At 41.7% G+C, this 72,089-nt stretch overlaps 1 protein-coding gene across 1 annotated transcript; it reads left to right on the plus strand.

The window, feature by feature from the left end:
- On the plus strand, positions 17,269-48,335 carry SLC28A2 (solute carrier family 28 member 2). Its single transcript, XM_018054150.1, has 18 exons — positions 17,269-17,319; positions 18,620-18,711; positions 18,846-18,934; positions 28,880-28,971; positions 30,065-30,248; positions 31,730-31,871; positions 32,485-32,598; positions 32,938-33,015; positions 33,476-33,556; positions 34,100-34,180; positions 35,415-35,540; positions 35,623-35,753; positions 36,182-36,350; positions 36,533-36,730; positions 37,206-37,287; positions 39,144-39,242; positions 39,410-39,521; positions 46,716-48,335. Exons 2-18 carry the CDS (start codon positions 18,631-18,633, stop codon positions 46,834-46,836), a joined length of 1,980 nt encoding a protein of 659 aa, XP_017909639.1. The 5' UTR covers positions 17,269-17,319; positions 18,620-18,630; the 3' UTR covers positions 46,837-48,335.

Here is a 72,089-nt window from a genome sequence, read left to right on the forward strand (position 1 = left end):
GGTTTAAGGGTTGTGAAAAGGACTCCCTGGCCTCCAAAATTTGTTCGGTCAACAGCTAAAGAGCCAGGGACTGATCTAGGCACAGGGAAAATAAACCTGACTATGACAAAGCCCACCTCCCTCTTTTGCTCACCAATTCTGCAAAGCCCTTTACAGGGCACAGAAACTACAGAAACTACATGGTTACTTCCTGACTTTGGTTCCCAGGGAAGCAGCCGATCTCTGATCTTTTCCTGAGGACAGATTTTGATCAGGCTGGAGAGGAAGAAGAGAGGATGGAGAAAAGGGAGAAGAGAGGGGGCTTTAGTGCCAAAGACTGGCTTCCCAGTCATCTGTGCTGTCCTTTATTGCATGTCTCAGACATGGCCTCTCCTTTCCATGCCCCTATCTGACCCAGGCAGGGCCCCTTCTCCTATCTTTGTGATATGGTCAGTGGTTTCCTTGGAAAGGCTTGCAGAGGTGGAGAGGATAGGACGGAAATGAGATGGCGGCCACCACTCTGTTCCATCTTTCTTGCAGGCAGGTTCTATTCTTTTAGGTCTGGAAGTCAACAGGCCTGGAAGAGTTCTGGAGAACTGACCTATGGACTGAATCACAGGCAGAGTTTACAGACTTCCAAGCTAGTGCATCTGGGTTGCCCTTCCCTCCTGTCAGAATTGCCTTAATTCCTTTCTGGAGAATGCCATTATATCAAAACTTATCTTTATTGCAATACTTGCTTCTAGAAGGCTTTATCAGGAACTGAAACAGCTTCCTGGGGGAGATGTGAACTGAGGGTCTGAATCAGTGTCCCAGCTGCAATGCCCCTATCACCACCCTCTGATTAGGGGAGATAAGGGGATTTGGGAACCTACGGATTGGGAGTTCTCAGCTCTACTTGAGAAATACTCAATGTTTGGATTCAAAACTAAGATTTCCACTTACAGCAGTTGGGCAAGTTGCTTAACCTCTTTAAGTATTTCATCTTTCTAAGCCTGAGTTTCCTTGTGTGGAAAACTGGGATAATAATAGTACTTTCCTCAAAGGTGTGTGGATAGGATTACATGAGAAAATGAATGAAATACATGTCAGGCTTGGAATAGTGCCTGAAATATGATAAATGAACAATATAGCTTTAAAAAAAAAAGCAAAAGGATCCGTATTAGGATGTTTATACTTCAGGTACTAAAGTTTTGGGAACATCTTACCGTTTATACAAACATTTTTTCTCCTTTCCCTTTTGTTTTCATTTAGTAGGCAGACTCTCAATCTTGTAGGCAGATTAACTTATCACTTCCATTTTGCAGAAGTGGAACTCGAGATTCAAGATGGCTAAAATACTTTCCCTAAAGGCACAAAGTCATTTCTCATGGAGTCTCTGACTCCAAATCTCTCCAATCCTGCATTAAAAGTAAAAAAAAAAAAAAAGAAGAAGAAGAAAGAGAGGTAGAAAAAAACCTTGAAATGCTTAATAACAAATATTTTGGCCAAGGATTACTTCCTTATAACTTGTTTTTCAAACAAGAATAGACTTTCACCAATAAGGTATACTTAGAGCACCTAGGAGGAGGGTCAGAAGTGAGAAATGAACACCAGCTTTCCTAGACTTTGTCCAGCTCACAATTTAACCATGGGAAATAATTAGCTAACTACAGATCAATAAGGAATACTAGAGATTAGGTTTTTCTAATCAGAACCCAAGGCAAAAGTCTCCCAAGAAGTTCAGCAAATAGAAAATAAAGATTCTAGTCACAGTCCTGTAAGACTAATTGTGGGAGATTGTTGTTAATGCCGAATCTCTAGACCACATGACTGTGCTTGTAGGGCCTCACTGAGTTCTTCATGAGCTTCATTCATTCCCCCATAAAGCTTAAAAAATATTAAATAGTTAATATTAAATAGTTAATAATAGTCAGGCTGCACCGGGTCTTAGTTGTGGCACATGGGATCTTTGATTTTCACTGGGGCATGCGGAATCTCTTAGTTGCAGCATATGGGATCTAGTTACCCAAACAGGAATCAAACACCCAGGCTTCCTGTGTTGGAAGCATAGAATCTTAACCATGAGACCACCAGGGAAGTTGCTCCCAGGATAAAGCCTTGACTGCTCACCCACCTGCTCCCTGACACACACACCCTCATCTCTGCCTGTCTCAGTCACCAGCTCCACTCTGCAGGGACTGAAGTGGTCCCCACAGGAGTTTGGGAAGCTGTTCCCCAGAGTTCTGACTATCATAGCTTTCTTAGGCAATGCACTGCAAGATGTAACAGAGGTGGGAAACAGAGAGGAAGGGGTATGAGAGACAGACAGAGATGAAAGAGAGAGGGAAGTAGAGTCAAAGAGACAGAGAAATTACAAACAGTATATTGAGAAAGAATCTTTAGGAATAAGATTTCTTAACAACAGAGCAGAAAGGTTAGTTCCTTAGGACTTACCATAGTTTCACTCTGCTTTCTGTGGTGAGAGAACATTTGGTTGATCTTTCAATTAGGTATTTCTAGAAACTCTTTAGTGAAAGAACGGGTTATCTAGTGCTTGGTCTTTGAATTGGCCAAGACCAATGCTTGCGGTATGGAAGGGTATTTATCATCTCCCTCCTCTATTTTCACACCCTTTACACTTTCAATGTCTCATTACTCTGAAGGGAACCTGTGTGGGAGACAACGCTAAAGAGAAACAGACCTTAAATTTCTCATAGACAAAATTTAAAAAAACAGCAGAATTCCATAAGAAATGTCAAACATTTCAAAAAACAAATCATAGTTGAATATAGAAAACATTAAAAAATAAAGGGGTCCTTGGAAAACACTTGTCATTACCACTCCTTTAAATCTGCCATTAGCTGTCCCCAGTGATTTTCATGGCCTGGTGTTTAGGGTCCACTCTTTCCAAAATTGTGACTTTGAAGAGATGGATCTTTAAATGCTTTCCTTTGCACCCTATTCTGTGTCTTTTTTTTTCTCCTTCACAAGGTCTTCTCTCAGGGAACTTCCCGTCTGATGAAAGGGAAGAAAGGCCCTAGCTCTAGCCCAGACCTTGTACCTGGCTCGGGCATATGCCTAGCTCTACACAAGGCCAAGTGAGGAAAGTACCATTACGGGGACAGAAGGAGAAAGTAAGGATAAGGAATGCTTTACCTAGAGGGTAACAGAGGGATTTGGGAGGAGATGGCATTTGACAAGATAAGTGTAATTTCATGTTTAGAACAATTGGTGCTGAGACATCAGTGAATCATCTAATTGGAAAGGACCTTCAGGCTTTTGGGAAGACAGGAGAGTGAGGGGAGACTTCTCAAATCACAGGTAGAGAGAGGGACTGGATGTCATCCTCATGAAGTGGAAGGTGTATAATAGACTGTCACATTCACTGCAGGCCCAAGTGCACGACCAGCAGAGCACAGAGTCCTTACCCCCTGCCGATCAGGCAGTTGTTTGCAGCTTGATGCCCTGCACTGCTCACAGTCAGTTCAATTGTGGTTAACAAGACAATCTTAAAGGTCCATTTTGCTCTAAAAATCTGTTAGATTCTACAAGATAACCTGCCTCAATAGCAGCTATTTTATGATCCTGGCTGGCGCCAAGGCCAGGATGTAATTGAGCATGGGAGGAAGGGGAGGGCTGCAAAGTTCTTTTCCTTGAAACTTGATTTTTTTCAGTTACCTTTCTGGAAGCAGGATAATTTCTCAATCTGTTCTCTTCTTTAGCTGATAACAAGATAATGTAGATCTGTATCCACTTAACAGTAGCTCAGTTAATGATTGGAAAGTTGAAATTTTCAGTTTGCTGATTCTCTGCCTTTCCTTTAAATATAATTCCTTCATTTTATTTATTTATTTAAGCCATGCTGCATGTAGAATCTTAGTTACTCGACCAGGGATCAAACCCACGCCCCTGACAGTGGAAGCATGGAGTCTTAACTGGACTACCAGGGAGGTCCCAATTCCTTCATTTTAAAATTTTTCTCCAAAGATTGCTAAATGACATTAGTGTGGTATGAACACTGGTAGACTTATCCTTAGAGTTCAAGAAGGGATCACCCATGTGGGAAGATTTCATGGGTGCCAGAAAGGTCCTGATGATCAAAGCTATGCTAACTAACTCCTTTTCTTAGGGCATGATTTCTTCATTATTTGTTATCCACCAAGTGTTTCCTGTTGTGTTTCAACCCTAGGAGAAGCACTGTGCATTCGATCTGCAAATGATGCAAATGTTTTGACTGTTTGTTTGTGTGTTTGTGTTAATTGTGTTACCAGGCTGCTGGAGAGCCTTCCTGTCTGTCTGGCAGATGGTTGAGGGCATCATAGAGGAATTTGTTTGGAGGTGAGACGGGAGCAGGAATGGTTTCATGAGTGTGCGACCTAGGCAGTCACACAAGGCCCACTCTCAGAGGGGTCCCATGCTTGCTTTGCTCTGCTGTCAACATCTGGTAATTCTTTTTTTTGATCAAGGAGGGGCATGTTTTAGTTTCACACTGGGCCCCACAAATTATGGAGGTGATCTTGAATAAAAGAGATTCTTCTGGGGGCAGAAGACTATAGGAATAATAACACAAGTTGCATAGGAGTGGACGAAAAGGTACCATACACTACTCTGAGCTGTGCATTTGTCCATAATTATTTGTTGAATTGAAGTTAGGGAAAAAGCTGTCCCTATCAAGCATTGACATAAGTAAACACTTCATATAAGTCAACTCAATTTAGGATTCTGTTGAATGGACACCCGCATTCCATGAATAGTTACCCACATTCGTTCTTAAACTAATGCTGCTTTGTTACAGCCAACTACCATTCTGTTTACAAAATGGTAGTCAAAAAATTAAAAAAAGTACAAAACAACAATAATGAAAAGAATCACACAAAGAAAGAGAGCAAAAACAAACAAACAAACAAAAAAATGATAGGCAAAGTTTTTATAAAGATGTCTGCTTCACCTCTTTGCCTATCGTCTGCCCTCCAGTGTAATCTGCTATTTTTTGAAGCTGTAGATCTGAAAGTCCTGAAAGGCAGAATGAAGACTTTTTAATTGTATCTATTCCTGCTGTAGAACCCAATACTGATCTTCACAGGCCTTTATTAAAAAGCTTCTTCCCGGAACTTCCCTGGTGGCACAGTGGATAAGAATCCACCTGCCAATGCAAGGGACACAGGTTCGATCCCTGGTCCAGGAAGTTTCCACATGCTATGGATCTAAGCCTACGAGCCCGTGTGCTGCAACTACTTCAGCCCATGCACCTAGAGCCTGTGCTCCACGACAAGAGAAGCTACCACAGTGAGAGAAGGCCACTCCCTACAATAAAGAGTAACCCCTGATCACAACTAAAGAAAGCCAGTACAAAACAACGAAGACCCACTGCAGGCAAAATAAATAAGATTAAAAAGATGCTATAGGGGCTTCCCTGGAGGTCCTTTTTTTTCTTATTCTTTTTTCAAAAAAGCTTTTTTCCAGGAGGACAGGACCCTTGTCTGTGTGGGTCACGAGTGTGTCCTCAGCATCTAAGGCTGCATCCAGCACAATAGTCGGCACTCATAATTACTCATAGATTTCCACTTCTGGCCAAGATGGAGTGACAAGGTCCAGATTTACTCTCATCGTAAACAACTGAAAAGATTTTCAGATATTGGACAACAGACAGCACAGGATGGTGATCCTTGAAAGGGCAATAAGATGAACCCTGTGATTGTCTTAGCTTGCCTGGAAAGGGTTTCCAGGCCCGATGATCTCATGGAGTTCAGAGTTCAGTTCAAGATGGCTGGTATTCACAGGACAGAGTACAGAGGAGGAGAAAGTAACAGAGAGAAGGCTGATAAGGACAGGCATGTGAGGAAACCACTGAGATCTGAGAAAGAAGAACTGGAAAAGAGCAATCAGAAAAATCCCTAGAGCTTGCACAGGACTGGGAAACTACTGACCCAAGTGGAAAGACCTAACTCTTGGGGCATTGAGTCAAGTACTCAGGAAAGGATTGTTTCAGTAGTAGAGCCAAATTAGTCCTAGTTTAAAGGCTGTTTTGTTTTTCTTTGGCCTCAAGACAGGTGGGAACTTAGTTCCATGTAGGAAACCCACACTCCCTGCAGTGGAAGTTCAGAGCCTTTACCACTGAACTACCCAGGAAATCCTTTTAAAGGCTGCTTTGGACCTCTATTGCCTGGAAAATCCCATGGATGGAGGAGCCTGGTAGGCTGCAGACCATGGGGTTGCGAAGTCGGGCACGACTGAGCAACTTCACTTTCACTTTTCGCTTTCATGCATTGGAGAAGGAAATGGCAACCCACTCCAGTGTTCTTGCCTGGAGAATCCCAGGGAAGGGGGAGCCTGGTGGGTTGCCATCTATGCGGTCGCACAGAGTCGGACACGACTGAAGCGACTTAGCAGCAGCAGCAGCAGCAACAAAGCAAAAAAAAAACACACAAGACTTGCTAGATTCAAACTGTTTCCAGGTAATAACTTAGCTGCATTCTAGAATGAAGTCCAAAAGTATTTAAAGGAATGCAACAAAAATGCAGCACCCAAATGTGTAAAACTCATTTTAACTGTCCTCTGACTTGAAATTACCATTTTTTTAAATTTTAAATTTACTTTATGTAATAATGCATAAAAATAGAGCTTGTAACAAAAGGGGAAATCAGTCAATAGAAAAAACACAGAAATGGCACATGATAGATATAGAGGACAAAACCTTTGAAGCAAGTATTTTAATATTTATTGTATATCCCATCCCATATGTATTAAAATATTGTTCAAGAAGATGGAAGAAGTAGGTAGGAGAGAAAGTAGGAGAGCTTAAGTAGGAGAGAAATAGGAGGTATAAAAAAAGAAGATATAAAAAAGATATGTTTGAAATTAAACTTCTAGAGATAAAAAAATACATCATCTGAAACGAAAAGTACACTGGATGGGGTTAGTAGCAGCTTACACATTGCAGATGAAAAGATTAGTGAACTTGAATACATAGCAATAGAAACTATTTGAAATAAGCATAGAGGAGAGAGACACAACACTGTGTTAGAAATCTGTGGAATGTCATCAAGGGCCTGCTACAAATCTGATTGGAGTCCCAGAAAGAACAGATGGGGGAGAGAGAGAAGTATTTGAAGATACTCTATTTAAAAAATTGTATTGTAAGGTATCTTTTGTTAAAATTCATTTTTTAAATACATAGAAATATAGTTGATTTTTATAATTTGTTTTTGTATACACTTATAGAGATCATTCCCTCCATCAGTATGTGAGAATTCCAGTTGCTCTGCAAACTCATCTGTACTTAGTATTATAATTTTTTTTCTTTTCTCTTTCTTTTCCTTTCCTTTCCTCCGCACACCTCGCCCCCCGCCCCCGCCGTACTGGTTTTAGCCATTCTAATGGGTATACAGTGGTATCTCATTGTGGTCTTAATTTGCCTTTTCCTGATGACTAATGAGGTAGCATCTTTCCGTATACTTTTCTGCCACCTGATATTTTCTTTGGTAAAATATCTAAATCTTTTGCCCATTTATCAAGTTATTTGCTTGTTTTTTTTTTTTTCTCTCAATATTCAGTTTTGTGAGTTTTAAAAATATTCTGGTTGTAAATTTATTATCAGATTTGAAATTTGCAAATATTTTATACCTATTTGTGGTATATCTTTTCATTCTCTTTATGGTGTCTTTTGGAGAGCAGAAGTTCTTAATTTTGAGGAAATTCATTTTATTGTTTTTTCTTTTATGGATTATGCTTTTGACATTACATTATATCCAAGAAATTTTTGTATAGTCCAAGATAACAAAGATTTGCTGTTGTTTTTTTTTTTTTCTCTAGAAGCTTTATACTTTCTGATTTGGGATTTCAGTCCTTGATCCATTTTGAGTTGCTTTTAAAACATGGCACAAATTATGAATTGAAATTAATTTTTCTTTTTTGCATATGGATACCCAGTTGCTGTGGTGCCATTTGTTGGAAGCATTATCCTTTTAACATTGAGTTGCTTTTATAACATGTGGAAAACCAGCTGACCATATATTTGTGGGTCTATTTCTGGACCCTATTCCATTGACTATGTGTCAGTGCCTTTTCTGACACCACACTGCCTTAATTACTGTCTCTTCATAATAAGCCTCAGTTTTAATCTGCTCAGGCTGCCATAACAAAACGCCATAGACTGGGTGGGTGACTTGTAACCCAGGTTACTGATTGGCTAAACAAAAATTGTAAAATTTCAGATTATCTGGATTTTTGAAATTGTTGTTTTAATGAGGGGAGCAAGACTCTCCAGCGTTCTGCCTCCTTAATAGAAGATGGAAGTCTTATGCTCTTTGTTTTTCCCCTCAATTTTTCTCTCTATGCTGTTCAGATGTTTTCTGTTGACCACTTTTTGAGTTCATTCACCCTGTCTTTTGCTTTACGTAGTTCATGAAACCATTTCAGTTAGCCTTTAATTTCTAGAATATGCATTTATTTTTTACAGATTTTAATTGTCTTTTCTAAATCTCCCATCTCTTCATCTGTTTCTCCACCTTTCCCCTTATTTTCTTGAAAGTTTAATCATAGTTATTTTAAAGGCCCTATTTGATATTTCTAATATCTGGATCATTTATGGATTTGTTTCTATGATCTGCTTGTTTTTTTTTTTTTTTTGAGGGGGTTGGTTATTTGATCCTTCTTTTTTTTTTCGTTTTAGAATCTGTTATATTTTAAAATCAGATGCTGGACATTGTAATTGAGCATTTGTAGGGGCTCTGGATGATGTTATACGTACTTGAAGAGGATTAGCATTTCTTTCCTCATTCAGATAAGGTAGAAGTGGATTGACTTGATCCTGTCGAGGCTTTGTCTTAAGCTTGCTATTTCAGCTTTGTTCTTCCCCTGCTGCTGCTACTGCTGCTAAGTCGCTTCAGTCGTGTCCGACTCTGTGCGACTCCATAGACAGCAGCCCACCAGGCTCCCCCGTCACTGGGATTCTCCAGGCAAGAACACTGGAGTGGGTTGCCATTTCCTTCTCCAATGCATGAAAGTGAAAAGTGAAAGTGAAGTCGCTCAGTCGTGTCCGACTCTTTGCGACCCCATGGACTGCAGCCCGCCAGGCTCCTCCATCCATGGGATTTTCCAGGCAAGAGTACTGGAGTGGGGTGCCATGTCTTTCCCCTAGGGCATAGTATTTATTCTTTAGACATGTTTCTTATTACTAGGCTATGGAGCCTTTAGGGTCTCAATAGAAAACTTGATGTGTTTATCAAGATCCAAAACAAACATTTGTCTATCTGGCAGCACATAGTTGCTGATATCTCTGGTCTTTAACCACTCCAAATATCGTTTTTCACTGAGTTTCTTGATTTCTTGTTTTGAACATCTAAAATTTTTGAGTTGGCCAATGACTTTGAAATTTGGTTGCAGGTTTTTAGGCTCCTTCTTCATGGTTCTTTTTTCTTTTTTTTTTTTCTTTTCCCTTTCAAAAAGACTGCTTGTGATTTGGAAAAATAAAATGTCCTCAGAAAAAGAGTTAGGATGAATGTGAAACTCAACTGTTGCGCTTCTCTTCTCTCAAGGATTATAGACCTTCAAGTTCTGCCTCCACTGGTTGCTCTGCAATGTTGTCTCCTGTTGATTTAAATATTTGTCTAGCCTTTTTTGGGTTCTTCCCTAGTGACTCAGTTGGTAAAGAGTCTGCTTGCAATGTAGGAGACCTGAGTTTGATCCCTGAATCAGGAAGATCCCCTGGAGAAGGAAATGGCAACCCACTCCAGTATTCTTGCTTGGAGAATTCCACAGACAGAGGAGCCTGGTGGGCTTCAGCCCATGGGGTCACAAAGAGTTGGACACAACTGTGCGACTTTCACTTTCACTTTCTAGCCTTTTTATTTGTTCTCAGCAGGAGGGTTAGTAGAATACAAGCTGCTTCTTTAAGACCAAAATTGGAAATTTCTATATGCTCTCTAGTCCTGCTTGCTTTCTACTAGTAATGAAGGGAGAGGTAAAAGCAGGGAGGATAGAATCGTTTATTGTTTATACCCTACTTATTTCTCAGATGTGGTTGTGACAGACCATCTGGTTTTTTAGGAACAACCCTTAGACTTTAGGAGAGCTATGAGGCTAAGCATCCATGGTAATGACCATTGCAAACCTCCAGTCCTGGCTCTGCCCTAATCAGCTGTATGATTTTAGACAAATTGCTCATTTTTATTTCATTTTATTTATTTCTGGGTGTGCTTGGTCTTCATTGCTGCTCTTGGGCTTTCTCTAGCTGTGGTGAGTGGGGACTGCTCTGTAGGTGCGGTGCTTGGCTTTCTCATTGCGATGGCTTCTCCTCTTGCAGAGCACAGGCTCTAGGGTGTGTGGGCTTCAGTAGTTGTGCTCCTGGGCTCTGGAGCACAGGCGCAATAGTTGTGGCACACAGGCTTAGTTGCTCTGCGGCCTGTGGGACCCTCCTGGACTGGGGATTGGATCCATGTCTCCTGCACTGGCAGGTGAATTATTTACCAGTGAGCCACCACAGAAACCCTGCTCATCTTCTTTGAATATAATTTTCTTTGTACCTAGAACAGGATAAGTAATTGACTTGCTTATAAGAATGTCATAAGGATGAGCTGTGAAAGTATAGGAAAATTCTTTTGAAAAAACTGCAGAAACAGAAATCTCTCTTATCTTTCACCCTACAGCCCACAAATAATACAGAAACAGAAGTGAGGAATTCAGGATATTGGTTTCGCTTAGTCACTAACTAGCTGTTGACTCTGGGTAAATCATTTCATTCTTGCTCGTCTGCACTTTGAGACAACTTATCAAACTCTAAGTGATAAGACAAGAAGGAAACATTTAAACAATGACGCCCAAGTCTGTGAGCCCTTGGGGCAATGAGAGGAAGTACCAGCTGGCTTCCTTGGTGGCTCAGATGGTAAAGTGTCTGCCTGTGATGCCTGGGTTCGATCCCTGGGTTGGGAAGATCCCCTGGAGAAGGAAATGGCTACCCACTCCAGTACTCTTGCCTGGAAAATCCCACAGATGAAGGAGCCTGGTAGGTTAGAGCCCATGCGGTCGCAAAGAGTCAGACATGACTGAGCGACTTCACTTCACTTTGAGCAGCCAGATTAATTCTCTCCCTTTTGGCAGTTGGGTGTTATCAGTTGTGCTCAGCTGCTCAGTCATGGTGGAGTCTTTGCGATCCCATGGACTGTAATCTGCCAAACTCCTCTGTCCATGGAATTTTCCAGGCAAGAATACTGGAGTGGGTTGCCATTTTGAAATCTTCTCCAGTTATTAATTGTACCTGCATTTAAAGGAAATTTGTATCTGCTAGAAAATTGAGATGAATGCTGTAGCCTGCATTTAGAAGATGAATATGGATTATTCTTTACACCTTTTACCAGAAAAAGAAAGAGGGAAGAGGAAGGGCAAGAGAAGACAGATGTGATCACTGGCATCATCTTACCTGGACTGAAGGCTAGGATCTGTGCCTATAACTATGCCTGGACTTGACTCCAGAACTGGCAGTTATCTAAAGTAAAAATGAAAACAGAGATAAAGTGTGAGCTAGAATGAGTGTGATTAATCCTAAATCAAATCCCTGATTATACAAGGGAAGTGGCAAACAGATTCAAGGGATTAGATCTCTAGACAGAGTGCCTGAAGAACTGTGGATGGAGGTTTGTAGCATTATACAGGAAGCAGTGCTCAAGACCCAAGAAAAAAGAAATGCAAAATGGCAAAATGGTTGTCTGAGGAGGCCTTACAAATAGCTGAGGAAAGAAGAGATGCTAAAGGCAAAGGAGAAAAGGAAGGACATACCCATCTGAATGCAGAGTTTGAAAGAATAGCAAAGAGATATAAGAAAGCCTTCCTCAGTGATCACTGCAAAGAAATAGAGGAAAACAATAGAATGGAAAAGACTAGAGATCTCTTCAAGAAAATTAAGAGATATCAAGGGAACGTTTCATGCGAAGATGGGCACAATAAAGGACAGAAATGGTATGGACCTAATTGAAGCAGAAGATATTAAGAAGAGGTGGCAAGAATACATAGAAGAACTATACAAAAAAGATCTTCATGACCCAGAGAACGACAATGGTGTGATCACCTAGCTAGAGCCACACATACTGGAATGCAAAGTCAGGTGGGCCTTAGGAAGCATCACTACAAACAAAGCTCATGGAGGCGATGGAATTCCAGCTGAGCTATTTCAAATCTTAAAGATGATGCTGTGAAGGTGATCCACTCAATATGCCAGCAAGTTTGGAAAACTCAGCAGTGGCCACAGGACTGGAAAGTTCAGTTTTCATTCCAATCCCAAAGAAAGGCAAAGCCAAGAATGCTCAAACTACCACACAATTGCACTCATCTCACACACTAGTAAAGTAATGCTCAAAATTCTCCAAGTGAGGCTTCAACAGTATGTGAACTGAGAACTTCCAGATGTTCAAGCTGGATTTAGAAAATGCAGAGCAACCAGAGATCAAATTGCCAACATCTGTTGGAACATCAAAAAAGCAAGAGAGTTCCAGAAAAACATCTATTTCTGCCTTATTGACTATGCCAAAGCCTTTGACTGTGTGGATCACAACAAACTATGGAATATTCTGAAAGAGATGGGAATACCAGACCACCTTACCTGCCTCCTGAGAAATCTGTATGCAGGTCAGGAAGCAACAGTTAGAACCAGACATGGAACAACAGACTGGTTCCAAACTGGGAAAGGAGTACCTCAAGGCTGTATATTGTTATCCTGTTTTTTAACTTATATGCAGATTACGTTATACAAAATGCCAGCCTGGATGAAGCACAAGCTGGAATCAAGATTGTCAGAACAAATATCAATAACCTCAGATATGCAGATGACACCATCCTTATGGCAGAAAGTGAGGAGGAACTGAGGAGCCTCTTGATGAAAGTGAAAGAGGAGAGTGAAAAAGCTGGGTTAAAACTGAGCATTCAGAAAACTAAGATCATGGCAATTTGTCCCATCACTTCATGGCAAATAGATGGAGAAACAATGAACATAGTGACAGACTTTATTTTTGGGGGCTCCAGAATCACTGAAGATGGTGACTGCAGCCATGAAATTAAAAGACGCTTGCTCCTTGGAAGAAAAGCTATGACCAACCTATATAGCCTATTAAAAAGCAGAGACATTACTTTGCCGACAAAGGTCCATCTAGTCAAAGCTACGGTTTTTCCAGTAGTTATGTATGGATGTGACAGCTGGACCATAAAGAAAGCTAAGCACCGAAGAACTGATACTTTTGACGTGTGATGTTAGAGAAGACTCTTGAGAGTCCCTTGTACTGCAAGGAGATGACATCAGTCAATCCTAAAGGAAATCAGTCCTGAATATTCTTTGGAAGGACTGATGCTGAAGCTGAAGCTCCAATACTTTGGCTACCAGATGTGAAGAACGGACTCACTGGAAAAGACCCTGATGCTGGGAAAGATTAAAGGCAGGAGGAGAAGGGGACAACAGAGGATGAGATGGTTGGATGGCATCACCAACTCGATGGACATGAGTTTGAGCAAGCTCTGACTGTTGGAGATGTCCAGGGAGGTGTGACATGCTGCAGCCCGTGGGGTCGCAAAGAGCTGGACATGACTGAATGACTGAACTGACTGAGAATGAGTTTGAGAGATTTCATAATCCTATTAAGACTGTTGTCAGATGCGACCTTGACAATATCTTTAATTTTCCTGAGTTTCTATAGGGACTTACAATAATAGCCTACAATTCTAAGTTTTCCTACTGTTTTTCAAATTATTTTTCCATTAGTATATCAAATTCTCTTAATAATCTTGTGAAATAGCATTGGGCAATTAGGCAGGACAGGAATAACAGAAGAGGTCCAGAGAGGCAAAATGAGTTGCTCTCGGTTACAGTATATAACACACATTTACTCTGCTAGGCCTTTTGTGTGTGTGTATGTGTACACAAATGCATGGAGCTAGGGAAATAGAGATATATCTTCCTGTTTTGGTGTTTGTTATCATCATCTTCACACCCAATGCCAGAAATCTGTTTGTTTCACTTATTTTACAAATATTTATTTGTAAATATCATATATTAAAGATTCATGTATTTATTTTATTTTTTGGCCATGGTGGGTCTTCATTGCTGCATGTGGGCTTTTCTCTAGTTGCAGCAAGACAGGGGCTACTCACTAGTTGCAGTGCATGGACTCATTGTGGTGGCTTTTCTTGTTGTGGAGCACAGGCTCAAGGTGTGTGGGCTTAGTAGTTGTGGCACAAGGGGGCTTAGTTGCTTCTCAGCATGTGGGATCTTCCTGGACCAGGGATTGAACTGGTGTCCCCTGCGTTGCAAAGTGAATTCTTAACCACTGGACTACCAGGGAAGCCCCACAAATATTTATTGATTGCCTAATTTTGTGGCGGGCTTCTTTCGTGACTCAGCAGTAAAGAATCCACCTGCCAGTACAGGAGATGTGTGTTCAATCCCTGAATTGGGAAGATCTCCTGGAGAAGGAAATGGTAACCCACTACACGGGGAGCCTGTCAGGGTGTAATCCATGGGGTTGCAAAAGAGTTGGACACAACTTGGTAACTAAATAACAACAACAATATTGTGGCAGATCTTGAGTCTGGGGATCAGTTCAGTTCAGTTGCTCAGTCATGTCCGACTCTTTGTCACCCCATGGACTGCAGCACGCCAGGCTTCCCTGTCCATCACCAACTCCCAGAGCTTGCTCAAACTCATGTCCATCGAGTTGGCGATGCCATCCAACATCTCATCCTCTATCATCCCCTTCTCCTCCCGCCTTCAATCTTTCTCAGCATCAGGGTCTTTTCCAATGAGTCTGTTAATGAGTCCATTCTTTGCATCTGGTGGCCAAAATATTGGAGCTTCCCACCCATACTCTTGGCCCCCAGGGAAGGTGTGGTTACCAGGGTTACAGTGGCAAATAAGATAAAGAGACTTTGTGCTTGATGAAATCATAGTCTGGTGGGAAACAAGTAGACATGTAGAGCACTAAACGCTCTGTAGACCTTTGCAAAAGCATGTTGCAGCAGGAGTGTGGGGAAAGGGGTCTGAAGTCTGAACTGGAGAGAATTTGGAAAACTTCATTGAAAAAAGCAGCCTTGTGACAGAGACTTGGTGGTACAGGAATTTGCTGCTGCTGTTGCTGCTAAGTCGTTTCAGTCGTGTCCGACTCTGTGCGACCCCAGAGATGGCAGCCCACCAGGCTCCCCTGTCCCTGGGATTCTCCAGGCAAGAACACGGGAGTGGGTTGCCATTGCCTTCTCCAATGCATGAAAGTGAAAAGTGAAAGTGAAGTCGCTCAGTTGTGTCTGACTCCCAGCGACCCCATGGACTGCAGCCTACCAGGCTCCTCTGTCCATGGGATTTGCCAGGCAAGAGTACTGGAGAGGGTTGCCGTTGCCTTCTCAGACAGGAATTTGCTAGATAAATAAAAACCGGCTCAAAACTTAACGTCGAAAAAAACTAAGATCATGGCAGCCGGTCCCATCACTTCACGACAAATAGCAGGGGAAAAGGGGGAAGCAGTGAGATTTTATTTTTCAGGCTCCAAAATCACTGTGGACAGTGACTGCAGCCATGGAATGGAAAGATGCTTGCTCCTTAGAAGAAAAGCTATGACAAACCTAGACAGTATTAAAAAGCAGAGACATTGGCAACAAAGGTCCCTATAGTCAAAGGTTTAGTATTTCCACTAGTCATGTATAAATGTGAGAGTTGGATCATAAAGAAGGCAGAGCACCGAAGAATTGACGCTTTTGAACTATGGTGCTGGAGAAGACTCTTGAGAGTCACTTGGACTGCAAGGAGATCCAACCAGTCAATCCTAAAGGAAATCGACTCTGAATATTGATTGGAAGGACTGATGATGAAGCTGAAGCTCCAATACTTTGGCCACGTGATGCAAAGAGCTGACTCATAGGAAAAGACCCTGATGCTGGGAAAGATTAAAAGCAAAAGGAGAGGAAGGCTTCAGGTTGAGATGGTTAGATAGCATCACCAACTCAATGGATATAAATGTGAGCAAACTGCAGGAGATAGTGGAGGACAGAGGAGCCTGACTTGCTGCAGTCCATGGAGTCACAAAGAGTCAGACAGGACTTAGCAACTGAAGAACAACAACAGCAATAGGTAGCTTTAGCGTGTCAGAGGCAGAAGGAACAGCATCCGCAAACATATGACTATACAGGCAGAAGGAAACACCAAGTGTTTAGGGAACAACATATAGCTCAGTATTACTGACTAGGAGTAGGTAGGAGTAGGAAGAAGTTAGATTATTTTGAACAATTTTGGAGAATTACTTCCTCCCTTTCATTCACTCCCTCCATGCCCCACCAGTCATCACTCCTTATAGATTTGTTTCTTCCTCTGCATCCAGTACTTTGGTTAGAGCCTCTCCATGTCTGACCAGCTTGTCTGGTCAGCATGTCTGGACCAGCTTTTGTCTCCTGACTGGTCTTCCTGTCTCCAACAGGCATCCTTCCAGTCCCTCCTCCTGCCTCCCCACTTGGCTCCAGATAAGCCCAAACGTTCAGCATGCACTTGATTGCATCTCCAGACATCTCTTGATAAACCATTATGATCTCTTTCATGTTTTCTCCATTTATTCCTTAACTAATTTCTTACTTTATTTTGTCCTTCCTTCATTAATTTCTCAAAAAATATCCCCTTATTCTTTAGCTGTATTTTTACAGCCTTGTTAGTATGTCAAGAAGGCTTCACGTCTGTGCCTTTTTTTGTGTGTTTTTCCCTCTTGTAGTATATCTTTCCTGTTCTCTGTCAGTGATTCTCTGCTTACCTTTCAAGACTTTCCCAGCTCAGGACCAATGGAACCAGCTGTGTAAAGCCTTTTTTGACACATGTCTTTGCTCACTGATTTGTAATTCCTTCACAGTAGAGTCAGTATCCCATTCATCTTTGTGTCCTCATCACCCAGAGCCACGCAGCAAAAGACTTCCTAGCAGTCATTTGGAATCAAATCTTGTGCAGTCCTGTGTTCTGTTGTTTTCTAGGAACTGTCTTTCCAGTACCAAGTGATGATCCATTTTCTGAGAGCAGAGATCTTTCTCTTACTTGTCTTCTACTTATTTTTCTCCCCTGTGCCTAGTTCAATACTGGGCAGTGCTTTTACTGAAGTGCCTGTTAGGAATTCCTGCAGAATTCTTAGACCTGACCCTGCAAAACAGTCTTTAAAGCATATAAATATTTAACTTGAGAGTTGCACTCCTTCTCTACAGGCAAGGGCAAGCACAGCAAAGGAGGGCCCAAGGGCAAAATGAGCCAATCAGGAAATCACCCTCCCTCATTCCCAGCCCTGACTTCAGAGTCAGGGTGGCATGGAACTGAGTTCTTTCTGTCCTCTCTGAGGCACCAGAAGAAGTCTACAAACTGGAGTAAGTAATCATCTTGGGGGAGGGCAGGAGCCTGATTTGCCAGATTTTTTAATTGAGCCTACTGAGACCAAGTTCAAGTAGGTCTATATCTATGCAGGAAGGCCCTGATTTATAAAACAAAAGTTATCCATTTATGATGCTTAATGAAATTATATTTAAATGGTTGAAAGGATCACAGTAAAACAAAAACAAAACACAATTCCATAGGGAACGAAAATTTCTACAAAGTAAAAAAAATGTCTCAGATGAACCTGTATTATGACTTTGAATGTTTAGATAAAGGTTGCTTATAGTGAGCTCGAGTGCGTCTTTTGTTTCTTTTTCTTAAATGGATGATTCCAGTAAATGAGCTTGTACCTTTTTTTTTTTTTGACTGCGCAGGATCTTCACTGCTCTAAATAGGCTTTCTCTAGCTGTGGCCCGCAGGGGCTACTCTTCGTTGAAGTGCGTGGGCTTCTTGCTGCAGTGGCTTCTCTTGGAGCACAGGCTCTAGGCCCAAGGGCTTCAGTAGTTGTAGCTCTCAGGCTCTAGAGCAAGGGATCAGTTCTTGTGTCACACGAACTTAGCTGCTCTGCAACAAGTAGAATCTTCCCAAATCAGGGATCAAACCTGCATCCCCTGCATTAGCTGGCAGTTTCTCAACCAGGAGACCACCAGGGAAGTCCTGCTTTATTTCTTTATTCTCTCATTTTGTTTTGAAGCTTTCTTTATTAGGGATAATTAACACTCATCCTGATTATTCCATGTGTAGGTTTCTTTTCTCTCATGAAGAACTCTCTTAGATACTCCAGAAATGACTGTCATGCTGCATTATGGTCAGAAACTTGAAAGTCTGTTCATCTTGGTTTTCTCAGTAATGTGTTGTGGGCATGGTCTTCCCAGCCCTCTGCCTCCTTGTTTTCTTCTTAGTACAGCTCAGTGGGGCCTCCTGGAGGCTAACAGGAGTAGTTGCCCTCTCGCTCTTCCTCAAGGGAACTGAAGACGGTCCTTTTTAGTCCAGGTCCTGGAGCCCTTTGTGAGCCATTGATTCATGTTAATTCCTCTGCATTTCATTTCTCTTCTATGTTATTTCCCCTTCCTTAGCTATTGACAATAGAAAGTAGAAGTCTATATTTCATTGTTCATTATTTTAGAATTATGCTTCCAATCTTCTCGATTCTCAGTCCTTAAAGGAGTCAGCTAAATCTCTACTTATTTTTTGTTTTGTTTTTCCTGTGGATAACTGGCCCTAAAAGTTCTATCCAGTCTCACATTACAGAACAACTAATCTTCCACTCTTGGCTCTGAATCTGTCTTTCAGGAGAACAGGAGATGGAGAAAACAAATGGAAAAGAGGCCTTTGCTCTGACCACTGTGGAGACTGGCATAGAGAACCCAGGGCTGGAACTCACGGTAATTCACAAGTTTAGTTTCTGCACGTCTCTGTGGACTGACACATGGCCTCACATAGGGTATTTGGCTGCTCGCAATCCCTGTCACCCCTGACAGGGCCTTATGACTGACCTCAATTCTACGTCTGCTTACAGGAAGAAGGGATAAGTCCGGAGAGAAGCAAGAGGACTGAAGAACGAGGACACAGCCTTAGGGGTGGATTAGAACCTCCCACACAACTGAGGTACAGGTGTTCTAGCATTGATTCAGTTGGGGGCTAGGGTTGGCTAGTGTGGTCAGTGGATTTAGAAGAGGTCAGGCTTGCCCTGTTCTCAAGAGCTTGTGATCTTATTGTGGAAATAAGATTCATAGCCATCTGCCATTACCATGTGTACCTATCTATTTTTATGTAATTAATTATTAAATATACCTGGGCCATAAGTAATGAGTTCAGTAGTATCAGCACTGGTTGGACTGGCAACAAAAATAACAACAATGAGAATAACCACAACCAACAATTGTTGAGTATTTACTATTGTACAGAATGCTTTAGGTAATTAATTCATTTAATTTTCACAACAGGTGGATACTAATTTTCATCCCCTTTTTCAGTTAGAAAATTGAGGCTTATAATTTTTTAATTATTTATTTATTTTGGGCTGCACCACACAGCTTGGAGGATCTTAGTTCCATGACCAGGGATTGAACCCAGGACCTCAGCAGGGAAAGTGCTGAGTCCTAACCACTGGACCTGCAGGGAATTCCCACATAGAACTTTTTAAAAATAGCTCTTCTGAAATACTCAGATTTGGGGATGAAGAAAAAGAGAAATCAGAAATTTAAAAAAAAACAGAAGGAACTACCAAGAGAGATAATAAAATTTTAAAAATACAATCTCTGACGTCAAAAGAGAAAAAAGTGTCAATGATGAAGGTACAGTTAATCTACAGTGTTCTGTGTAATAGTCAAGGAAGGAGTAGGAACAGTCTTTGAATTTGGTCATGGTTGTAGTCGCAGAAGTAAAGTCCATAGAAGTTGTTGGGGTAAAATAGGTTAGATGGAAGCCATATTCCCTAGTGTGGAAAAGAGCCTGTATTTATTAAAAAAAAAAACACAGAAGCCATACATTGAGAAGCTTAGAAGAGGATATTGGATAGTTTCTAAAGGGAATATATGGATATATGTTTTCTTTATTCTCTTTATTTTTGGGAGTTAACTCAGTGACTTCATAGAGAAAGCAAGCTTCATTTTAAAAATTTCTTTTCTCCAGAATTTCACTTCTATATTCAAATGGATATATATCAGTTGATATACATCAGTGTGGACATTACTACTTTGTATTTTTGTTTTTCCACTTATTTTATGTATCACATTTTTATGAGTTGACAGTAAGCTTTCTATAATCAACCAGGAATTGAACCTGGGCACTCACCAGTGAAAGCATGGAGTCCTAACCCCTGGATCACCAGGGAACTCCCTGAATATTTTTCAGTGTTTCCATTTTATCTCCTTTGTTGGCTTATTAGGTATAACTCTTTGTTTTGCTATATTAGTGGTTGGTTTGGTCAACTTATCAAGTCTACCTTCAAGGGATATTATACCTCATCATGTATAGTATAAGAACTTTATAATAGTTTACTTCTGTTTGTCCCTTTCCAGCCTTTATATTACCATTGTTTCTTTATACATTTTGCTTCCATACACTATAAATTACATTTTGTTCGGTCACTCAGTTGTGTCCAACTCTTTGCAACTCCATGGACTGCAGCACGCCAGGCTTCCCCGTCCTTTCCCTGTCCTTCACCATCTCCCGGAGCCTGCTCAAGCTCATGTCCATCAAATCAGTGATGCTATCCAACCATTTCAACCTTTGTCATCCCCTTCTCCTGCTACCTTCTATCTTTCCTAGCATCAGAGTCTTTTCCAATGAGTTGGCTCTTTGCATCCAGTGGCCAAAGTATTGGAGCTTCAGCTTCAGCATCAGTCCTGCATACTATAATATTATTATTTTTGTTTAAACATTGTTATCTTCCTGTATGTTCTAACTTAAATATACCTGCACCTGCATGAATCCCTATCTTTTCCCCTCTTTTATCAGAAAGCTTACTCTCCCTGAGTCTGAAGCTAACCTCTTTACCTTTCTTCGTTTTTTATTTTGACTGCTTAGGCTCTTTGTTGCAGCACGTGGGCAGGGACTTCTCACTGTAGTGCATGGGCTTTTCTTGTTGCAGAAAATGGACTCTAGAGTATGTGGACTCAGTAGCTTTTTAGTTTTCTCAGCAGGGGTGGAACCCAAGTGCCCTGCATTGGAAGGGGGATTCTTAACCACTGGACCACCAGGGAAGCCCCTTACCCATCTTCTTAATCTCCTTATCCATCCTTCTCTATCCCCTTCTAAGGGCCCTGTTTTCTACTTCTTCAATTACTCCTTCCCCATTAGACCCTCCCCCAATCTATAAGTGTACTCAAATTTCTTTCCTCTTATAATAAAACAAACAAAACCCAAAATCAACCTTACCTCAAACTTGTGATATCATTTTCCTTCATGGCCAAGTTTCTTGGAAACGTGGGATTTCCTTGCTGTTTCCATTTTCTCACCTCTCCGTTCAGTGCAGCCCAGTGCAATCTAGTTTTCACCATCACTGCTCAGCTGAAATTCTCTTATTTAAGTGAGCAGTGAAAACTTACTTACCAAGTCCAGTGCATACACATTTTCACTGGTCATCTGTGCAGCATGACCCTTCTGATCCTTTCTTTCTGGAAACTCATTTATTGATTTTTTAAAAATATATTTATTTACTTAGCTGTGTTGGGTCTTAGTTATGGCAGACAGGATCTTTCATTGCAGTGTTCATGCCTCCATGGCATGGGGAATCTTAGTTCCCTGATCAGGGATGGAACTCTTATCCCCAGCATTGCAGGGCAAATTCTTAACCACTGGACCACCAAGGAAGTCCCCACTTACTGATTTTAATGGCACTATACCCTCCTCATTCTCCTGCCACTCTGGATGTTTCTTCTTGTCTGTTGTTTTGCAGAGCCTGTTTTTGTCTTTTCTTCTCATTCCTACACTTAATGTCTGGATACATAAAGCCACATCTGATGTCTGCATCTTTGTTCTAAGCTTCTGACCTATATATCTAACCACTTACCAAATATCTTCATCTAGGTGTGGTGTGTATACTTCATATTTAACATTAAAATGAAATTCCTCTCGGCATAGGTGTGACATTTTTCTACTAAGTCAGGCCCTGCCTGGGCTTTAGGCATACAAAGATAGATAAACTCACATTTCCTCCTCGGGTCTGTTCCTCCTCCTATCTCCTCTCTCTGGGTGCGTGTTAGTGTCCTGCCTGAGTCACTCCCCACGGGAACCTCATTCGTCATCCCAGTTTTTCTCCACTTGATGTTGATCCTCTTTCTCAAACAACTGCGCACTCACCTCCTGTGCACACACCTCCCCTGCACCCTCAGTTACTTCCTTACCGGCCCCAGCCTGTCACCCATCCCACTGCCTCCAGAGTGATCTGTCTCAGCTCAGTTCAGTAACTCAGTCATGTCCAACTCTCTGCAACCCCATGGATGGCAGCACCCCGGGCTTCCCTATCCATCACCGACTCCTGGAGCTTATTCAAGCTCATGTCCATCAAGTGGGTGATGCCATCCAACCATCTCATCCTCTGTCGTCCCCTTCTGCTTCCCACTTTTAATCTTTCCCAGCATCAGGGTCGTTTCAAACAAGTCAGTTCTTCGCATCAGGTAGCCAACGTGTTGGAGTTTCAGCTTCAGCATCAGTTCTTCCAATGAATATTCAGGACTGATTTCCTTTAGGATGGACTGTTTGGATCTCCTTGCAGTCCAAGAGACTTTTGAGAGTCTTCTCCAACACCACAGTTCAAAAGATTCAATTCTTCAGTGCTCAACTTTCCTTATAGTCCAACTCTCACATCCATACATGACTATTGAAAAAACCATGGCTTTGACTAGATGGACCTTTGTCAGCAGAGTAACATCTCTGCTTTTTAATATGCTGTCTAGGTTGGTTATCGGAGAAGGCAATGGTAACCCATTCCAGTACTCTTGCCTGGTAAATCCCATGGATGGAGGAGCCGGTAGGCTGCAGTCCATGGGGTCGCTAGGAGTTGGACACGACCGAGCAACTTCACTTTTACTTTTCACTTTCATGAACTGGAGAAGGAAATGGCAACCCACTCCAGTGTTCTTGCCTGGAGAATCCCAGGGACGGGGGAACCTGGTGGGCTGCCGTCTCTGGGGTCGCACGGAGTTGGACACGACTGAAGCAACTTAGCAGCAGCAGCAGGTTGGTCATAGCTTTTCTTCCAAGGAGCAAGCGTCTTTTAATTTCATGCCTGCAGTCACTATCTGCAGTGATTTTGGAGCCTCTCAAAATAAAGTCTGTCACTGTGTTCATTGTTTCCCCATCTATCTGCCATAAAGTGATGGGACCAATTGCCATGATCTTAGTTTTCTGAATGTTCAGTTTTAAGCCAGCTTTTTCACTCTCCTCTTTCACTTTCATCAAGAGGCTTCTCAGTTCCTCCTCGCTTTCTGCCATAAGGATGGTGTCATCTGCATATCTGAGGTTATTGATATTTGTTCTGACAATCTTGATTCCAGCTTGTGCTTCATCCAGGCTGGCATTTCGTATGATGTACTCTGCTAAGTCGCTTCAGTCGTGTCCGACTCTATGCAACCCCATAGACGGCAGCCCACCAGGCTCCCCCGTCCCTGGGATTCTCCAGGCAAGAACAGTGGAGTGGGTTGCCATTTCTTTCTCCAATGATGTACTCTGCATATAAATTTAAAAAGCAGGATGACAATATACAGCCTTGATGTACTCCTTTCCCTATTTGGAACCAGTCTGTTGTTCCGTATCTTCTTGACCTGCATACAGATTTCTCAGGAGGCAGGTCAGGTGGTCTGGTATTCCCATCTCTTTAAGAATATTCCACAGTTTGTTGTGATCCACACAGTCTAAGGCTTTGGCACAGTCAATAAAGCAGAAGTAGATGTTTTTCTGAAACTCTCTTGCTTTTTTGATGATCCAAAGGATGTTGGCAATTTTATCTCTGGTTCTTCTGCCTTTTGTAAATCCAGCTTGTACATCTGGAAGTTCTTGGTTCATGTACTGTTGAAGCCTCACTTAGAGAATTTTGAGCATTACTTTGCTAGCATGTGAGATGAGTGCAATTGTTTGGTAGTTTGAATATTCTTTGGCATTGCCTTTCTTTGGGATCGGAATGAAAACTGACCTTCCCCAGTCCTGTGGCCACTGCTGAGTTTTCTAAATTTGCTGGCATATTGACTGCATCACTTTCACAGCATCATCTTTTAGTATTTGAAATAGCTCAGCTGGAATTCCATCACCTCCATGAGCTTTGTTGGGTAGTGATGCTTCCTAAGGCCCACCTGACTTTGCATTCCAGGATGTCTGGCTCTAGGTGAGTGATCACACCATCGTGATTATCTGGGTCATGAAGATCTTTTCTGTATAGTTCTTCTATGTATTCTTGAGCCCTCTTTTAATATCTTCTGCTTCTGTTAGGTCCATACCATTTCTGTCCTTTATTGTGCCCATCTTTGCATGAAAAATGTCCCTTGATATCTCTTAATTTTCTTGAAGAGATCACTAGTCCTTCCCATTCTATTGTTTTCCTCTATTTCTTTGCATTGATCAGTAAGGAAGGCTTTCTTACGTCTCCTTGTTCTTCTTTGGAACTCTGCATTCAAATGGGTTTGTCTTTCCTTTTTTTCCCTTTGCCTTTCACTTCTCTTCTTTTCTCAGCCATTTGTAAGGCCTTCTCAGACAACTAATTTGCCTTTTTGCTTCGGTTTAGAAAATGTATATCTGCTGTTATTCTGCTGTGTATGCTCAGTTGTGTCTGATACTTTACGACCCCATGGACTGGAACCCGCCAGGCTCTTGTGTCCATGGGATTTCCCAGGCAAGAATACTGAAGTGGGTTGCCATTTCCTACTCCAAGGGATCTTCCCGACCCAGAGGATCGAACCTGCATCTCCTGCCTCTCCTGCATTCCAGGTGGATTCTTTACCACTGTGACAAAGAGGAAGCCTGCCTATGTTATTACCTTGCTTAAGTTCTTCAGTGGGTCTCTCCTTTGTACAAGACAAAATCTAAATGACCTGGCTTCTGTTTTCTTTACAAGCTTTCTTCCCACCATCCGTCCACATGCTCCCTGCTTCTCAGCAATAGTAAATCATACTGTTCTTTCAAAATGCTAGGCTCACTCAAGGATACTTTTCCTCCTCTTGAAGTACCCCAACCTTTTCTTCTGACTCCTTGCAACATCTCCCCTTGGCAAGCCCCTTCCCTTTTACCTTCGGATCAGTTCATCTGTCCTCTCCTTGTGAAAGCTTGTTTGACATTCACTGGCATGGTTGCCTGCTCCTTCTCCTCTACTCTCCTAGCAATTATAACTTTGGAATTCTGGAATGGTCCCTCCCTCCGGTATTCCAGTCTTACATGTCTAATTAGAAGTCACATGGGGTAATGGAAAGAGGTGGGTTTTAAATTCTAACTCTGCTAGCAGGCTGTTTCCTCGCTTATGAGCATAACATTAGCCTTGTGGTTTTGGGGGGTGGGTGATTGACAGATTCTTACAGTACCTGGTAAAAAGGGCTTACTAAATAGTATCTGGTTTTTCTTTCCTTCGGAGGCAGTTATTATTATTATTTTTTTAAGTAGTCCATATATGCTCACACTCACTCAGTCCCTTCCAATTCTGTTTTCATCTAGTCATTCTCCCGTAAATGGCTTTTTCGAACAGAACCAGTCACCTGTTTACTGCCATCTTATTTGCCGTGCGACCTGATTTTGCACGTCACTGAATGTCGTCAGCCTTGCCTCCTCCTTGATCATTTCCGCTTTTCGCTTTTCTTCCTAGCTGCCCATCTGCTCCTACTAAGCCTGTTGTTTCTTCTGGCTGCCCTATCAGAGTGACTGTTCTGACTTCCTGGGAGGATGGTGGTAAGCCTGACAGGGATGGGTGGGAATGGCAAGATAAATGGGTGGGTGTGAACTGCACAAGTTACTGGGAGGGAGGTATGGAAGGACATCTTGGGCGGACTAAGTTGCGTGTCAATGTAGGTCCTGCGTGGAGAACTTTAGGCAGCCCGTCCTTCCTGGGAACTCCTCCCCCGACCCCTCCAGGTTTCTTTTGTTTTTCTCATTAGAACCTGAGCATGAATTCAACCGCTGAATGAACCAGAGCTCCTTTGTCCTCAAATTCCTACTGAAATCATTAAAAGAAGGTGTAAATAGGGACAGCTTGTATAGCACAAGGTCTCTATGATGGGCATTAATCGTATGATAGAAACCTGGAGAAAGTTTTTCTAACAATGGAACTAAGGGGCTGGCCCACAAAGGCCACTGGGGAGAGAGTCATGACTCTCTCTAATGAGAGGGAGCCTTACTGGGAAGACTCCCTGCTTTTCAGAACCCCTGCTACCTCTAAATTGGAGGGATAAGACCTCTGGAAGGAAGAAATTAAGGCTAGGTAGAATAGCTGGTTGAAAATGCCACTAACTAGGTCCCTCTTGTTTTTCTGGACTGTTGGCATTGAATTTCTATTCTTAGTGTGAAGAAATCTGACTTTTTATTGTGCGTCAAGTAAAGATTTGGGTCCTGTGTGGAAAGAGAGTTCTTTTCCAAGGCAACACGTCCATCACAACTGAGCAGTGAAGCCCATCTGTGTTCTGATTTAAGTTCCCTTCTCACTCTACCCAGGCTGATGGTTCTCAGCACTGGTCATCCCCAGGCGCACAGAGTCTCTGCCTCCATTGTAGCTTTGCTGACCTCCATCTGAGAGACCTTTCTCTTGCCTTTGCTGGTAACTCCTATTTGGCTTTCCACTTTGGTTTGTTAATAGCCTTTTTGTTCTCAGTCACCATTCTCCCTTGGGCACTTTTGGTAACTGTTCTTGAACTCCTCTGCAACACTATCCAGCAGTCTTGCGCATCCAATTTTAAACCAGTTGTATGCACAACTTTGAATCTGGCAAAGTGGTACCCAGTACAGTTCTTCTTATGCTGTCATCAAATGGGGTATCTGGTTTTTGGTGAGTTCCAGTGTCCTCCTGTCAGTGGTTGTTCACACAATTTTGGTGTTCTCAAAGAAGATGAGTGCGTATCCTTCTACTCTGCCTTCTTGAACTCTTTCTTTTTCGCTATTATCAAATCGAAACTTTGGCCTCCTTGAAGAGATTCCGGTCACTTCTACCTGAACCCTTGCTCTTTACTCAGACCATCATTTCATACTGGGTGACCCATTTCCTTCCTTCTGGTTCTTACTTCAAGCTCGAGCAAGCAAGGATATGCCCAGCGCCTCTCTGTCAACAGTCAGATGAATTTTTTGAAGGGGAGTTTCCACATCTTGTAGAAAGGGTCACTGAGAAAAATGCATGAACACTTTTGCTGCTAGCCCTGACCTATGGTGCCCACTAATGCAGTGTTGAGCTAGCACTACCTAACATCCTTACCCTACTTTTTCTCACGCTGTCACCTGAGGCTGCAGGCAGTAAGCATGTGAATGAGAAGGTTATTATTAGTCCATGTCTGGAAAGCCTTCCATACACACACCTGAAGAATTTATCAGTGGGTACCGACATCACAGCAAGTTATGGACAGAGTATCAAGTGTCACCATCTATCAGACAGATTATTTTTCTCAATTCAGCTTCTGGATATAACACAGTTACTAACTCTCAAACTGAACCATTATATAAAGAGCTTGGCCACGTTAGCAAGATCGTGGGCCAAGCAAGATGCCAGGACCATGAATACCTGTGCACATACTTCTATCCACTGCTTCTCAGTTGGTTTAAAAAAGACTGAGATCTTATTTTCTCTTTTTCTTTGAAATGTCCCTTATGATTTTTTTTCAATCCTTATTTTTAAAAACAGAAGTTCAGCTCTAAATTGATGTTCTCGAATTAGATTTTTCATGGGTTTTCCAGAAATGAGTATTGTTCACTGATTTCTGGTAGTTCTTAGGAAATGATTGAATGTGGTCATACGGTGATGGCAAGGTATCCTCTTGGACTGATTAAGTCAGGAGGTGATAAGGAATATTTTCTCCTTTACCTATATCTGATAATATTCACTCTACTCAACTAACATAGTGTTGGACTCCTTGACGAAAGAAGAAAAAAGAAGAAAGAGAGAGGAGTGTGTTAGATAGGAGAGGCAGCCATAGAACATAGAAGTTTGTGAGCCAAGTCCTCAAGGCATTTGGAGTTAGTGGTTGGTCCCAGCCCTGGCTAAGCTGTTCTGTCTCAGCATGATGGCCAATTGAGACCTTCTTGCTGGACTCATCTTCTTTGGATCTTCTGAGAATTTGGAAATTAGCGCTTTATGCTCATATGATTCCAGTGTGCTGAGGACATTTAGGAATGGCAGAGACAGGTGAGCCTGGGGCTTAGGTTAAGAGCTCAGATTCTGAAGCCGCATTGCCTGAGTTTATGTTCTGTCTATGCTCCTTACAACCTCCACAACCTTGGGAAAGGTACTTCTCTGCTTTCCAGTTTCCACATCTGTAAAATGGGAATGATAATAGTAACCACTTCGAGAGTTCTTATTAGGAGTCAATGAGTTACTACTTTTAAACTTCTTAGAAAGAGTCCAGCATATAGAAAACACTATATAAAGGTTTGTTAAATTAAACTTGAGAAGACCTACTTGCCAGATGTCCCCTCTCAGGTCCTCTCAGCCAGGGATTCTTGGGGGTGGGATTCTTGGGGATGGTAGTGTTTTCCTTCTGGTCCGTCAGTTCATGTCTGATTGACTGTTCAGGGCTATGGATTTGTGTGGTTTTTATTTTCTCTCAGAATGATGGGCCCATTTCTGAATCTGGAAGCTGAGCAGTCCCTTGTCTCCAGAGAACAGAAAGGTCCAAGAGTGTCTTCCTGTTCCTCCCCCTCGACTAACGATATCAGGGATATTGTTAGTCCAGGCTGGTAGGAATGTCCTGAGCTGCTGCCCATTGGCAAGGTTGACCCAGCCTTTTTGGCATTGCTGGGACACTGCCTAACTTCCCCTGGATGAATTTCTTAAGAGAAAATTCTTCCTCAGGCTGGACCATCTAAATTCTGGGAATTGATGCAAACAGGATGTAGTAAATTTTGTTATCTTAACTTTTGGTTTCTCATCAGGAGGACCCTACAGCCTTTCACCAGGGCAAGAAGTTTCTGTAAAACACATGCTGGCTTGTTCAAGAAGATCCTGCTGAGCCTGCTGTGTTTGGGTAAGGTATTGAGAACCCGTGGAAGTGAGAGACACAGTCATTTCAGAAATATGACCTTCTGTCAAGACTACTCCTAGATGGAAAGAAGCTATTTATTCATAAGTTGATCTAAAAGGCTATACGATGTATAGCTCTTAACTACTTGTAGTGAACTGTAATGTATAGAGTTATACTTCTAGGAATATGTAAAATCTGTGAATAAGCTATTTTTCAAACTGTACTATTCAATAGACTTAAATATTTCTAAGAATCTAGGCTTGTCTCTATTGCAGTGTCTTGAGTAGATGAAGGGTGTGGTTCTTGTAGTTTATGAAAAAATCCTGTAGTATATGTTACTTATTTGCTGGTTTGCCAGTAAGACCAATGATATAAAATGTTTCTAAAGCATAGCAAACCTTTTGGGAATTCATTGGCAGTCCAGGGGTTAGGACCCAGCACTTTTACTGTTGGGGCCCCAGGTTTGATCTCTGGTGTGGGAACTAAGATCCTGCAAGCCATGAGACACAGCAAAAAAAACCCTGCCAACCAAATAAACAAACAAAACACATAGGAAACCTCTGTTTAAAATATGCTGTCAATGATGTATGGGGCTTTGACGTCAATATTAGAGGCAGCTGGGATGGTGAAAATAAAAATTATATTTTGGAGTGAGTCAGGGAGCCATAAAATGAGGACTTTCATGGCTGTACTTCCTAGCAATAGCCTGCTTCCATGCCTCTGCTCAAGAGGAAGGGTTAAAATGACTGGGGTTATAAAGTTTTGAGAAAAGATGATTTTTTTAAGTGTATAAAAGTAGGTGCTGACGAAGCCCATACCAAGGAATAGAAAGAGGATACCAGATAAAATAGGAATGAGATTTCATCAGGGACAAATTAAAATATGCAGCATTCAAACTAAGTTGGTTACTCCAAATCCCCCAAGAAAACAGCTAGCCATCTACCCTGGCGTTGGGAAGTGCAGCTCAGTCTGACAGGGCTGGTGGTGAGGTTGCTGGAGGGCTTTTCGTGCCTCACCCAGACATTCATGACTCAGTCTTCATTGGTTCCTAGGGTCTCTGCCTTGCTGATCCTTACTTTGTACTTTCTCTTTTTAGCTTACGCTGCCTACTTCCTGGCAGCTTGCATCTTGGATTTCCATAGAGCACTGGCCTTGTTCGTCCTCACCTGTTTGGTGCTTTTGGTCCTGGTTCACCGCTTTCTGAAAAGGCTCTTTGGTGAAAAATTGACGAGATGTCTCAAGCCCCTTGAAAACTCCCGCCTGAAGTTTTGGATGAAATGGTAAGATAATCTCAATATCTCTGGTCCCACAACTTGTGGGACCCAGATCCCACAATCCATTACCCTTTTACCCCTTTAAACCCCAATCCATTACCCTTTTCCTTCTTTCCTGGTTTCTGAGCTGTCTGAGAAAAGTTCTCCTATACTTTACAAAACCAAGGCTCAGAAAGCAAATAGCAGTGGGCCTCTGAGCACTGAACTTAGTCCAGTTTCTTAAAATCTCCTATCTTAATATTGCTTGCAGGTCAGGAGGGGTTACATTTCAGGAAAGGGTTTTAGTCTGTTTATTGTCAGGGCTGGTGTTGGAAATGAGAAAAACCTTATTCCTCTTCACAGAAGTAACCAAGGCAAAGCTGCATTAAACTGTCAAATTGATTTGGTGCTCATGTGTTTCTCCTTTAATTTCTGGATACTTTTTGTGCTCTTTTCCCCCTCTAGTCCTCCAGACTTCCTGCACCCACAGGTGTCTTATAATTCCCTAGAGTTTAGCACTGTTAGTGTATACTGAACCAAATGCTACAGCAGCCACAGCTCATCTAACTAACTATGGTATGCACGTGTCCTTTGATCACAGACCTGAGGTGAGAGAATGACTTTCAGACTCCCTGTATCTTCCTCTTTTCTGCCTTTTGTCCAATGGATGCACAGAAAATAGCTGTTCAGAATGTTTGCAACAGTGATCATTTGGAGAAACACCGCAGACTACAGCCTAAATTTTGGATTATGCATTTATTTGACACTGAAGAGATAGAGCTGAAGTACTTTCTTCACTAGCAGGATGGATTCTGGAAGCCAGATTTAACTCACTTTGAGTTCACAGAGAGAACAGCCCCAGTATTCAACCCTGACCTGTCCTCTATCCTGTTGTCATTGTTGTTCCCGCAGCATCTCAATGGACAGTGTGTGTGTGTTTTGGTTTTCTTTTCTTTTCACATGTGATTTGCCCTCTAATTCTTACTCCTTGAACTGAAATGACTCCAACAGTCAGACTTAAGGAGACTAGTTTGTGTACTGACTGTGCATGTTTGGTACATCAATGGACCATAAGGCCATAAGTCGTTGATTTGTGGCTTAGCCTTAGCCTTTATTCTGCCCCTTCAAGTGGTTGGAAACTGGGTGGAGATCCATAGGAGACTTTTCCTTCTTCTTTTGAAAATATTTTGGTTTTGCATTAGAGCAATCTTGAAGAATAAGTCTTTTTGTTACTGATATGATAGATTGAGGAAGTCATGAGATTTGTGTCCTCAGATTGGACTCTTTGACCTTCCATCTGTGAGTAAAAGAGTTGAGGGGAGGGGAGAGGTGGTAACTGGGAAACCACCAGATGAATGATCATAAGCCATGTCTCTGTGTCTAACCTATTGTGTTTATCCTTTTGATGAATTTATCCATTTGATGAATTTCTGTTTTTTAGAGGTTAAGTTGATTATTTCTTATTCATTCACTGAGTTGACAGCATTATCCTGAAATTCCCTCTCCAGGGTGTTGGCAGGAGTCTCCTTGATTGGCCTTATCCTATGGCTGGCTCTGGACACAGCCCAAAGGCCAGAGCAGCTGATCTCCTTTGCGGGAATCTGCATGTTCATCATCATCCTCTTTGCCTGCTCCAAACACCATAGTGCAGTGAGTTTGGGTTATGCAGGGGTGGGCATAGTAATACCTAGCCAAGGACCATGTGTTATTAATTACAAAGCACATGTGCCAAGTATTGATTACAAAGGCACAGAACTAAGTTCTTAACAATCTTTGGAATTTTCTCCTTTGATAATTTTGCTCTTAAGTTAAGGTTAAGGTTCTAAGAGGCCCTGGACCACTTATTTTCAAACTGAGTCTTGATATCAATTGTGTGGATGCAGGCCGGTGTTAGAGACAAAACAAAACAAAACAAAAAATAAAGAAGGAAAGAAAGAAAATAGAATACAGTAGAGAATCAACTAGTACTGCACATAGTAATATTAAAGTATTGGTTTATGATACTTTTATATGTATATGTGTGTGTGTCTGACTGTGTGAGATCTAACCTGTAGGTGTAAATTTAAAAAACATATATATGTATGTGGCTCTTTGTATATCACTGCCCTGTACCACATTCTCTCTACACCCATCTTACCCCAGATTTACTGTTAACATCCTAGATTGGTTCCAGAGTACATATACCCATGTTTAAAACACCAGCCAGGTAATTAACAAGTCTGATTTAGAACTCACATTGGAATACTGTTCTTTTTGGTCCCAGGTGTCCTGGAGGGCAGTGCTTTGGGGCCTAGGTCTTCAGTTCGTCTTTGGGATCTTGGTCATCAGAACGGATCCTGGATTTAATGCATTTCAGTGGCTGGGAGAACAGGTTCAGGTATGAGAAATCGAATGTGAGGGCACTGCTCTTTGCAAACTCTAGAGAAAGGAGATTGGGGGAAAACATGAGATCACACTGTGTCTTGTTAATGAGATCTGGTAGGAAAGGAGAGAGTACACGGGGGTACAGCTAAGCATAGGAATGAAGAGAACTGAACTGCTGAGTCCTCTGTCCTTCACTGAGTAACTCACAGGGACATAGCCTGGTTCCCATGCTGTTAAAGGGAGGCCAACTTCAGTAGCAGCAGTAGGTCCTAGTCATACATGAGGCTGATCTTATCTTCCTTGTGTCTTTCGTGACTTCACTCTTGTTATCTCTCTCTCCTTTTTCTTTTAGATTTTCCTCAGCTATACAGTGGCTGGCTCCAGTTTTGTTTTTGGGGATGTTCTGGTCAAAGATGTCTTCGCCTTTCAGGTCATGTCTGTTTCATGAGCAAGAAAGAGGGTCAGTGGTGGTGGGTGGGGGGTGGGAAGAGGGATAAAACAGATGATGAAGACGTATCTCCAAGAAATCAGACAGTTTGTATACCAATGACCCTAAGAAGAGGATTTGATCCCATCCATATAGGAAGCAGCGTCAATCTCTTGCCCTTTGTTCAGTGCCTTGCTGAAATTGGAATGAAATAGGGGTGGGAGAGGAAGGTTCAGAAAACATCTTCTTGTGGCTTAGTATTGATGGCATAATAGATTTCCAATACACTTAAAATTTATTCCTAAACTAGCTTGTGTTTAAATATCCACTGAGTATCTATACTGTATCAGCTGCACTTGGGATGAATGGAAGTTATCATCCCTGTGTACATGCCTGAAACACAGTTTGCTTATGGCATGTTCATTGTAGGATCTCACTGCCTGCCCCATCATTCTCATTACAGGCCTTACCCATCATCCTTTTCTTTGGATGTGTGATGTCCATCCTTTACTACCTGGGCCTTGTGCAGTGGGTTGTTCAGAAGGTGAGTCATTCTGCTCTGCAGCCAGGAGGTGGGCTTTTATCGTGTGATCTGTCAAGAGGCATGAAGATGATACTTACCCACTCCAGTGTTCTTGCCTGGAGAATCCCAGGGACGGCGGAGCCTGGTGGACTGCCGTCTATGGGGTCGCACAGAGTCGGACACGACTGAAGTGACTTAGCAGCAGTAGCAGCAGTAGCATTTCATATCTTGAGCGTTAGAACCAATGTGAAAATCACACTCTTTCAAGCGTGCCTGATATCAGATGGTCAGGACCAGGTGCTGGGCAGGCTGAGGGGCACAGCAGGGAGAAAAAAAATGGGCTGAGCTACCATTTCATACTGAGCTTAATTTATTTTTTCTGGAAGCAAAGAGCCCTGAGTTCTGGTCCAGGATCTGTTTGTAACTTGCTTTGTGGTCTCGGTCTTGTCACTCTTCTTCTCTTGGCCTTAATTTCATTACCAATGTTAATGGAGGAGGGGTTTTGCTGGATACACTCTGAAATTTCTGCTAATGTTGATGTTTTGGGTGTTTGCATCCCTTTAGATTGCTTGGTTTTTGCAAATCACCATGGGCACCACTGCCACAGAGACCCTGGCTGTGGCAGGAAACATCTTTGTGGGTATGGTAAGCATCCTGAGGACTTTTGATTTTTTCTCTGGGGAATAGAAAGTATGGCAGACAATGGGCTGAGAAATGTATGCTTTCCTTTTGAAAAGTCAGATAAATGAAGACTGGGGAGCCACTCATTCTGATGAAACAAAATTAAGAAGCTCAAAGGAAATGCAACTCATTGCTTTCACCCTTCATCTCTAATAATACTTATGTGATGCGTGTAATGGGGACATACTTAACCACAGATCTAACTTCTTACACAGGGATTTAGGGAAATGTCCTGGTCTAAATCATCCCCCTTCAGGGACTATGAAAGGTGTCTCCTCCATATTCTGGTTTCTTCCAGTGACCTTTGTTTTCCAAGGTCTCTAAGGAGCCTTGGTCAGGGCCAACACCAAAGCTCTTCCCCGTAATACTTTTTTGATACATTTGTCTCTATGGAGTAGGTGCTCAGTATTTGCTACTGACTGATCAACTTAACACTAGGGACAATGGCCTGTCAAACTGACAAGAAATTAGTACTGAAGTCTTTCTCTCCTAAAGTCCTAGGCTGATTACCTGTATTTGAAATGGTCTCAGAGTACTTCCATATATTTCTAGCATAGCATGCAACATTTTGCTGAAATTCTCCATGATCAATTTGATTTCCTCTGCTAGTCTATGAAGGCCTAAGAGTAGGAACTTTGCCTTGTTCATAAAATGCCCCTGTCATCTCCTATAACACTAGGCACATGGTTGTCATTCTTTAAATAGTTAATATTACCTATTTTACAATACTAGATATAGTTTGCATCGTTGGGCCTTCATAATTTCATATCATTTTCACAAATGTTATTTCTTTTGATTGTTTCATCAACGTTGGGCTTCATTCATGTAGCAGTTCATTTAATGAATAATTTTTAAGCAGTTAATAGTTATTAGTAAGTACACTGTACTCCATAAGGTCATCCATTAAGTATACAGTTTTAGACTGAGAACCTACAGAAGAAATATACCATTTCTCATCTATAGAATTCTAATTTTTAAGTAGATGAGACAAATACATATGAAAACACATAGAACAATGCCAGCCAGGATATAATTAGGTGCTACAGGGAATGAGCTAGACATTAGGAGAGCCTAAAAGCAGAGCTCAGAGTTTGAAGGGCACCCACACTGGAGGGATATGCGCCCAGGGCTAGGATGGGCACTCTGGGGTGGGAAACTGCACCCCTCTTGACTCTGACTCTCTCCATCTTGTTTTTAGACGGAGGCACCTCTGCTTATCCGTCCATACCTTGCAGACATGACGCTCTCTGAAATCCACGCAGTGATGACTGGAGGGTTTGCCACCATTTCAGGCACTGTGTTGGGAGCCTTCATATCCTTTGGGGTAAGCGTAGTCTGTTTGATCACTCCTGGGTGAGCCCAAGTCTGGGTTCTGTAGATGCTGACTCCTAAATCTGGCCTTACAGATTGATGCATCATCCTTGATTTCTGCCTCCGTGATGGCTGCCCCTTCTGCTCTTGCTTTGTCAAAGCTGGTATATCCGGAAGTGGAAGAGTCCAAGTTCAAGAATAAGGAGGGGGTAAAATTGCCCCGTGGGTGAGTTCAATGAAGCATATAATTTGGGAGAGGATGAAGTCACATGCAGAATCAAGAGTGGTGCTGTGGTTCAGGCTCCAAGTCTCCCGGAGAGGGAATAACATGATTCCATATCTCCTTGTGTCTACCTTTGCCTCTAGCTAATCATGTTGGTTTGTTTCTTTTGTTTAACTCTGCCATTTCCTCTGCCTTCTGCATGCCATTATCCTCTGTTCTTTGTGTCAGTACATTTTCATGGTGATTGAATTTGATACTGTGAAAATTAGTAATTTCCACAGAAAGGGTCACTAGGAACCCCCATCACCTCTTAAGCTGTTCTTGCACTCTCCTGTGCACTCCTGCACTCCTGGGGCACTGGGACATCTCTTTTCTGAGGGGCTGAGATTACTCTAGACACCATGTTCTTCCCTTATGCCCAATAACCACAGGAAGGAGAAGAATGTCCTGGAAGCTGCCAGCAATGGAGCCACAGATGCCGTAGGCCTTGCTACTAACGTAGCAGCCAACCTGATTGCCTTTTTGGCCGTGTTGGCCTTCATCAATGCTGCCCTCTCCTGGCTAGGGGAAATGGTAAACATACAGGGACTCACTTTTCAGGTAATGGATTCCATTTACCTGGGCAGTCCTTCTAGGGTGTATTTAAGAAGTCCTTGAATTGCACATGTCTTCTGACCCACAGTGAGCTAAGGGAGCATGGCAGGGAGAAGGGGCTAGGGGATTGAGTCAAGGTTCCAGAGAAGTCCTGGGCTCCTGATGTGAGATATCTTTCTCTCATCCAGGTCATCTGCTCCTATGTCTTAAGGCCCATGGTTTTCATGATGGGTGTCGAGTGGGCAGACTGTCCAATGGTGGCTGAGATGGTGGGGATGAAATTCTTCACGAATGAGTTTGTGGCCTATCAGCAACTGTCTCAGTACAAAAACAAGCGTCTCTCTGGAGTGGAGGAGTGGATCGAAGGCAAGAAGCAGTGGATTTCTGTAAGTGCCAGTCTGGAAAAGCATAAACAGTCTGTGGACAGATACAAAGTATTACCCAAAAGTTTGTCTCACACACACAGATCCCTCTCCAGGGTCCCAGGCCTGACCCTAGGAAGAGACAGAGTCAAAGCAGAGTCTGACCCAAAGCAAGAGAGTAACAGTGTGCTTAGCTTCTGTGCCTGAGCTGCCCTGAGGTCATTTCCCCTCCTCCCCACCCCACTCCACACTGACCCAGCTTCTCTCATAGATTTCATAGGCTCCGAAGACTTTGACAAGAACACTGGGCAAGAAACCAGGGTGGTTTTCATGTCATTATCCTTGTAATAACTCAGGGAGTGGTTATTTTCTGAGCATCCTTTCCACATTCCTTAGAGTGGTATGGACAAGATTGGGGGTTCTAAGTACTCTGGAACTTCTATCATGATTATACAACTGCACACATGGGACTGAGTTTATTTATTTTTGTTTTCCCTAGGTGAGAGCTGAAATCATTACAACGTTTTCACTCTGTGGATTTGCCAATCTTAGTTCCATAGGAATCACACTGGGAGGCTTGAGTAAGTTAATTCTTTTTCCCACCTACCCAATATGCCAGCCAGGTCCCAGCATCTATAGTAGGCAGCCCTGGTGCTTCAGTACAAGTTGAGCCCAGATAGAGAAGCTGATGTGAAATGGTCCTCTCCATTGGCAGTTAATTTGGAGTTCAGGTAATCATGCTACCTGGCTATGTGTGGAGCCAAGGCTGGGTTTAGAATCTCAACTTCTGTTATCTTTTTTCCTCCCTGTTGGAGGCCCAAGAAACCAATGTTATTTTTCTTTTTCCTATGAGGAACACTATAATGGTATTATTTTTATTTTGCCATTAAATGGACATAGTACATAAATAAGTAAAAGTATTTTGTTTTTTTGTTCAGTAATGAAGGTACTTTCTGCAATTATGCTGCTCACCAGTTGACTTCATAGAAATAGGCCTTGTGCAAGGAATCAGAACAAATAAAAACAGAGACATATAAGGTAGAAAGAGCAAGTGCTGTGAAGTGTTGGAATTAAAGCTACAAGTCACCAGGTGTAGGAGGAATGAGTATTTTAAGCATACACAGATTACATTTAGATTGCTAAGAATATTGCTAACTGGCGATGGTTGGAGGAAATAATATGAAGAAAGTGGAGCTGTCCTTGAAGGCGGGGCAAAGAGAACTGGTGGATTCCAAGAGTTTGGAAGATCCCTGGGTTCCAAAATCACTACAGATGGTGACTGAAGCCATGAGATTAAAAGATACTTGTCCCTTGGAAGAAAAGCTATGACAAACCTAGACAGTGTATTAAAAAGCAGAGGCCTTGCTTTGCCGACAAAGGTTCTTCTAGTCAAATCTATGGTTTTTCCAGTAGTCAAGTATGGATGTGAGAGTTGGACTATAAAGAAAGCTGAGTGCCGAAGAATTGATGCTTTTGAACTGTGGTGCTGGAGAAGACTCTTGAGAGTCCCTTGGACTGCAAGGAGATCCAACCAGTCAATCCTAAAGGAAATCAGTCCTGAACATTCATTTGAAAGGACTGATGTTGAAGCTGAAGCGCCAATACTTTGGCTACCTGATGTGAGGAGCCGACTCATTGAAAAAGACCCTGATGCTAGGAAAGGTTGAGGGCAGGAGGAGAAGGGGATGACAGAGGACAGGATGGTTGGATGGTATCACCGACTCAGTATGAGCAAGCTCTGGGAGTTGGTGAAGAACAGGGAAGCCTGGCGTGCTGCAGTCCGTGGAGTTGCAAAAAGTCGGACACGACTGAGCGATTAAAGAACAACAAATAAGAAAAATACAGCTCAGTATTTTTATTGCACTCATGTTCTGGGCTAGAATCATAAAGTTGATTTACTTGGTGGCTGATCAAACAATTTAAAGGTGAAACAGTTTCCTTTCAGTTTCTTTTCCCTTTCTGTCACCCAGTTGTCTGTCTCCTAATTCTGATGCCCGATTACCACCTGATTGTGAGATTGCCATCTAATGGTAGAACACCACATGACTAAGGCTTAGATGAATGTTGCCGGTCTCATCTCTCTGGCTCAAAATTGTCTAATTCTGTCAGCGTGCCAATTTCTAGTGAACACCCAAGGCATTTGCACTGTCTGGAGCAATGCAGAGCTTTTCTTGGTTCAGATACATCTTAGGAATGTTCACAGAACCACCGAAGTTAGAGTCAGACACACCATCCTTGACCTGGGGAGTGTCTAAGGTAGTGACCTAGGAATACATATACTTCTAAGCACCCCATTGGCAAGCATCTGGTGGCTGGCAGTAAGAATGCGATTCATCTGCTGTGTTTTGATACTCAGCATTCTTCTAATCAGGACTCATGTGTATACGCAGTTGCCTGGCAGGGAAGAGACTGAATTGCTTTGTTTTGTTGTCTGCAGCATCAATGGTACCCCACCGGAAGAGTGACTTGTCCAAGGTTGTGGTCAGTGCCCTCTTCACAGGGGCCTGTGTATCCCTTATCAGTGCCTGTGTGGCAGGTAAGTGTCCCAGCTTAGTCTCAGAATACCTGATTTAACCATCTGTCTCACATATGCATGGAAGAGGCTCCAAATGTACAGTGTTTTCAATTTATACCCAGAGAATAAAGAGCCTTCAGGAACATGTGTAAAACCTTCCCCTTAGCATCTCTGTCTCCTTTATCCAGGAATCCTCTATGTCCCCAGGGGAGCAGAAACTGACTGTGTCTCCTTCCTAAACACGAGTTTCACCAACCGAACCTATGAGACCTATGTGTGCTGCAGAGAGCTCTTTCAGAGGTGAGTGAGCACTGGATTCCTGCTCGAGTCTCCTCTTTTAAGCGCTCTTTCACTCAGGAATTTCTAGGATTGGGGAAAAGTAAGGTCTTGAGGGTAATCACATAGATACTGAAGAGAACATATAAGAAGAGGGATAGGTATTTGTGGTGGTCTAGATCTCTCTTCTTTTCTATTATTAGGTGCATATTCACTGTTAGCTCTAGCATGGACAAATCATCAGTTTTACAAATGACAATACCCTGTATTGATGGGATACGGAGAAGTGGAGGGGTAGCAGAGGAAGTAAGGGAGGGTGGTTTCCCTGATCAGAAGTGAAGTATTTATTGTGATTTGAATATAGATAGGTTGTAGGTGAAGGTTGACAATGGTCCTGAGTGGCCCAAAACTTAAGAGCTTCTTCAGACAGAAATGAAGACTGAGAGAAATAAAGTTGAAATTGACAAAATCATGATGCATTCAGGTAGTGTAAAAATGAACTTGTTTACCAATTCGTGGGAAATTATTAGAATAGTTTTCTGGTTCTGTGTGTAAGAAACTCAGAGGTCACCACTCCATCTTAAGATGAAAGTGAAAAAAGCTGAACAGTCTGAAAAAATCAGTAACTCTTCTTGAATCTGTATGAAACACAAGGCAAACCGCTGACCCCAAGATTGGAGCGACAGGCAAACACAGGGAGTCATGGTTTAGTGGAGCCACAGAAACCTGTGCAGGGGCAGGAAAACCTGAAACTGCAGTTTCTGAAGCCTCGGGGAGGACAAGGCTGAGTGTTAAAAACTCTGAGGGAACCCACTTCTCAGGGGAAACCCCACACTTTTGGAAGTTTTACCTCTTGGAACTAGACTAGGTTCTCATAGTAAGTATCGGACAAAACCTCCCTCATGCTTCTGGCAGGTGGAGGGGAAAAGGAACTATTTTGAAATACACCAAAGCACTCTTCTTTTAAACAAGGCCTGCCTTTAGGAAGAACTAATTAACCAAAGCCTAACCACCTGGAGTATTATCAGAATCCACCTGACCTAGAAAAAGAGAAATACCCAACTTCAGCCCACTCTAGCCATCCCTTCCCATTCAAGGAAGGAGGAAAGACTGAGAAACACTTTTGAAGTTCAGAGTCCAGAGGCACAGGCTAACTAAAAGGCTGAGACCTAACCCCAGGACAATAGAATGCCTTCCCTCCCCAGCATCTCACCACTACATTGCTAAGGTCTATATACAGCTGTTCCTTTTATGGGTATGTCATGTCTAGTTATCAAGAAGAAATTACAAAACACACTAAAAGGAAAAAACACAATTTGAGGAGGCAGAGCAAGCATCAAAACCAGACATGGCAGAGATTTTCAGATTATCAGAGTGGGAATTTTAAACAGCTATGATTAATATGGACCTTCCCTAGTAGCTCAGTGGTAAAGAATCCACCTGCCAATGTAGGAGACACGGGTTCCAACCCTGGACTGGGAAGATCCCTGGAGAAGGAAATGCCAACCTACTCTAGTATTCTTGCCTGGGAAATTCCATGGAGAGAGGAGCCTGGAGGGCCACAGTCCATGGGGTCACAAGCGAGTTGGACATGACTTAGGGACTAAATAACAATGATCACTACCCTAAGGGCTCCAATGGGTAAAGTAGGCAGCGTGCAAGAACAGATGAGCAATGGAAGTACAGAGATACAGGAATCCTACGAAAGAACCAGAAGGAAATGCTGCAGATCCAAAACACTGTAACGTAAGTGAAGGATGCCTTTGAATAGCTTATTAGTAGACTAAGCACATCTGAGAAAAGCACTTCCAGCTTGAAGATATATCGGCAGAAATCATCAAAACTGAAAAGCAAAGAGAACAAAGACTGGAAAAAACTTAAAATAAAACATTAGAGGATTATGGGACAACTTCAAAAGGTGTAACATACATGTATTATGAATACCAAAAGGAGAAGAAGAACTATTTGAAACAATTATGACTGAAATTTTCCCCAAATTAATGTCAGGCACCAAATCACAGATCTGGGAAGCTCAGAGAACATCAAGCAGGATAAATGCCAAGAGAACTATACTTAAACATATCATTTTCAAATGATAGAAAATCAAAGACAAAGAAAAAATACCAAAAGAAGTCAGTTGAAAACTAAGGGGAGTATATCATAACCTAAAAGAACAGTTACAGGACCCAGAAAGGAAAGATTTGAGGAACTAGAATGTTTGGTTCTGCAAAAGCAAAAGGTGTGTGTACCTGTACTGATATATAGGTGAATAAAGAGAGTTCTGGAAGATGAGGCTAAAAGATCTTATAAGGCCTTCTATAAAGTGCTAAGGAATTTAGATTTGGGCTTACAGAATTCTGAACACATGCTGAGATGTTTTTTCAAAAGATCATGTTGGGTAGCCCATTGGAGGTCGAGGAGACCAATAAACACATTGCTATAATACTCTCAAGTAGGAGATGATGAGAGCTGATACTAAGTAGCTGTGAGGATGAAGATGCGTTAGACCAAGGAGAATCAATAGGTTTGTTTATTGAAGGAAAGAAAAGGGTAAGGAAGAGAAAGGACTCTCAAGTGTCTGTACCCTTTCTGGCTCGGGCAAGTAGATCTAAGGGCTGCCATTTATTAACTGACAAGAAGGGGATTGATTCCGGGAATGGGAGTAAAGGGGAGAGATTATGGCTTAATTCAGGTAAATATGTTGACTTAGAAGTACCTGTGGAAACATCATGTGAAGTGACTTAGGCCTGGAGTTCAGGAGAGAAATAAGAACTGGAGATAGATTTGGAAGTTGTTATTAAGTATGTGATCTTACATATGTTCACTATACAAGTAGAGGCTTGGGTACTAGCTCCTTAACAGGTAACTATGCCAGGTGAACAGATATTACCCTCCTGGGTTTGGAGGGTTTGCCTTCACCAGAGAAGGCAACCAATATCTTCTGAAAAACTAATCTTTTTGCTGCACTGATAAAGATGAATCATAATCTAAATAGACCATTGCTCTGGCATAGTTATGATTCCTCTGTTCTTGTGGCAGTTCAGTAGATGTCATTGTAGGCATAATCTAAAGTAAATGAATAAGGTGAAAACTGCTAATTTTTGTTTAATGATGAGTACATCACTGAACCTCACTAAAGAATTAATAGAATACTCTTTCCTGCTCATTTCTGCCCTCAGAAATGCAACTGACTTTTTGCCTAAAGTCACTTACTGAGCATCATTAGTATCTAGAATCTGAAAGAGAATGTTTTTGTCCAGTTCATTCATAGTAAATCTTTGGAGTGACTCCAGACCAAGATGGCAACAAAGGAGGCTGGAATTTCCCTTTTCCTATGTACGCACCAAGTGTACAGCTACATGTGGAATAATTTCCTCTAAGAAAAATCAAGAAACTAGCTGAATAACTCCTATGACTGAGAAAATACCTACACTGAACTGGGTAGGAAAGGCCAAGACATACTCTCAATATATACCCCACCCCTGGCAGAGCACCATGTAATGGAAAGGAGCTCCCAACTCTAAGCTTCCCCCTAAGCAGTGAAGGGTTTAGACTACACATCTATGGCCCCAGTGTTTAAAGCTCCACTCTGCCTACCTCCCTACCCCTTCATGTTTACCCATGTAGGAGAATGAAACTGAACTCCTGTCTTATACCATACCCAAAAGTCAACTCAAAATTGATTAAAGACTTGAACATAAGCCCTGAAACGTTGAAAATCTTTGCAGAAAACATAGACAGCCCTAGACATTGGTCTTAGTAATGATTTTTTTTAAATAAAAGTTTTAAATTGTAGTATATACTTGCTTTACAATGTTGTGTTAGTTTCTGCTGTACAGCAAAGTGAATCAGCTATATGCATACATATATTTCCTCCATCTTAAACCTCCCTCCCACCCCACCCCCAATCCCACCCCTCTCGGTCATTGCAGAGCACTGATCTGAGTTCCCTGTGCTATACAGCAGCTTCCCACTAGCTATTTCACACATGTGTGTATGTAGCGAATATATGTCTCTCGATTAGTCCCACCCTCCCCTTTCCCTGCCGTGTCCACAAGCCTGTTCTCTATGTCTCTGTCTCTATTCCTGCCCTGCAGATATGTTCACCAGTATCATTTTCTAGATTAATATACAATATTTGTTTTCCTGACTGATTTAACTCAGTATAACAGACTCTAGGTTCATCCATGTAACTACAAATGACCCAATTTTGTTCCTTTTTATGCCTGAGTAATATTCCACTGGGAGCTTCCTTGGTGGCTCTGTGTGGTAAAGAATCTGCCTGCCAATGCAGGAGCCACAGGCGACGCTGGTTCAATCTGTCCATTGCTCACAAAAGAGTCAGACATGACTTCGTGACCCAAACAACAGCAGCAGTATTCCGTTGTGTATATGTATCCCATCTTCTGTCGATGGACGTCTAGGTTGCTTCCATGCCCTGGCTTTTGTAAACAGTGCTGCAATGAGCAGTGGGGTACATGTATCTTTTGGAATTAATGGTTTTCTCAGGGTATATGCCTAGTAGTGGGATTGCTGGGTCATATGGTTATTCTATTTTTAATTTTTTTAAGGAACCTCTGCATGTTCTCCTTAGTGGCCATATCAATTTATTTTCCCACCAACAGTGCATGAGGGTTCCCTTTTCTCTACACACTCTTCAGCATTTATTGTTTGTAGATTTTTTGATGATGGCCATTCTGACTAGTTTGAGGTGTTAACTCGCTGTGGTTTTGATTTGTATTTCTCTAACAATTAGTGATACTGAGCATCTCTTCATGTGTTTGTTGGCCATTTGTATATCTTCTTTAGAGAAATGTCTCTTTAGATCTTTCATCCATTTTTTGATTGGGTTGTTTGTTATTTTGATATTGAGTTGTATGAGCTGCGTGTATATTTTGGAAATTAATCCTTTGTCAGTTGTTTCTTTTGCAAATATTTTCTCCCATTCTGAGGGTTGTCTTTTCATCTTGTTTATAGTTTTCCTTTGCTGTGCAAAGCTTTTATAAAGTTTAATTATTTCCCATTTATTTCTGTTTTTATTTTCATTATTCTAGGAGGTGGGTCAAAAAGTATCTTGCAGTGATTTATGTCAAAGAGTGTTCTACCTATGTTTTCTGTAAGGGTTTTATAGTATCTGGCCTTACATTTAGGTCTTTAATCCATTTTGAGTTTATTTTTGAGAATGGCATTAGGAAGTGTTATAATTTCATTCTTTTATATGTAGCTGTCCAGTTTTGCCAGCACCATTTATTGAAGAGGTTGTCTTTTCTCCATTGTATTTTCTTGCCTCTTTTGTCAAAGATAAGGTGACCATAGGTGTGTGGATTTATCTCTGGAGCTTTCTATCCTGTTCCATTGATCTGTACTTCTGTTTTTGTTAGTAATGATTTTTTGTTTTTTTTTGATTTGAAACCCAAAGCAAAAGCAACAAAAACAAAAAAGAGCCAACTGGGACTTCATCAAACTAAAAAGCTTCTGCACAGCAAAAAAAAAAAAAAAGATGAACAGTCAACTAACGAAATGGGAGAAAATATTTGCAAAATACATATCCAGTAAGGAATTAATATACAAAATATACAAGGAACTTATATAGATCAATAGCAACCACCCCCAAATAGTCCAATTTAAAAATGAGCAGAGGAATTGAACAGACATTTTTCTAAAGAAGTCACCCAGATGGTCGATGGCCAGCAGGTACATAAAAAGGTGCTTGATATCACCAACTAGCAAGGAAATGCAAATAAAAACCAAAATGAAGTATCACCTTACACCTATTAGGGTGGCTGTCATAAAGAAGACAAGTGACAACAAATGCTGGCAAGGATGTGGAGAAAAGGAAACCCTTTTACACAGTGTGTGGAAATGTAAAATGGTACAGTCACTTGGAGGTTCCTGAGGAAACTAAAAATAGAACTACCATATTATCCAGAAATCTCCTTTCTGGATATATATCCAAAGGAAACAAAGTCATTATCTGTACTCCCATGTTCATTGCAGCATTATTATGGCTACTGTTGTAGCCGTGGTATGGAAACAACCTATGTGTCCACTAACAGATGGAGGGATAAATAAAATGTTGTAGAAGTATATAGTTCAATGTTATTCATCCTTAAAAAAGAAAGAAATCCTGGTATTTGCAACAATGTGGATGAACAATTACACTAAGCAAAATAAGCCAGAAAAAGGCAAATACTGCATGGTCTCACTTATATGTGAAATACAAAAAAATGAAATAAAAATTGCACGTACAGAAATGGTGGTTGCCTGTGCCTAGCAGTTGGGGGGATAGGGAGAAGCTGGTATAATAGTACAAACTTTCAGATATAAGATAATAGATCTGAGAATTTAATGTATCTCATGGTGACTATAGTTAATAATACTGTATCATATAATTGAAATTTGCTAAGAGAGTAGAACTTTTGTTCTCATCATACACACACAAAAGTACATATGTGAGGTGATGGATGTGTTAATTAACTCAATGTTGGGAATCCTTTCACGGTATATGCAAATGTCAACTCATCACGCTGTACACTTTCTATATATTACAACTTTATTTGTTAGTTATACCTCAGTAAAGCTGAAACACACATACATATGCAACCAAGCCTGAGCTGTTTTCTTTTTCCAGACTTTAAACTTTTTATTTTGTATTGGCGTATAGCCTATTAACAATGTTGTGATAGTTTCAGGTGAACAGAGAAAGGACTCAGCCATACATGTACATGTATCCATTCTCCTCCAAACCCTCCTCCCATCCAGACTGGTACATAATTTTGAGCAGAGTTCCATGTGCTGTACAATAGGTCTTTGTTGGCTATGCATTTTAAATATAGCAGTGTATACATGACCTTCCCAGTGTTTTCCTTTCTTAAGAGGGAAGTGGCTTTGGAATATCATCTCACTTTTTTGAATACATTCAATTCTAAATCACATTACAAAGCATAAATTTTGCTTCAGTGATGTTTGAAAAGGACTATGGTTAGGAATTGGAATTGGGCACAGAAGCAGACACATTGTATAGGGTTTCTTGCTAGTACTATCTTGGGCATGAACGAAAAAATACACTTAATTCTGTCCTACTCTATTGGTCATTGTGATTGGATTTATTAATAGGTTTCTGTTTTTGTTTTCACCTGTTTGGTAGAACTTACTGATACATCTTGTTGCATTGTTTTTATCTGACCCACTGTGTGTCTCTCTGGTTTTTCATTTCAGTACTTCTCTGAATGGGACCTACAACCCTCCTTCTTTTTCTGGTCCCTGGGAAGATAAAGAATTCAGTCCTATTGCACTTTATAACTGCTGTGGTCTCTACACCAGTGCTGTCTGTGTCTAAAGCTGGTTCATTTCCATAAAAGTCCTAATCTGGATGGCTTTTTGATGGCAAAGGTATTTATGTACTCAGAGTTCTCATCCTATAACTAATGCACTTTGATCTTTAACAGTAAACATAAAATTTTCATTTTGGTTCACTATATGTCAGTAATGAAAACTAGCACTCATTTTTCCATTATTTGGCTGAACCAAATAAGAAATTTCTTATGGGCTCTGTTTGAGCTTAGAGTCAAAATAATAAATATTACCACATCAAAAAATCTCTTACAAACCTTGCTTCTAGTTGCCATCTTAAGAATTATATGATGTAGTATGCTATAAATGTGATTTGGTATGTAATGTGTACTGAGGTAAAAAAGCTGTATTTCTTGAAATTCTATGGATGAGCTGGGTTTATGATACTAAAGGTATACATGAAAATTATATGAGTATTGAATGATAAGATTTTTCTGGTTGTCACACATTTGTAAACCTGAAAACTCCTTAAAATCATTACATACTAATATTTCCTGTATGCAGACTTATAAGGAATGTCTGTTTCTTAGAGGCCCTTGTTTTATTTTAGTATTCTGCTTTAGTGCCGTTTTGCTTCAAGTTTACTGACTCTTCTGAAATGATGGTTTTCGGGGGAGATGACACTTTTTCCTCCCAGAGGACATGAGTCAATGTCTTGAGGTATAATTAATGTCACAGCTTGGGGGATGCTACTGATGTCTTCGATTGAGTAGAGGCCAGAAATGCTGCTAAACATTCTAGTGTGCACGGCCAGCCTCCACCACAAAGAATTCTCTGGCCCCAAATGTCAACAGTGCTCAAGTTGAGACACTCCGACTTAGAATATTTCTCATATCTAATATTATTTATAATATTATAACCTTAAGGAAGAGTTTCAAAAGAATGTAGGAGCTCCTCAAAGAGTTATAAAATAACCATATGGCCCCACAATTCTATTCCTTGGTATACCCAAAAGAACAGAACACGGGTGTTGAAACAAGTACGTGTACATGCATGCCCATAGTAGCACTATTCACAATAGTCAAAAGGTGGAAACAGTCCAAATGTCTATCAGTAGCTGAATGGATAAAAAAATAGTGTTATGCACATACAATGGAATTTTATTCAGTCATAAAAATCATGAAGTACTGATATAGCCTACATGGACGGACCTAGAAAACATTATGCTAAGACAAAGAAGCCAGACACAAAGGCTTATTATTATGTGATTCTATTTTGTATGATTCCCTTTATATGAAATATTCAGCATAGATAGATCCATGGAGACAGAAAACAGATTGGTGCTTGCCAAGGGGAGGTGTTGGGGAGGAGGAGTAGGGAGTTACTGCTTAATGAGTATGCGGTTTTACTGTGGAATGATGGAAATGTTTTGGAACTAGATAGAAATGGTGGTTACACAACATTGTGAATGTACTAAATGTCACTGGTTTGTTCACTTTCAAATGTATAATTTTATGTTATGTGAATTTCCCCTCAATAAATTATATATATTTATAATATATAATATATAATTTATATATATATATAAATACTATTTGTATGTCCCCTTAGCGAATCTGCCTTCTTCCACTTCACAATTATCTGAGCTCAGAACCTCTTGGCCTTCCTTCTTGTCTCCTTTCCTATCTTCTCTTCCTTATTTTTGGTAAGTACCAGACCACCTTACCTGTCTCCTGAGAAACCTGTATGAGAGTTAAGAAGCATCAGTTAGAACTGGACATAGACCAGTGGACTGATTCAAAATTGGGAGAGGAGTATGACAAAGCTGTATATTGTCACTCTGCTTGTTTAGCTTCTATGCAGAGTACATCATGCGAAATGCTGGGCTGGAAGAAGCACAAGCTGGAATCAAGATTGCTGGGAGAAATATCAACAACCTCAGATATGCAGATGACACCACTAATGGCAGAAAGTGAAGAGGAACTAAAAAGCCTCTTGATGAGAGTGAGAGAAGAGAGTGAAAAATCTGGCTTAAAACTCAACACTCAAAAGACGAAGATCATGGCTACTATCATTACCATTTAAGGAGCTGAATTCACAACCAGGGATTTACTGCGTTCTGTGCCAAATTTAGTTCACACAAGGAAGGGTATGGGATGGAGGGCTCTCCTTATCTGCTTGCAGGGGTAAGGGCCGGCATTCTCATTCTGTCTCCTGTTTGAAGTGAATCTGATCTACACTCTGGCACACAAGAGGACTGCACTATAACGGCAGTAAGTGTGACATCACCATCAGCAGGAGAGTCTCACAAGCAGAAAGAACGAAAAGTGAGGACTGAATGGGATCAGGACCAACGCAACGCCGCCTCCTGGGGCCAAGAGGCACTCACACACTAGCACAGCAGTGACCAGGGGTCACAGAGAGTCGGACACGACTGAGTGACTGGACTGAACTGATGAGGGTGGAAGCAGGCTGGGCGGGCCCAGGATGTGTGTGAAGTGCTGGTCAACCCCAAGAGCACGCACTTGACGACTTTCACAACCGTCTCCCAGTTTCCATCCCCAGTTAAGGAGCCCCAGGCAGAGAGGAGACAGGAGGCTGAGGAAGGGTGGGCAAGAGAAAAGATCGGGAGGACTAGGAGAAACGGAGGTTATGGAAGGGGCTGGTTAGGATGTGGAAATAAGGAAAGGAGAGTGGCAGCCTGGGTCACCCAGTGAGTAGAATCTGCTCTCTCAGACACTGCACCGTAAAGCCTTCTTCATGTATATCGTTCCACTGCCTGCCATTTTTGTTTTTGTGTGCATACATCATTCTAGACCAGTACACATAGATCTACCTCATTCATTTTCTTGGCTACCTGGTATACCATGTAAGGAGGTACCCTATTTGTGCACATTTAGGTTGACTTGGTGGCTCAGCTGGTAAAGAATCCGCCTGCAATGTGGGAGAGCTGGGTTCAATCCCTGGGTTGGGAAGATCCCCTGGAGAAGGGAAAGGCTACCCACTCTAGTATTCTGGCCTGGAGAATTCCATGGACTATAGATGGGGTCACAAAGAGTCGGACACGACTGAGTGACTTTCACCTTCACCAGGTTGACTTATATTTGACGGATTATTTCTAAAGGCCTAACTGAGTAGGACCACGACTTAGTGACCGAACAGAACAACAGCTGAGGTAGACAGTTTGTGTTTGACTCCCACTCTGACTCTCCTTTGCATGCCTGACCTACTCTTGGTGAGAGTCTTTGCCTGAGGTATTGGTTGTCAAACATTTAAACATTTAAATATTCCCATATTCTGTGGGAATAACTGACTTTTAAGACAGGAATGAAAAGATTAGGAGCTGGGAGATCTGGATTCAGAGGCCTGGCCTGAGTCCCTTTCAAGCCCTATTCAAGTTCCTAATATCTGAAAAGCCCAACTTCCAATTCTGCTTAATGAAGATAATGATAATCATATCCACTTTATAAATTGCTAGAAATTTTGAAATAATAATAATGTATATAAAAAAACTACATGAGAAGTGAAAGTGTAAGGATCTTAAATGCAGAGCATTTGCTCCTTTATACATGAACATTTGCTTGGCATTTATCAGGCTTCTGGCATTGCTTAATGAGATTGGAGTGTACCCTCCCCCAAACCCTCCCCCTGCTCCCCCCTCCGTTTAATTCCTAAAACAATCCTTTAAGAAAGTTACTGTTGTTATCACAGTTTCCCAAAGGAGGAAATATACACTTAGAGAGATTGAGTTGCTCCCTAGAGTCACATAGTAAGTGAAAGAATCATGATTTGATCCCAGGGTCTCAAACACTATGTCTATTTTCATCCTATCCCAGCCCTCCCTACCTTCCTTACCTCTCTAATCTAGTGCCTCAGGGTCCACCAGTTTAATCCAGATGATCTCAGCAGCTTCTAAAGTATTAATATTTATTATTTCTGAAAGACTTGTGTGCCAATCATGTCCTGCTGTGTGCCATCCTTTGTATTTTTGTCTTATTTTGCTATTTGTCTTTTTGTTGTCATCTATTGCAGCAAGTATAAAAATGATTATTATAAAAACCTCAAGGTTTTTGACAAGTCTCTCAAAACAGAATTGTCTTTACTTTTATCATCTCTTTGAATATGGAGTTCCATGATGTCAGAGACTAAGTCTGTTTTATTTGTTACCAAAGCTCTAGGAGCTAGCACTGTTCTAGCAAAATGAAACAAACAAGCAAGCAAAAAATGCATTTAATATTTGTTGAGACAAAAAAGATGAAGCTCTGAGGGTTTTGGCCTGGATACCTAGGGGCCAAACACAGGGAAAGAAAGTGTTTGTTATATGAAAGAACATACATAAAGCACTTATACTGCCTGGTACAGTGTTGTTATTATTGCTACGTATGTATAGTAGGTTTGGCAAGGGTATGGGTAGCAGGTAGAAAATGAAATCCAAAGAAAATAAAAAGGAGCAGAATGATGCTGGTTAGTTTGTGAATAGATGTCCAGTGAGGAATTTACAGGAAGAAAAGTTCAAAGGTCATTTAAGGAACAGGGATACTTAATATTTAACCCCATGAACTTTGCCCCCAAACCTGTAGGAAAAGTCTGCTCTATATATGATCTGGTACCAGTGGTATTTTGATCAAGAATCCAGATGGTATCTAGTATAGATGGTGTGGTATAAGCATTTGAGTCAGCAGAGAAAGAGCAATCATCAGGAGTAAAACAGAGCTAAAAATTATAAGGAGAGAAATAGTCCAAGGAAGTTCAGAAACATTGAAAACAATGCTGGTTTTTCTCGTTTTATAAAGGATGGTAGTTCAAGACCATTTCCATTAAATTGTGGCAATTGGGGTATTCTCCAGTAGGCTGGAGGACTTTTGATATACCAAGACAGTTAAACCTTGAGTTACACTGCTGTGGTTATTTTCTGTAAGTTGTGTTTATGTTGTATCCTCCTGGACTGCGAAATTTCACAGCTGGACTGTGAAATTTTGCATCTAGAGAGGAGAACTGAGCTGAGTTTGTATGGCATTTTTCTGCTAATGAATTTCTTTTTTTTTTTTTTTTTTAACATGAGTTCATTGGAACTAACAAAACTTTTTGTGGTATGTATGATGGCATCACTCTTCTCTCTTCTATTTTAAAACAGGGAAACTCAGGCACAGAGAGGATAAGTCCACTTGCCCTTGGTTACAGAGCTAGCAAGTACCTAAGCTAGTATAGTTTAGTGAAAAGACACAGTGTAATAAGACTCTTCACTATATGGGTGAAATTTAACTTTCCAATCTCTTTTTTTCCTGTCTTAAAAAAAAATTGAGATACAGTTAATTTACAATATTATATTTTAGGTGTTATAGGTGTATAACAGTGATACAAAATTTTTATACTTTATACTCCATTTATGGTTAATAGAAAATATTGGCTGGGACTTCCCTTGTGGTCCAGTGGTTAAGAATCTGCCTGCCAATGCAGGGGACGTGGGTTTGATCTCTAGTCTGGGAATTAAGATCCCACATCCCACAGGACAACTGAGTCCACATCCTGCAACTACTGAGCCTGCACTCCCTAAAGCCTGTGCTCCACAGCAAGATAAGTAAGCCGCCATAAGAAGAAGCCTGGGTACTGCAACTAGAGAGTAAGCCCTTGCTTGGCACAACTAGAGAAAGACTGCCGGGAGCCAGCGTGAGGAATTCCACCCGTGACAATGTCATGCGGCAGAGCTCTGATGGCAAGGCTAATCAGACCTCAGGTTTTCCCCCTGGAATTTCCTGAGCATCCACCCCCCCCCAAAATAAGAATCTGCCTGCTTTTCCACTCTTCTGACATTCTCTGGACAAACTCAATTCAAGGCTTTAGTCTTCTGCATTTGAAAGAGTGTTTCAATCCAAAAACCCCTCTGATGGCTTTCTAGCTTGTCTGCAGGACTCGTACAGCTGCCTATGTGATTGTTTGAGGCCTCCTGACCGCAGGAGGCACAGGAAGCTTAAAACATCCTAGGAATGTAAGGGCTTCCGAGAAGTCAAAATCATTAGAATAGGACTGATTAAAGGTTTCATTTGTTGAGCCAATACTTGCTGCCAAATTTTCATATCCTTTATTTTTAGATATAGTTGGTATATAGAAAAACAAGTAGTAGACCTGGTATTAGCAACATTAGATCTTTGAGTTAAGTATCTTCTTTGTTATAACCCACTGCACCTTTGTTCTATAGAGATGTAACTTAAGCGCTTTAAGGAGATGCAGATTAAAGAAAAACACTTAGGGGAAATGAAATTAACATTCATTAAGGAAGAGAGCCAAAAAGTGGTAACAAGCCTCTTGGCCAGAAGATAATGTACACCGCCTGAGACCTTTTGTATACAAAAAGATATACAGAAAGAGTCTGGGCTGCGAACACTACATAATTTTGTAATACCCATTGATCTCTATGTATAATCAAAAGTATAAAAGGCCTTGAAGGACAATAGAAGGAGAGCCAGTCGCTGGATTGGTTTCCCCCGTGTCTCCTCTTTACTCTAACTTCAGGCTGAGTTCCCATCCGGGGCGTGGAGGCTCACTATGTCTACTTACTTGTCCCGGCTTTTAAGATCCGTTAGAGACAGAGCCCAAGGCGGGGCACTCTCCGATATTCAAACAGGCGCCGGCGGCCTAATGTAGATGGTGCAAGCTCCTTGTCTGGAACTTTATTGGTTTTCCACGTAACCCAAGTTAATCAGCCTCTTCTCTCCACTTAATTCTCTTACTACACTATTTCTTCCTAATCTAATCTTATATTAATGAATAAATAAGTTTTTCTTACGCCAACACCGTCCCCGCTTCGAATTCCCTGGATCCACCAGGGCTGGACCCCGGCAAAAGACCGTGAGTAGCAATAAAGACCCAGTTCAGTTCAGTTCAGTTCAGTCGCTCAGTCGTATCCGACTCTTTGCAACCCCATGAATCGCAGCTCACCAGGCCTCCCTGTCCATCACCATCCCCTGGAGTTCACCCAGACTTACGTCCATCGAGTCCTTGATGCCATCCAGCCATCTCATCCTCTGTCTTCCCCTTCTCCTCCTGCCCCCAATCCCTCCCAGCATCAGAGTTTTTTCCAATGAGTCAACTCTTCTCATGAGGTGGCCAAAGTACTGGAGTTTCAGCTATAGCATCATTCCCTCCAAAGAAATTGCAGGGTTGATCTCCTTCAGAATGGACTGGTTGGATCTCCTTGCAGTCCAAGGGACTCTCAAGAGTCTTCTCCAACACCACAGTTCAAAAGCATCAATTCTTCGGCGCTCAGCCTTCTTCACAGTCCAACTCTCACATCCATACATGACTACTGGAAAAACCATAGCCTTAACTAGACGGACCTTAGTCGGCAAAGTAATGTCTCTGCTTTTGAATATGATATCTAGGTTGGTCATAACTTTTCTTCCAAGGAGTAAGCGTCTTTTAATTTTGTGGCTGCAGTCACCATCTGCAGTGATTCTGGAGCCCCCCAAAATAAAGTCTGACACTGTTTCCACTGTTTCCCCATCTATTTCCGATGGAGTGATGGGACCGGATGCCATGATCTTCGTTTTCTGAATGTTGAGCTTGCCTTGAGAACCCCATGAACAGTATGAAAAGGCAATATGATAGGATACCAAAAGAGGAACTCCCCAGGTCATTAGGTGCCCAATATACTACTGGAGATCAGAGGAGAAATAACTACAGAAAGAACGAAGGGATGGAGCCAAAGCAAAAACAATACCCAGTTGTGGATGTGACTGGTGATAGAAGCAAGATCCGATGCTGTAAACAGCAATATTGCATAGGAACCTGGAATGTCAGGTCCCTGAATCAAGGCAAATTGGAAGTGGTCAAACAAGAGATGGCAAGGGTGAACGTCGACATTCTAGGAATCAGAGAACTAAAATGGACTGGAATGGGTGAATTTAACTCAGATGACCATTATATCTACTACTGCGGGCAGGAATCCCTCAGAAGAAATGGAGTAGCCATCATGGTCAGCAAGAGTCTGAAATGCAGTACTTGGATGGAATCTCAAAAATGACAGAATGATCTCTGTTCATCTCCAAGGCAAACCATTCAATATCACAGTTATCCAAGTCTATGCCCAAACCAGTAATGCTGAAGAAGCTGAAGTTGAATGGTTTTATGAAGACCTACAAGACCTTTTAGAACTAACACCCCCAAAAGATGTCCTTTTCATTATAGGGGACTGGAATGCAAAAGTAGGAAGTCAAGAAACACCTGGAGTAACAAGCACATTTGGCCTTGGAATGCGGAATGAACCAGGGCAAAGACTAATAGAGTTTTGCCAAGAAAATGCACTGGTCATAGCAAACACCCTCTTCCAACAACACAAGAGAAGACTTTACACATGGACATCACCAGATGGTCAACACCAAAATCAGATTGATTATATTCTATGCAGCCAAAGATGGAGAAGCTCTATACAGTCAACAAAAACAAGACCAGTAGCTGACTGTGGCTCAGATCATGAACTCCTTATTACCAAATTCAGACTCAAATTGAAGAAAGTAGGGAAAAACGCTGGACCATTCAGGTATGACCTAAATCAAATCCCTTATGATTATACAGTGGAAGTGAGAAATAGATTTAAGGGCCCAGATCTGATAGATAGAGTGCCTGATGAACTATGGAATGAAGTTTGTGACATTGTGCAGGAGACAGGGATCAAGACCATCCTCATGGAAAAGAAATGCAAAAAAGCAAAATGGCTGTCTGGGGAGGCCTTACAAATAGCTGTGAAGAGAAGAGAGGTGAAAAGCAAAGGAGAAAAGGAAAGATATAGGCATCTAAATGCAGAGTTCCAAAGAATAGCAAGAAGAGAAAAGAAAGCCTTCTTCAGCAATCAATGCAAAGAAATAGAGGAAAACAACAGATTGGGAAAGACTAGAGATCTCTTCAAGAAAATTAGAGATACCAAGAGAACATTTCATGCAAAGATGGGCTCGATAAAGGACAGAAGTGGTATGGACCTAACAGAAGCAGAAGATATTAAGAAGAGGTGGCAAGAATACACAGAAGAACTGTACAAAAAAGATCTTCATGACCCAGATAGTCATGATGATGTGATCATTAATCTAGAACCAGACATCTTGGAATGTGAGGTCAAGTGGGCCTTAGAAAGCATCACTACGAACAAAGCTAGTGGAGGTGATGGAATTCCAGCTGAGCTGTTTCAAATCCTGAAAGATGATGCTGTGAAAGCGCTGCACTCAATATGCCAGCAAATTTGGAAAACTCAGCAGTGGCCACAGGACTGGAAAAAGTCAGTTTTCATTCCAGTCCCAAAGAAAGGCAATGCCAAAGAATGCTCAAACTACCGCACAGTTTCACTCATCTCACATGCTAGTAAAGTAATGCTCAAAATTCTCCAAGCCAGGCTTTAGCAATACGTGTATCGTGAACTCCCTGATGTTCAAGCTGGTTTTAGAAAAGGCAGAGGAACCAGAGATCAAATAGCCAACATCCTCTGGATCATGGAAAAAGCAAGAGAGTTCCAAAAAAACATCTATTTCTGCTTTATTGACTATGCCAAAGCCTTTGACTGTGTGGATCACAATAAACTGTGGAAAATTCTGAAAGAGATGGGAATACCAGACCATCTCACCTGCCTCTTGAGAAACCTATATCCAGGTCAGGAAGCAACAGTTAGAACTGGACATGAAACGACAGACTGGTTCCAAATAGGAAAAGGAGTACGTCAAGGCTGTATATTGTTACCCTGCTTATTTAACTTCTATGCAGAGTACATCATGAGAAATGCTGGACTGGAAGAAACACAAGCTGGAATCAAGATTGCCGGGAGAAATATCAATCACCTCAGATATGCAGATGACACCACCCTTATGGCGGAAAGTGAAGGGGAGCTAAAAAGCCTCTTGATGAAAGTGAAAGTGGAGAGTGAAAAGTTGGCCTAAAGCTCAACATTCAGAAAACGAAGATCATGGCATCATAAAGACCCAGCACAGCCAAAAATAAAAAATCAATAAATAACAAGTAAATATTGGCTATATTCCTTGTATACGATATATCCTTGTAGCTTATTCACTTTATGAATAGTAGTTTGTACCTCTTAATGGCCGATCCCCCTACTAGTTTATTCTCTGTATCTCTGAGTCCTTTTCTTTTTGTTATATTCGCTAGTTTATATTTTAGAGTCCCCATGTAAGTGATAACATTCAGTATTTGTCTTTCTCTATCAGACGTATTTCACTAAGCATGATACCCTCCAGGTCCATTGTTGCAAATGGCAAAATTTCATTTTTTTTTAAAATAGCTGAGTAGGAATTCATCCAGTCTCCTTACCACTGTCTCATGCCACTCATCCATGTACACAGTGACCACAGAGATCTACAGGCTTTCCCTAAGAAATCTACAGCTCAGTGACTTTGAAAGCGGTACCTAACCTCTCAGAGCCGCTGTTCTCACAGTCGTACTAATGAAGATTAATGACTTCATTAATGGATTGTTGTGGGGATTAAATTTCCTAACTTTAAGGCATATAAACACAGAGATGTTTAAGGAATGTTCTCTCCTTGATTCCCTGACTTTATTTCTCTTTCCTGTCTTTCAACTTTAAGTTCAGTACTTTCTGCGTAACTCTACCACATATTTCTTGTATCTCTCTGCAGCTTCAGTGGCACCTGGCTTCATGTCTTGTGCACGTCCCAACTCCTCTCCTGAGGCCAAAGGTAGTCTCAGAAGGATGGGGCAAAGGACTGGGTTAGTTCTGGCTGGTAGTTGCTGAGGGTGGCCTGAGGGTACCACATTTAAGGTGCCACACCAAAGATCAGAAATGATGGAGCCAAAGCTGTTTTCAGGTAATGGAGATGATGTAGATGCAGGAACAGGGGCAACTAGGCCATCAAAAGGTTTCAAACAAGTACCAGACACTCTTGATAAACACTTGTTATCATCACTAAGAAAAGCATGATTTAGGAAATTCACTAGAAACCACCCAGGTTACAACTTATATTTTTTTCATTAGATCATAACTTCTATCAGTTTTTATCTTTAAAAGTTCAGCTCTTACATCCAGAACAGTAAAAGAATATTTTATGAAATCCCCAAATTCACTTTTGACTGTTTCAAGGCTCATGTCTATCACATTCATTACACAGATTTACCTTAACTATAAAAATCCTTTCCATATATTTTAAACAGGAATCAAAACAAAATATTGAAGCCATTTTTAACACATAGAACAGCAATTTCTTTGCTGAAATCTTATTTCCATTTGTCAAGAGCTGTTGTTCCATCGAGGGAAGCAAGCCTTATGTCCATGGCAGTGACTGTCTCATAAAGAAAACATAGAGAAGGGAGCCCTCTTTTCCACAGTGACAAGACTAAGGTTTGAATTAATTCATTAAGTGAAGGATATTTATTTATGATTAACCAAACTTGGAGGATCATGTAGCAAATTTCCCAAAGAAAGTATTATCCTTCAGATATTCATTTGACATTTGAGGTCTCCTGTATTCATGGTTTCAGAAACAAATTTATGACTCCATGAATGGGCAAATTATCCTTCAGCTACATGGCTATGATTTATAAACAACAACAACAACAAAATAACAATTTATTTCCTTAGTGGATTTCAGAGACAAGTTAAATGTTTAAAATAATTTTTTAAGGTGGCGAAACAATGAAAGGCATTATTGCTAGTTATGTATATTTTAAAGGTAAGATACGCAGCTCCATTGCATAGCTGTGTGTTGCCTGGCCAGTGGCCACCACTGTGGTCAATTTGTTGCACATCCATTTGGCTGCCTGACTGTCCCCCGCTGCTGTGGACCACTGCCCATGGCATTGTTGAACCACTCAGATGTGTCTGTATCAGAGTGAGGACTGAGTCCCGTGGTGCCTAACAAAGGCTTAGAGCAGGGGGAGGGACTGGAGGAGGATGTTCATAACAGTGTACGGATCACAAGACAATCATACACAAAAGTTTCACTTAATTACTATTAATAAGAGTAGCTAACATTTGCTGAGTGCATACTGAATGCCAGGCACTGGGTATTACTTGACTGAGTTCTCACAGAAACCCTATCAGTTATCCTACAGTCATAAAGCAACAGCCCCTGCTCCTGTCTAGCCCTCACAAACTGAGGGTTTCCCACAGGCAGTACTGACCAGGAGGAAGAACTAAAGAGCCTGGAGTTTGGCTGGAATGGACTGCAGAGGCTCTGGCTTCCCAAGAAGCTACCTGGGAGGGGTTGGGATGGGGGTTGAGTAATACAATCCAGAAGTGTAGGGGAGTTCTGTCTGGGGATGGATAAAACGTAGCCCGTGAGAGACAGGAGATGAACGGAGTCAGCATTGCTCACTCCTCCTGTGTGATGGGCTGTTCTGAGAAATAATGGCTTCATAAGTGCCCCCTCCCTGGAGACACGATGCCATGGTCAAGGAGCCAGCTTTGCGGTGAAGCTATGGCCATCTTGGTAACACATCCTTTATGTTGTTTTCACTTTTTCCCTACCTCACTTCTTTTTTCTCTTACACTTTCTTCCTTAGAATTCCGCCCATCAACAAAGCTTCAGAACATAATCTTCTGCTTCAAGCGTTGTTTTCTTAGGACGCTGTGTTAAAAAGCACTGATATTAGAACTGTTTTGTTTATTTTTAAGAATCATTTGGTCACACCACATGGCACATGGGATCTTAGTTCCCGACCAGGGATCAAACCTGTGCTCCCTGCGTTGGGAGCAGGGAGTCTTAACCACTGCCCTGCTAGAGAAGTCAGTGGCACTTCAGAGAATCAGTGGGAACAGGGTGACTTTGGTAAGCCTCGCACGTGAAATGACATGCACGAGGACTTCCACTGTCTGGGGAGGAGTTTGGGGCCAAGGTGTCAGGGAAGGGGAGCAAGAGAAAAATGAGGTAACAACAAGCATCAGCTAGAACCAATGATCAAGTTTTGAGCTTCTTTAGAAAGGTGTGATTTTAGAAAAGAAAGTTCCATATTCGTGAAAAACTTAAAGAGACTATATTCCAGAACTGAGGGGGAAATGTGGCTGTAGAGCTGAAGAACAGGTTACTCTTTCTGTCCCTTTCTTCTCTGCCTCTGTGTAGTCTTTGGACCCCAAAGACCACCATCGGAAGTCTAAGTGATCACCATCAATAATGACTGCATCATTGGAAGGACATTTTCACAGAGGGTACTGGGAGGGGAAGTGATAGCCAAGGGTCTAAACAAGGCGTTGTTGATGGAGCAAGAGAACTTGACTTCTCTGGAGTTCTGCTTCTATATCTCTAATCCCAGGCAGTGTGGAGTAGAGGAAATAAACCCAGACTTTAGTTAGATGACCTGGGACTTTAAATCCTAACTCTGTCGCCTGCCGGTGACATCGGTTTTGTCCATAAGAAAACTGTGGTGATAATACCTCCCCCGCAAAGTGGCTGTGAGAATAAGGAGTAACATCCCATCTTTGCAGTGCCTGGGAGAAGGTGCTGAAGAAGAGGTGACTTATTTTTTCCTGTTTTAACATTCACTTACATATACAAGCATCATTTCAAAGCCTAGTTTTGTTTCTTCCCGAAACAGTTCCTCCTCCAGACCTGTCTCTTTCCATCAGTAGCTGTCATTCTTTTAGACATCCAGACTAAACATCTGTCATATTGGATTTCTCCTCATTCTTCATCTGCCTATTTGTGACCAGTCACAAGATCCTACCCTTTTTCTTTCCTTCTACCATCCTTGTCTTATATCTCAGAATTTCCTACCAGGACAGTTGCTATTGTCTTCTTAGTTCAGTTCAGTTCAGTTGCTCAGTCATGTCCAACTCTTTGCAACCCCATGGACTGCAGCATGCCAGGCTTCCCTGTCCATCACCAACTCCCGGAGCTTGCTCAAACTCATGTCCATCTTCAACTCCCGGAGCTTGCTAAAATTTCATGTCCATCACCAACTCCCGGAGCTTGCTAAAATTTCATGTCCATCATGTTGTCTTCTGGCTGGTCTCAAATACCATTTTACTATGGCCACTTCTTTGTGCTACAGTCTTCATGGATCCTTGTTAGCTATGGAATGAAGTCTGAATTCTTATATTTATTAAAACCTTTCACAATATGGTCATATGGTTGCTGGACTGAGCAAATAAAAATACAAGGAGCCCAGTTTTTAGGTGAACAATCAATTTGAGGAGTTAAAGTATATCACATACAATTATTGGGGATGTATTTATACTAATAAGACTTTTTTGCTGTTTATCTGAAATTTAAAAGAAATCAGTTCAGTTTAGTCACTCAATGGTGTCTGACTCTGCGGCCCCATGGACTGCAGCATGCCAGGCTTCTCTGTTCATCACCAACTCCGGGAGCTTGCTCAAACTCATGTCCATTGAGTCCGTGATGCCATCCAACCATCTCATCCTCTGTCGTCCCCTTCTCCTCCTGCCTTCAATCTTTCTCAGCATTAGGGCCTTTTCCAATGAGTCAGTTCTTCACATCAGTGGCCAAAGTATTGGAGTTTCAGCTTCAGCATCAGTCCTTCCAATGAATGTGCAGGACTGATTTCCTTTAGGAATGACTGGTTTGATCTTCTTGCAGTCCAAGGGACTCTCAAGTTCAAAAGCATCAATTCTTCGGCTGTCAGCCTTCTTAACGGTCCAGCTCTCACATCCATACATGACTACTAGAAAAACCATCGTTTTGACTATACAGACCTTTTTCAGGAAAGTAATGTCTCTGCTTTTCAGTATGCTGTCTTGTTTGTCATAGCTTTTCTTCAAAAGAAATAAATTTATTTATTTGGCTTTAGTTGAGGCATGTGGGATCTTTAGTTGCATCATATGAACTCTTAGTTGGGGCATGTGGGACCTAGTTCCCTGACTAGGAATTGAACCTGGGCCCCATGCGCTGGGAACTTGGAGTCTTAGCCACTGCACCACCAGGGAGGTCCTGAGATATATATATATATATATATATTTTTTTTTTTTTTTAAATGAGAGAACATCTGCCGTCCTCTTTCAATCCCCAACCCTCAATCTTCTCTTTCATTTCGTTTGCTTTCCTCCCCAGCATGGAGGCAGTGAGGTGGAGGCATGGTGGGAGTAAGTGGCATGGTGGTGACGTGGCAGCTGTCCTGCACCCCAGGACACACACACCAAAGTGGAGAGGAAGGCACTGAGCAGAGCACTTTGGTGTTGTGCCTAGTGATGTCCAAGAGCAAGGTGAGGAGGCAAACAACAGGGCTGGGAGGCTGTTTACATTGAGCAAATCAGAAAGTTGATTGAACAAATAATATATTTTGGATTATGAGAGCCAGACTTCTCACCATTGGAGAAGGAAACATGGAAAGAGGCAAGGTTCAAAAGAACCCCGAGGTGTTGTATTGGTGTTGGAAGTGTTGGTATGAATTCATAGAAACACACCTACTTACATTCATAGACTTCCCAGCTCTGTCTTCTGAAAAAAATCTGGAAGCAGTGATGCCCTAGTAGCAGCAATAAGCACATCTAGTAGCCAGATCTTGTTTTCCAAATACCATCCTTCTCTAACATACTAGGAGTCCTTGAAAAAAATGGCTGATTCCAGGGGTGGGGCAGGGAATATACAAGATGGTACTGAATCATGAGAGAATATGAAGTGTTTGTATTTGATATTGCTAGAGTTGAGGTCAATGTGAAACTTGTACATGTGTATATGTGTGTGAAATAGTCATGAAGCGTAGTTTTAGCTCTTTTATTTAGGCTGTTGATTAATTTTGAATTAATTTTTGAGATATTTTACAAAGTAGGAGTGTGGGTATATCCAGTTGTCCCAGCATTATTTATGAAAGAAATTATTCTTTCCTTGTTGAATCGTCTTGGCATCTTTTGGCCATAGATGTATGGGTTTATTTCTGGACTCTCAGTTATATTGTTGGTCTATATATCTGTCCTTATGCCAGGACCACACTGTTTTAGGTTAGGTGGCGCTAGTGGTAAAGAACCCACCTGCCAGTGCAGGAGATACAAGAGACGCAGGTTGGATACCTAGGTCAGGAAGATCCCCTGGAGAAGGAAATGGCAACTCACTCCAGGATTCTTGCCTGGAGAATCCCATAGACAGAGGAGCCTGGCAGGCTACAGTCCATAGTGTCGCACAGAATCAGACATGACTGAAGTGACTTAGCATATAGCCATATAGTAAGTTTGGAAATTGGGAGTGAGATCTCCAACTTTGTTCTTCTCTCTCAATATTGTTTTGGCTGATCAAGGCTCCTTGCATTTCCCTATGAATTTTATAAGATTGGCTTTCCATTTCTTTAAGCAATTTCTGTTGTTGGGTTTTTGTTGTTGTTGTTGTTTTCCTCCCTCATTTTGTTGCACTCTGGATAAAAAATAGGATTGCTGTAGGCTCACCCAACTTCTTTTTTTATTTCACTTCTGCTGTTCTCAAAATGTGTAAATAAGTAAGTTTTCAGGTTTAGTTATTAAATTTTTTTCATCTATTCCATGTCAAAATGTGTATTTCTTATCATATAAATAGTTCCATAAATTTTGCCTTTTTCATGAAGCCTTCCCAAATTGATTATTGGGAAGGAAAAAACAAAACAAAACAAATTCCCTCCCTTCTTTTATTTTTTCCCTCTCTTCTCCTAATACATTTGGACATGAGAATCCTGCTATTCTTGCTTCAGAATTATTCCAAAATATGTTCACTCTTGCTTTAATGAAAATGTACTAAAAATCATAGAATTTAGAGTTGGAGGGGACCTTAGGAATATAATGCAGATTCCTAGTTAAACGGAGTTGAATGAGTAAGTGAGTGAAGTCGCTCAGTCATGTCAGACTCTTCGCGACCCCATGGACTGTAGCCTACCAAGCTCCTCTGTCCATGGGATTTTCCAGGCAATAGTACTGGAGTGGATTGCCATTTCCTTCTCCAGGGAGATCATCTTCCCAACCTAGGGATTGAACCTGGGTCTCCCGCATTGTAGACAGACGCTTTACCATCTGGGCCACCAGGGAAGTCAGAGTTGGATGAACACTATTCATTTATCTCTGCTGCCTATCCCAAGTCTTCTAAAAGCACAGTAACTTAAAAATGTATAGACCCACAAGACAAAGAACCTGGGTAAGCAGATGACAGCAACCACATTTTGTGGAAACTGACTTAGCAGAGTAATGATCCTCTAAGCTATTAGTGGAGGAAGCCATAGTAAACCAATTTTTATTTTAATTAATTCATTAATTTTAGTTATTTAGATTTACGATGTAAAAGTTTTGGTTGTGCTGGGTCTTCATTCTTGCGCTCAGGTTTTCTCTAGGTGTGGCGAGTCGGGCCTGCTGTTCGTTGTGGGTCATAGGCTCTAGAGCGTGGCTCAGTAGCTGCAGCATATGCTTTGTTGCTCCGCGGCATGTGGAATCTTCCCAGACCGGGGGTTGAAACTGTGTCCTCTCATTGGCAGGTGGATTCTTACAACCAGGGAAGTTTTTAGAACCCCTAGGAAAGATTAGGTGGTGGCAGTACCAGATGTCCCTGAAAGAGAGAGTGTGAGTGAAACAAACAAAAAGCGTAGCTAGTACAGGAATACCGTACTGAAAATGGGAACTAAGTTAATGTCAGTGTTAGATGGTGATGTCTCAGCCCCCTTCTGCCACTCAAGTCTGAGAACGGGGCAACCAGGCCTGCTCCACACTCTCCTTGACCCACAGGCACCTGGATAATTCCTCAGCGGGAAAACTTTTGAGTCCAAGAAAGGCAGAACCCTGCAATCCTATATGATCAGCCTACACTGACAAGCCCAGCCTCCTACCCTGCCTTGCTCGGCTCCGGTCTCCTTGCTCGGCTCCGGTCTCCTTGCTCCGCTCCGGTCTCCTTGCTCCTCTTATACAGCCCAGGCTCACCCTCAGTCAAGGAAAGCCCCAGTGTGAATGACAGACACCAAAAGAGACCCAGAAGACGTTAAGGCCATGAAACTGGCGGGAAAACGTGCTTTAAAAAATTCTATTATCTGTCCTTGCAGATATCTTGTCCCCTCAAAGAAAAAAGACCTTTAAAAGGAACTTTCAGAAGAAGAAAGACTCTTATAAATTGAAAATACTGTGGTAGAAGTGAAAAATTCAACAGAAAGGAAGGAAAATAAGATAGAGACCTCTGATAACTGAAACCATCTGTACCCACACAGCTTACTGTTTACAGTAAGTATTTATTTTTTGTTTCATTCCACTCATTACAAGTATAATTTTATAATTACAGGGAACTTTTTCAGGAGGCAATGAAAAGTATAAATGATATTGTTTGTTCCAGGAGTTTCCTCCCTGCAAACCCATGTAAATGCTGAGCTTACCTATAGATAGCATCAAGCAACAGTTTACTCCTCTAGACTCTTTGAAACCTGCATCTCAAAACCCTTCCTAGCTGGGACCCCCAACCCCAAACTGTTAACCCTTGTCCAATCCTAATCAAGCCCTGGCATTGACGGACCTGCCTTAAACCAGATTGCAGAATCTCAGGAATACCTCAGGGGGCTAAGACTCCATCAATTTGTGCTCTCCCTTCCTTCAGTAAGGATAAACTCAGCTTTGTCAAAGGTTGTTTTGGGAGATATTTTGCTAGAGCCAAACACATCACCTCTAAAAAAACATAGTACAAAAGAAAAAAGAGAAAGGATGGAAATGGGACGAAAAGGATAAGAAAGTTAAAAGCCAGTTCAAGAGATCCAACATCCAAATTATGAGAAATCTCAAAAGAGAAAATGATGGGGAGAAAAATATAAAACAAATAATTCAAGAAAATGCCCTAGAAATGAAACATGTACATTTCCAGAAGGTATGATGGATCAAAGGAATTTTATTCCAAATTTAGAACCATTGTTAAATTTCGGAAAAGGAGACAATCAGAAAATGAAGGTGGGGTAGTTGCTTGCTTGCAGATTAATACTATTGCCACCAGATGGCAGTAGTGCCTCTAAAGGTTTAATTTTTTTTTTTTTCTTCACAAACTATCATCTCTTTCCACAGCATTAGAAAGAGGTAGGCTTAGTTTGGAGTCTTTCAGAACTGTGATTTCTTCCTAAAAGAATCTGCTAAAAGGTTACCATGCAATCAGCCTGAAGGAAGAAAAAAGTCTCAGTTTTCATTGAGGAATGGCTCATGCGGCTCTGAAGGGGAAAAAAGACCCTTAAGAGAATGGATTCCAAGCCTTACTTGTCTGTCTTCTGTCTATGCAGGGATTACAAAGCATTCATTTATTCTCTCAAGTTTTATTGATGCCTACTATGTGCCAGGTACTGAGGTAGGCACCAGGAATACCACAGTTTTTTAAAAAAACAAAACAGATCGGGTCTTTGTCCTCATAGAGCTTGCGTTCTGAGGGGAGAAATATCTAATAAACAATTCAAGTTAAATCATACATGTATCTGAGGAATTTGACAGAGGTCAGGGTAGAAGCAAGCACAGCAGCTAGGAAGATATTGCAGTTGTCTGGGTGGGAGATACCGGTCACTTGGGTTGTGGTGATGGCAGGAGACAGAAAAGTAAGTGAGTTTAAGATATATTGGAGGGTAGAGTTGATGGGACTTGGTCGTGGTCTGGACTTGGCCGTATGTCAACGTGTGGCTTGGCTGGGTGGATGGGTTGCCATTTTCTCAGGTGGAGAAAGCGTGGAGAGAAAGACGTTTTGGAGGAGGGGATGGTGGTTAGAATCAAGAATTCATTGAGGAATATTTGTTAAATTAGTCTTTCTCCTCAGGCACTCATATTCTGGTGGATGTCCCTGATCTAGGCTAGGATGGGCTTTGCTCTGATTCCTGCCCAATAGAATGGCTTGGTCTGGCATATTTGTTTTAAATTGCCTCACAGTTGGCATGTATTAAGTTAAAAATTGCTCTAACTCAGTCCCCCATGGAGCAAGAGCAAAATCAGCTGAAATTTGCAGTGGGTTGTTTTTTTCCCCCATGAGTTAGGCATTTGCGTTCAAAGAAAACAGGCCAGAACATCTTTTAGATTTTACTTTTTGTACTCTGTTCAGAAATGGTGCGCAATCTCAAAGACAACCAGCTTCTAGAAAATGCAAGGCGTTCTGCTGGGTCCTTGAGCTAGTATGTACAGGTAAGTTCCTGAGTGTGATTCTGGGATTTCAGAGGTGTAAAAGGCTTCCTTTGACTCTGAGGATAGAGACCTTTGTCTTATTTGTCCCCAGCATAGTGCCTGATACATATGTACTCAGCAAATACGTGTTGAATTGAAGCCACTCCATCTGGATTTTTTCCTAAGCCTCCAAACCCTAGTTGAACTCGCTACAAGACTTGAAATAGCTCAGATTATTTGTTTCCCAAAAAGCTATTACATGGGAGGATGTGCCTCTCCAGACTCATTATGGCTTAGGACCACATCAACAGGTGTTAGGAAAAGACACATCTCCTTCCTTGTTCCTATAACCTCCCTCCATGGGAATATTTTGCCATCATCAATGCAGTGTTAAGACAGAATTTTAAAATCAACTTAGCCCTGACCATCAGTGTTTTCATTTCTAACCTGGAGGTTGAGTAGTTCTGTACTGTGTCCAGAGTCAGAAGTTACCTCGGTTCCCTTCTCTGATTCACTCTTTGCACCTTTGTTTTTTGTTTTGTTTTTAGTGTTTATTTATTTATTTGTGGCTGCATTACGTCTTAGTTTCGGCACAAGGGCTCTTCATTGTGGCGCGCAGGCTCAGTAGTTGTGGCTCAAAGACTTAGTTGCCCTCTGGCACAGGAGATCTTAGTTCCTTGACCAGGGTTCGAATCATGTCCCTTGCATTGCAAGGTGGATTCTTAACCACTGGACCACCAGGGAAGTCCCCATGCTTTCCTACAGGTTCAATTCAGTTCAGTTCAGTTCAGTTGCTCCGTTGTGTCCGACTCTTTGCGACCCCGTGAATTGCAGCACGCCAGGCCTCCCTGTCCATCACCAATTCCCGGAGTTCACTCAGACTCACGTCCACCAAGTCAGTGATGGCATCCAGCCATCTCATCCTTGGTCGTCCCCTTCTCCTCCTGCCCCCAATCCCTCCCAGCATCAGAGTCTTTTCCAATGAGTCAACTCTTCCCACAAGGTGGCCAAAGTACTGGAGTTTCAGCTTCAGCATCATTCCCTCCAAAGAAATCCCAGGGCTGATCTCCTTCAGAATGGACTGGTTGGATCTCCTTGCAGTCCAAGGGACTCTCAAGAATCTTCTCCAACACCACAGTTCAAAAGCATCATACAGTTTAGAACAGAACAGTGCTTTTTAGACTTGTGAACGTGAAGGAGCAGCCTAGGACAGCTTTAACTCCCCTCACCAATTTGCAGAAAACCTACAACCCCCTCCAGAATCATAATTCATATGTAAAAACAAAAAAAGTTTATAAATTATACATAAGAGCATCCTCAGAAAACACATGTTGTTTTTATTGTTATGTAACTTGCATTTGCAAAGAAGGCAATGACAACCCACTCCAGTACTCTTGCCTGGAAAATCCCATGGACGGAGGAGCCTGGTAGGCTGCAGTCCATGGGGTCGCGAAGAGTCAGACACGACTGAGTGACTTCCCTTTCACTTTTCACTTTCATGCATTGGAGAAGGAAATGGCAGCCCACTCCAGTGTTCTTGCCTGGAGAATCCCAAGGATGGCGGAGCCTGGTGGGCTGCCATCTATGGAGTCACACAGAGTCAGACACTACTGAAGTGACTTAGCAGCAGCAACAGCAGCAGCAACTTGCATTCGAAGTTAAAAAGAGTGTGATAACTACCCAGAGGGCTTGGCTTCCCTTAGACAAATTGTTTAGCTTCCCTTCAGGCCAGGTTGCTACCCATAAGTGTCTCCCAGCTAAAAAATCTGACACTCCCACTGCCTAAATTTTGTTAACAACTGCTGTTAAAGAGCAGGAGCCACTGCTGGCAGAGGAATAGCATTCCCTTGAAAGCTGAGTCTCTCGCTCCTGGTCTTTACTCCCCTCCCACCCATTAGATTATGTTGTTTCTGTGGTGTGGCCTGTACTCTGGATTTTCAGGAGTCTGTCCTTATTTCTCTTTACTTGTGTGATTCTTGTTTTCCTGATCCAAAGCTTTCTATGCGATAAACTTTTGGGGGAAATGACATGTGACATGTCTAAAGTCCTATGAAAAATCCCCCTTGACCGTCTGCCTGAGGTGATCAGTAAGGGAAAAGAGATGCTATATCTAGAAGGCAGACTGTGGTGTAAGTTCTTTTAAAGCAACGCAGATACAGGATGTTTAAACAAAGTGAAATTCTGGGATGCTTTTTTAGAGTAAGTTTTCATTCAAAGCATTTGGACAAGGTAGTCTGGAAATATCGGTAAAGAATCTGCCTGCAGTGCAGGAGACCTGGGTTCGATCCCTGGGTTGGGAAGATCCCCTGGAGAAGGAAATGGCAACCCACTCCAGTATCCTTGCCTGGCAAATCTCATGGACACAGGAGCGTGGTGGGCTGCAGTCCATGGGGTCGCAGAGTCGGGCACGACTGAGCAACTAACAGTCTGGAAATATGCTTACAGCTTAGTGTAAATAATAAAATGTGTAAAGTAGTTTTTCATGTATTGTTGTTGTTGTTTAGTCACTAAATCACTTCTAACTCTTTGCAACCCCATGGACTATAGCCTGCCAGGCTCTCCTGGTCATGGAATTCTCCAGGCAAGAATACTAGAGTGTGTTGCCATTTCCTACTCCAGGGAATCTTCCCAACCAAGGGATCAAACCTAGGTCTCCTGAGTCTCCTGCATTGGCAGGCAGATTCTTTACCACTGTACCATCTGAGGTCTGTGGCATTTCCAAGAAGTTTCATCTGAGTGTTAAGTTTGGTTATCAAATTTATGGCTTCCTCAAACCGAAATCCATGCTAAGTTTTAACATTTTCCATCACCTCATTAGTGAATGCAATGCTGCAGTCATCCAGCTAACTGCAAAGAAAACATCAAAGATTTGCCCTCTGGAGATTTTCTCCAAAGACTCCTGAAAATGATAGGACTTTTAAAAAAAGGTTAAGATACGACACTTCAAAGGACAACCGTGATAAATATGAAATGAAAATCTGTTGATATACTGCAAGGACAAATGCTCGGCCAGCTAGACTGTTATTTCATCTCAAATTTGTATCACCATGGATACCATCTAAACATAAAACAAGTGCTTGCAGGAGATCTATTAAAATTTCAAAAGCATCTTGCTTATCTGTCCACTGAGAATGATAAATTTCCTTCGGGTCATTACCCTTCTCATTATTCTGAGAAGAGACAGAATTACATTGTCAAATTCTGAAATAGTTATGGTAATTGATGGATAAAAGGACAAACTTCCTCAGTTGTTTTCAGTGCAACAGGTATGCCCATAACAGACACTGATCTTGCCAACCAAGTGCATAAGGCACAGAAAGCATAGAGTGTGTAGATAGCTTAGGGACGGTGGTGGTGGTTTTGTTGCTAAGTCATGTCTGACTCTTGTGACCCTATGGACTATAGCCTGCCAGGCTCCTCTGTCCATGGGATTCTCCAGGCAAGAATACTGGAATGGGTTGCCATTTCCTTCTCCAGGGGATCTTCCCAACCCAGGAATTGAACCCAGGTCTTCTGCATTGCAGGCAGAGCCTTTACTACTGAGCTACAAGGGAAGCCCCAAAATACTTCCCTACAAGTCTTGAGGCAACACTGTTCATTTCTGAAGAAAATCTACTGGACACAACGTCGGACTCGCCATGACTGTGCTCCATATTTAGGCCTACTTCTTAGTTATTCCAGTGTGAAATTATACAGCTGGCATTTCTGTGTCAGTTTTATGAGGAAGGAAGCCTACAGGTTCTTCTCTCGGGTATGAAATTTATCGGCATAGCTCACCAGCATGGTGTTCTTCCCCTGATGTGTTCACACATTGTCATGATTATGAGTCGCTTACCTCCCCAAGGGTTTCTTTTTAGCAGCTGACTCTGCTGTTTCTCCACAGAACATGTTAACTGGTGTCACCTCCTTAGGACCTTCTCACTGCCTTCTCACCAGGATTTGTCTTGCACTTCAGCAATGTTTGAGATTCATCAAAAGCAAAGAGAATTTATAGGAGTTCGTCAGCCTCATGTCCATCTAGAGGTAGGTTTTGTTTTCTATATAAGAACTGAAATTTCAGTGCAAGCTATTATGTTTAAAATAAGGGTATATTGTACAGCATAGGGGAATACAGCCATTATGTTGTAATAAGTTTAAATGGAATCTACCCTATAAAAATATTGAAAATGTTTTACACTTGAAACTAATATTGTAAATCCACAATGGTAATGTGGTGATGTTGCTCAGTTGTGTCTGACTCTGTAGCCCACCAGGCTCCTCTGTCTACTGAAATTCTCTAAGTTACTATTCCCTTCTCCAGGGGATCTTCCTCACCCAGGGTTCAAATCCAGGTCTCCTGCATCACAGGTGGATTCTTCACCATCTGAGCTACCAGGGAAGCCCTCAAAATCACCTACATTTCAACTTTAGAAAAGAAATTCTTTTAAAGAAATGTCAAAGCTTTTAAGTATTGTTTCCATTCTCGTCAACAGTTAAAGATAAAATGTCTTCATCTAGTTCATCTCCTTTTGTGCTGGGTTCTGACCATTGCTGTCCTTATATTTTTGTTCCCATTCAGAAGTTATACTGATTTTGGTTTTGGCTTTTTTGTTGTCTATTTTGTTTTGATGTTTCAGTGTCCCGATTTCATCTTCACTCAATTCTTCTGTTTTCTGTTAGGCAGGTTGTTCAGATGACTGGTGAGATAAAGATACACTGTAATGACTATTTCTTCAAAGCATAGAGGTCTCCAAGTGTTTGGCACATAACTGATGCTTTTGATGCTTTATCTTCTAAGTTTTGTCTTCTTAGGTCTGCTCTCCTACACTTTTTCACGTGCTCTGCATCTGGCCAGGTCCTCCAGGGAATATGAAGAAGACCATTACTGACTTTTCCTCATGCAGCGGGGGCCATTAAAGAGCTTGGTATCCTCACCTTGCATGTCTGCTTCCCCCTTTCTGTCTCCTCAGGGCAGCCTGAAGAGTAAGGGTGGTGGGTGGAGAGTCAGCCTAACTCGAATTCCATGCCCAAACTATCAATTAAATGTGAGAGTAGAAAAAGACTATTTTTAGGTATGCAAACATTCCTCCTAAAACTTAACCTCTCTTACATCCTGAGGCAGGCATGCTTCTAAACTGCCCCTCAATAATTTTGCCTGTGTGTGGGGGGTGGACCTAATAGTTTGCTTCTGATAAGTAGAACATGGCAAAAGTAATGGATGTCACTTCCAAGATTAGGTTACAAAAGACTGACTTGGTTATGTTGGCATTCTCTCTTGCTTGCAGTGATGAAGTCAATTCATTGTA

This window comes from Capra hircus, chromosome 10, assembly GCF_001704415.2.
Source record: "Capra hircus breed San Clemente chromosome 10, ASM170441v1, whole genome shotgun sequence".
NCBI lineage: Eukaryota > Metazoa > Chordata > Mammalia > Artiodactyla > Bovidae > Capra > Capra hircus.

Bases quoted from the DNA above. Each gene is read 5' to 3' on its own strand.
- SLC28A2 (XM_018054150.1), top strand. From the start codon at position 18,631: ATGGAGAAAACAAATGGAAAAGAGGCCTTTGCTCTGACCACTGTGGAG. The intron at 34,181-35,414 runs GTAAGCATCCTG...TCTTGTTTTTAG, and splicing joins GAAACATCTTTGTGGGTATG to ACGGAGGCACCTCTGCTTAT. The intron at 35,541-35,622 runs GTAAGCGTAGTC...CTGGCCTTACAG, and splicing joins GAGCCTTCATATCCTTTGGG to ATTGATGCATCATCCTTGAT.